Genomic DNA, 72,089 nt, shown 5'->3' with positions numbered 1-72,089 from the left:
CTTGAACTCACAACCCTGAGATCAAGAGTCCTATGTTCCACCAACTGAGCCAGCCAGGTGCCCCCACAAAACTCTTCTTTCTCCAGGAGGTATCCTCACTGTCGATGTACTCAGATATCCGAGGGTCCACCAATGGCTGTGTGTGCATGATAATACGTTCTACATGTGCTCGAAACTGCTTCAAACATCTGACATTCACCTCCTTCATTCTAACAATGAAAAAGAATACCCCCTATCTAAAATGAGATCTAAACAAAAAGGGAGAGATTTATGGCCAGACCAACTGTCTTCAGTTGGTTTCAGGACAGCTGGGAAATGAAATGTGTGAAGTGATTTGGGCGCTGGAGAGAGAGGGCATGGCAAGAACGCTGGAGTGTTGAGCACCTTCTGTGTGCCACGGTCATTGTCACATAGCTAGTAAGTGTTCTAACAGTGAATCAGGAGTTCATTTTCTCTTATTTTTGTTACATTGTTTATGAGAGATTCATAAAATGGCATACAAATATTATAAAATAATTTGAAATCCAGTCATTGAAACTGGCTCCAGGGATTCTGGTGGATTTTTTAATGTTATCACTTAAAAATCAGAAATTGATCTCTGTCTCATAAAAAAGAATGTTAATAATGCTTAATATACAAAGATGTTATGATGATTAAGTAGAAATTTAAAAAACTCTTAGACTACAGAATTATTTCTTTCTAACCAACTTTCCCCTCATTTTTAAAGATGCATTTGTGGATATTTATCAATGTCACATTTAAATAGGTATGTCAGTACTCGGGCGCCGGCTCTGATGAAGGTCAGTTTTGCCTATCTAGAGAGGATGGCCGATGGGTCAAGTGCAGATTGCAACTGCGGTTGTAGTCTCTGCACATCTGCAAGGGTTGGGACAGAAGTAAGTTGAGGAAGTGTAATATTGCAGGTACTTTGAGAATATATGCAATAAAATAAATTATCACCAGAGGACACACCTTAGCGGAATTTGCCCCTTCAGTTTTCTTTGAGATGTTTTCATCTGTATCATTTTAGTTTTTCTAAATTTACCTCTTTGCCAAAGTGTAGAGTCATTTGTCCTTAGGGTGCTACCTTATGCAGGCTTGGAGGAGGACACAGATGACTTAGGAATTATAGAAGTATCACATTTCTACTTTAAGGATGAGAACACAAGAATCAGCTACAAGAGAATATTTGGGCAATTATTAACTATTTTTATTCAGAATTTTCTAGCTGTCCATTATCACATTTAGTAAACCCCTCTCTGTGTTGTAGGCTTTTAAAGCATTTTACAGAAAAAGAAGCTGAGGTACACAAGGAAAGCAATCTGGCTAATAAGAAAAAGCCAGTGTAGTAGAAGTGGAAACAAGGTGCTAAAACGCATGCTGTTAGCCATCATGAATAACCATATCACGGATCAACCACAGAGGGGCTGCACGGGCCTGTAGAAAGTTACAGGCTTCGGGACTAGAGTCCTTGAACTTGAGTGAGATTCCTTACTCTCTGGGGGGCCTGGGGGAAGTACTGAACATCCTCAACTTGAAGAGAATCGGGTAAATAAGGATAAAAATCCCATAGTCAATCATTTAAACCTTGTGGCACCTGTCTGGCTCAGTCGGTAGAGCATACTTATCTTGATCTCGGGGTTTTTAAGTTTGAGCCCACATTGGGTCTAGAACTTACTTAAAAATAAGTTATTGAAAAAAAATAATTCAAATCTTGTGAGGAACCTAAAAAACGACCAGGCACTTTCTGCTCAAGTAAGTTGCAGTAGGCACCCCTTACCTGTAGCAGCTATCATCCAGACCCCAGTGGATTCCTAAAACCACAGATAGTACTGCACCCTATACAATGTTTTTTCTTATACACGTGTACCTATGATAAACTTTAAGTAATAAATTAGGCACAGTAAGAGATCAACATTACTACTAATAAATAGAATAGTTATAATATACTGTAATGTTATGTGAATATGATCTTTCTCTCCCAAAATATCTTATTGTACTGTTGTCACCTTTCTTCTTGTCATGATGTGAGATGATAAAATGGCTACATGATGAGATGAAGTGAGGTGAGTAACTAGGCATCGTGACATAACGTCAGGCCGCTGTTGACACTCTGACCATAGGTCAGAAGGAGGGTCAGCTGCTTCCAGAGTGCAGTTGACTGTGGGTAACGGACACTGCTGAAAGCAAAACTGCAGGTGAGGGGGGTCTACTGTGTTTTTGATAGCGCTGAGTTTATATCAAAGTTGACTTGTCTTTCCCTTAAGCTTCTCAACTGCAAGATTGTATCAAACTGTGTAAATAAAGTAGATGGGATTTGGACTAGAACAGATTTACCCTGAAAACCCTGCAGACTGGAAAACCTGTGATTTTCACATAACACACAGGATAAACTTGGGGATCATGATTTCAAGGTGAAATAAAGCTGAGAAACACACGCACACACAACTCGGCCCTGAGAAGTCATCGCTGAGCTACCAACTATGCAGATTTGCAGGAAGGGTTCCTAGAAAAGGAGGCTTTCCCTTAGAAGTAGTTACTGATCCAAACGGAGGCTGAGAGGCTGCGAAAGAGAGTGGAGCTTTCAGCTGACTCTCAGGATTGAGGGAATAAACCTGGACTTCAGGGCACCCCACAGAAGATGCTTCCTGATAAACATTGCGAACTTTAATTTGGATCAGTGAACGGCTACGGACTAAAAGTTAGATTAAAAAAAGGGGGGGGAGGGAGCTACTCCTTAACAAGTCTCATTTAATCATCTCAACCCTGATAAGGTTTCAAACAATCTCTGATTGCCAGACCACAAAGTAAATTTCAAGACTTCAAAATGTAAAATTGGTGATATGTGGTGCCACTGAAATGTGCAAATACACCTTGTGAGAATATAAATTGGTACAATCACTTCAGAAAACTATTTTGCATTATCAACTAACTCAGAACATACACATATTCTGGGATTCAGTTATCTTATTTCAATTTATGCAACCAACGGAAGTATCAACATATGACCACTAGAAGACGTACAAGAAAGTTCATGGTGGGACGCCTGGGTGGCTTGGTCAGTTAAGCGTCTGCCTTCAGCTCAGGTCATGATCCCAGGGTCCTGGGATGGAGCCCCACTTCGGGGTCTCTGTTCAGTGGGGAGTCTGCTTGTCCCTGTCCCTTTGCAGCTCCCCCTGCTCGGGCTCTCTTGCTCAACCTCTCTCACTCTCTCTCTTAAATAAATAAAATCTTAAAAAAAAAAAAAAAAAAGAAAGAAAGAAAGATCATGGTAACATGTTTCACAGCAGGTACAAACTGGAAATAACTCTATTGTTGTATATTAGATGCCATAAATTAATTGTGGTATATTCACATAATGAAACATTAATCAGTAATGATAAGATAATTTTTTTTCAAGATTTTATTTATTTATGTGTGAGAGAGAGAGTGAGAAAGATCATGAGCAGAGGGTGGGGAGAGGGAGAAGCTGGCTCCCTGCTGAGCAGGGAGACTCATGCTGGGACTTGATCCTAGGACTCTGGGATCACGACCTGAGTCAAAGGCAGATGCTTAACTAATTGAGCCACCCAGGCGCCCCAAGACAAAGATTTACTTATGTATTTGAGAGAGAGAGCAAACACCCAGAAGCAAGCAGGAGGAGGGAAAGGGGGCAGAGGGAGAGAGAGAATCTTGAGCAGACTCTCTACCGAATGAGGGGGGGTGCGCAACATGGGGCTTGATCTCACCACCCTGAGATCATGACCTGAGCCAAAACCAAGAGCTATCACTTAACTGAGCCACCCCGATGCTTCAAGACAATAATACTCTTTATCCAGCAACTTGGATGAATCTCACAGATGTAAGGTATGAAATAAACTCAGGCTAAAATAATACTGACTGTGTATACAGGAAAAACGACTTCATGGTATTAGATACCAGCATAATGCTCATATTTGGCGAGGTGGGACAGACCAGAGATCGGAAGGAACATGAGAAAGGCTTCCAGGGCTGCTAGTAATAATCTATTTCTTAATCTCGGTGGTGGCTGTCGGATTACAGGCTTATGCAAGTATGCGAGTTGAATAAAAGTAAAAATAATTAAATCATAAACTATAAAAATAGATTATGGAAGAATATTTTCAATCTGTTGGCAAATATTTCACATTTTTTCAGTGTTATTTCTCTTTTAGGAGTTGTAGATTCATGGTTGTTGGTCCTCCAGCTCTTTTTTGAGGAACGGCTCAATCTGTATGCACCTTTTAGAACTGGACAATGTTAACATTTGTCATGATTCCTTAGATTTTTCTTTTTCTTGTGAGTTTGTTGTAGGGGGTACGACTTCCGCGATAAGACTTTAAAAAAAACTTTTTTTTTAAAGTAAACTCTATACCCAACCCATGGGGCTCAAACTCACAACCCAGAGATCAAGAGATGCTTGCTCTAGCGACTGAGCCAGCCAGGCACCCTCCCTGAGATAAGACTTTTGATCATTTCCTTTGCGATTTTTTTCTCTTCAGAGAAGATCAGGAAATGACGTTTAAAGGCACCTCTAGGCCCTCAAGCCTCTGCTCACAGTTGAGTCCTCTCCCTCTCTGTCACATCCACCCTTTTCAATGAGAGAACGGCCAGAGGTGATCTCCATCTTATCACGGCCTTCAGCTCCAGGTCTCTGAGATTCTCTGGAAGTGCAACTTTCCTCAGGAGTGCCAGAGCTCCAGATGGGGAATGGCTTCTCTGCTGGGCTGGAAGGGGCCTTTGGCAGAGAAGCCAAGCATTGGACAGTAACGTGTTTCTGCACCAAACAGACAGAGTGGAAATAGCAAATAAAGTGTTGGAGTGATTACATGGGTGTAACTTTTAGAACTGGTTTCTTCTTGGGGCGCCTGGGTAGCGCAGTCATTAAGCGTCTGCCTTGGGCTCAGGGCGTGATCCCGGCGTTCCGGGATCGAGCCCCACATCGGGCTCCTCCGCTAGGAGCCTGCTTCTTCCTCTCCCACTCCCCCTGCTTGTGTTCCCTCTCTCGCTGGCTGTCTCTATCTCTGTTGAATAAATAAATAAAATATTAAAAAAAAAAAAAGAAAGAACTGGTTTCTTCTTGTTAAGATAACTTGCCTCTCCCATAGAGTTGTTGTAATTTGAAACCCCAACGTCCAACCACATTCCCCATCATCAAGCTTCAGGGCTAGCCTTCCCCTCCATTTCGCTGCCAAAAAAAAAAAAAAAAAAAAAAAAAAATCCCAGCAATTGTGGCTCATTGGATTTCTCCTAAGCAGTGACAGAGAAACAGTATTTATCCTTTCTGTCTAACCTTTATTTCTAGTAAAGATACACATGAAGATAAACCTTCCGTGTTTCTGGGAGGCTTACTCCTGTCTGTGACTGCTGTAATCACTGCTAGTTTCTAAGAAGCCACCACTTACCACTCTCCTGATCTTCTTTTCTTCTCCCCTTCCCCTTCTTTCCTTCCTTCTGTTTTTTTTTTTTTTTTAAAGATTTTATTTATTTATTCGACAGAGAGAGAGACAGCCAGCGAGAGAGGGAACACAAGCAGGGGGAGTGGGAGAGGAAGAAGCAGGCTCATAGCAGAGGAGCCTGATGTGGGGCTCGATCCCATAACGCCGGGATCACGCCCTGAGCCGAAGGCAGACGCTTAACCGCTGTGCCACCCAGGCGCCCCCATAATAATTATTTTTAAAGTAGACTGAAAGCTATACTAAGTTCACCTGCACGAGGCAGTGAGAATGAAGAATGGTTTGGGGGTACTTCAAGATTATCTTAATACTTAATTTTTTCTTAATATAAAGGTAGTGAATCAAATATAACAACATTTTAATAGGTATTATTTCCACATGGATTACTTACACATGAATTTGGTAAGAAAGCCTTTATGAAGGGAAAATCAAGAATACTGACCCTGTCTTTATATAATATCTTGACATTTTTGTTCATCATGCATTTTTTGTATTACTTTTGCTTTTTAAAAATATTGCCTTAAAATAGTATCTATCTTCATTACTGAGCTTTTTAATGCCCCTTTAAATTTTTACCTAATTTGCAACTAAGGTGATAGTGGCCTGTCCCTCCCCCTGGTCCCAGCCCTGGCACTCAGCACAGAGATCAGAGCTGGAACTTGGCTTGAGAGCAGTGATTCTGGGCACATCAGAATCCTTTTTAACCACGTGCCCACCTCCCGCAGTCCCTCCCACTACCACGAGGGAAGCCTGCTTCCGCCCTCTCTTCCCACAAGGTCTACCTCTCCTCTACCCTGTCAATACACTCTATCCAAAGGGCCCAGGAACACACTTGCATTTGAGTGGGTTGGTTTATCACCCTTGGTGAGGAAGAACACACAGCATGAAGAACCTCCTGAGAGCTTCAGTGAGGTGGTGGTGGAAAGGACTTATTTTAGGATCTGGGCTGTGTTAGGTGATTTGGGGGATCTAAGGGAATAGGACAGTGCTCTGATAGGATGCTGGGAGGAAGAGGAGTAATTCTACGACTGGAGTCTTGAACCATGTGGGGCTGAAGCTGTAATGGGCGAAGTATCAGCAGTCACTCACATCCGCCAGGAGATGTGGGTGTTTGGTCATTTCTGGTCATGTGTGTTCCTGATGTGCGTGTTTTGTCTATATTCAGATCCAGTAAGAGTAGTCGTGTTTTTGTCTTGATCCATCAGAGTCACAGAGCAGCCCTGTCTGATGTTGCTAATCTGTGAAGCTGTTTCTGTCTAACAGGAAGCAGCCAGACCTCGCTGAGAGTGCCAGACCAGCTCCCATAATGGGGGTGGGGGTGGGGGGGTTTGGGGGGCATTTCCCTGTCCGGTGACCACACTCCTGAAGCTCACACAGCAGGGAAGGAGAAGTATATATCCTCTGCTGAATACCAGCCTGTGGGGACAGAAAACTGTTGGAGAGCCACTGATAGTGAAAAGAGTGTTGAGGGGGAGCCCCAGGGTCCACAGGCACAGAAGGCAGGAAAAGGACAGCAAATGTGATGAGCCATTGAGCGAGCATTGAGACAGGAGGACAAAGTTCAGTTCTCGAGTCCGCGGGTAATAAAGCAGGCCATGGATTTGGAAAGAGAACCATCATGAAGAATCATTCAAGTAGAACGGCAGGATTGAAACTTGATGATGCTTAAACATTATTATTATTATTATTATTATTATTATTATTATTTATGTAGGCTCCACACCCAGCATGGGGCTTCAGTTCATGACCCTGAGATCAAGAGTTACGGGCTCTACCGACTGAGCCCGCCAGCGGCTCCTGAATGCTTGATGATGGAGATGGGGGGATTGATTGTAGCGAGTTAGACTGAGAGCTGGAACTCTCAGAGTCTTTATTCCAGAAACTGCATCAAAGTCGAACAACTGACTCTTTATGTGAATTCTCTGAGGACGGGTGGCCACCCCTCCCGGCCTGGAATTCTGGATTGTGCCCTCCAAATGTCCCAGGGAATGAACTGCCAGCAGGGATTTAGAGATCAATTAAGTGAGGGATCTGATCTTGAAAAATGAACTAGAAATGTATTTCTCATTGTGTGAACACTGGGAGGGAACGACTCACCTGCTGCGTTCAACATGTAACACTGATCTGTTGCTTCGGTGAAAGACAAGAAACTGGAAGAAATGGAAAATGAAGCACTTAGAGAACTCAAAAGGTTATAGGTGACCCCCTGTTATGCACACCAATGGTTCTGGAAGTAAGGTCTCCGGACCGACAACATTAGCACCACTGGGGTGCTTGTTAAAAATGCAGCTTCTTAGAAAAAAAGAAAAGAAAGAAAAGAAAGAGAAAGAAAGGAAGACATGCAGCTTCTTACTCCTTCTCCCCTTGAAACTACTAAATCAGAAACCCTGGGGGTGGGCCCAACTCCCATTAATTCTGAAGCATGCTGAATTTTAAACGTGCTCTACTTTCTACTCCATCTCCCTCACCTGTGAGGCCACAGTTAGCACTGTGACGATTCTGAACTCTGCAGCTCTAGTTCAGATGGTTCTCTCAAGCCCTAAGCCAGGATGTCCAATTGCCTTTTGGTATTTCCAGATGCCTCTTCCCAAATCACCAGTACTTAGCTTTGCCTTTCACTGAGTTCAGTTTCTCCCAAGTGTGTTAAATGTACACCGTTCCCTATTTTAGTGAGTGGTTCCTCCATCCACAGTGGCCCAAACTACTTTTCCTCAATTCTATTTCCATCTCCAGATCCCGGCAGCTCTGTTTTCCTAACTGGCCCGTTCATTGTTCCCCGGTCCCTCTCCCACCATCATTCTGTTCTCTGGAATGCACTTTTCTTTTATTAAGAAAATATTTTTTTTTAACATTTATTTATTTGTGAGAGAGAGGCCATCTGTGCACAAGCACCAGAGGGCAGGGGCGGAGGGAGAGGGGAAGCAGACTCCAGGCCGAGTGTGGAGCCCAATACCAGGCCTGGGTTCCATGTCACCACCCAGAGCTCATGACCTGAGCCAAACCAAGAGTCTGATGCTTAACCTAGCGAGCCACCCAGGTACGCCTGGAATGCACTTTTCAAAGAAAAAAAAAAAAAAGATTGATCTCATTACCCCTCTGCTTAAAAAAACTCCTCTGTTTTCCTTGCTCTTAGGAGAAGTATCCTATCCTAAGCCTGGGGGCTGGTGAGGAGAGATTGCTGGTATGTCTTTTTTAAATCTAGTTGGTGATTTCAGAGCCGTGTTCTCTTTGTGATAATAGATCAAGCTGTACAGAAATTTTGCATCTTTCTGTATATATGTTAGACTCCAGGAAACAAGTTTATTTTAAGAGACACACACCAATGTCAGACCCCAGTCACCCCTACATATTGTCTTCTTAGATAAAGACCAGGAACGTCTATTTTTATAAGCTGCTAGATCAGGAGAAAGCCCTTTCTCTCCCGAGCAGCTGAAAATCACTATAGTCACCAGTAAGGCACACTGGAATTGAGATCCCTGGCCTCGTCACAGCTGCGGGAACGTGGGTCTGGCACCCACTAGGGGCACAGCTGATAAGCGGCGGGGCCAGTTCCAGAATCCACCATCGGGGTAACCACACAGTCCAGATCTGAGATGCACAGCATGGACTGACTTTTAATGGCTTCCGGTGCCATTAATACTTCCGATCATCACAGCAAACATTTGCATAGCACCTTCTCTGTTCCGGTGCTTGCTTCACACTCCTCTCATCTCCTCAGTGAGGGGGCTCATCTCATTGCATGGTGGAGGAAACTGAGGCACACGGCAGCTAGCTAACCCATGCTGCCATGCTTACAGCCAATAGCTGGCAGAGCCAGGATTCAAACTCAGAGTCTTGGTCCAGAGTCCACCTTCACCATGACCCCACTCTGTGGTCTCTGGGGTAGAGCGAAGGCCAAGGGAGGTCTTGCAGCATAGAGGTTTGGCAGGCAGGAAAGCTTGGTGAGGCCCTACCCTGCGGCACGTCAGTGGTCATGCAGCCAGCCGGTGAGTGACCAGGAATCTGTACTCAGCTTTGTCTTGCTATGCACTGAAGCCAGTCTTTTTACCATGACTTCCAGTTGCTGATGCAATGAGGGGCTTTATTACCATCACCAAAATCTTGTTGCAAATACAGATTCCCTGGCACATCTGTGGAGACAAAATAGCAGCTTTAAAAAAAAAAAAAAAACAAACTTTGATTAATGTAGGCCACACAGACATAAAAACACAAACATGCATTATTTTGCCTGGCTTGATCAATGATTACAAAGAGAACAAAGCCTTGTAACCACTGCCCAGGTCCAAAAATAGAAACATTATCTGCTCCCTTTTGCCCCCTCCTGGCCACTCTCCATCATTACCTCCACTCTCCCAAAACTGCCCCTAAACCACAGACGGATCTTCCATGTTTTATCTTCATATAAGGGGAGTCGTACACTGTCTTTTATTTTATTTTTAGGCTCTTTAGCTCAAGATTATATGTGGGAAATAAATCCATTTCTTTTTTCCTATTTTTCAAAACCTTTTTACTGGTGGACTATATTTCTTTTCAGGAACATAGTACAATTATATTAATCCGTTCTATTGTTGAAAAACACTGTGCTGTTTCCCCATTGTCTGTATTAGGAATAGTGCTGCTATGAGCATTCTTGTACGTGTGTACACAGTTCTGCGAAGTCAGTAACAGGAGAGCAATTGCGGAGCCATAGGGAATGTGAGTGCTCAGCTCAAGCAGAAAGAGTCACACAGGTTCTGAAGGCTGTTGCACCCATTTCCATTTTTATTTTTCTCTGTGTCAGCTGCATTATCTGACACTTGATGTTTGTAATGTGTCAGACGTTAGAAACCATGTTAAAATGTTTTGTTAAGGGGCACCTGGACGGCTCAATTGGTTAAGCATCTGACTTTGGCTCAGGTCATGATCTCAGGGTTCTGGGATCCAGCCCCGAGTCAGGCTCCTCTCTGAGTAGGGAGTCTGCTTCTCCCTCTTCCTCCGCCCTTCCCCCCCGTTTGTGCTCTTTCTTTCTTAAATAAATAAATAAAATCTTTAAAAAAATAAAGTAAAATGTTTTGTTAAAATACCTATAGAGGCACCTGGGTGGGGAAGTTGGGTAAGCGTCAGACTCTTGGTTTTGGCTCAGGTTGTGATCCCCGGGTCCTGAGAGAGAGCCCTACATCGGGCTCTGCGCTCGGTGGAGAGTCTGCTTGAGATTGTCTCTCTCCCTCTCCCTCTCCCTTTGTCCCCCCTCCCCCCCCTCGCTCTCTACAATAAATAAATCAATCTTTAAGAAAATAACGTAAAATAAAATACCTAAAGGCAGGAATTTTCTCTGTTTGTCTCTGTCACTCCAGGGGAGCGGGGACTTCTGGATCCCTGTAGTTTCCCAAATACCGGGACTAGTGCCTGACACTTAGTTGCCATTCAATTCTCATGTGACTTACATGTAAATAGACAAATAATTATGTTGTGAGTATATGGTATATATAGTACAAAAAGGTTTACATTAAAAGCCTAGTACAACAACAGGATCAGAAATTACACCCAATAAGTATTTGTCAGTTAAATTCAGTGTTTAAAAAAAGGTTCTGGATGTCATTTGCAAATTATTCTCTAGTATTTTTAAATATCTTTAGTATAATCATGAAAAACACTGGGTTGTTTTGAGGATTAAAGAAGTTTACTTACGTTGCCATTGGGGTGCCCGCAAGAGCTATTTTTATCCTTCTACCCGCCCGCCACCCATAGGCCGGCAGCGAATCGCCATCTTTCCGAGGCATGTGGCCGGGGAAGCCCGCCCCTGTCTTCGGATTTGAGTGTGCTAGGGAATTTTGTCGAGAGCAGCTTCACTATACGCTGCCCGGACTCTCTCTCTTTGCAGCCACCAGTGATTAGATGCAGCTGTACCCAAGAGAGTTCTAACTGTGGGCATGGCGGCTTCCAACACGCAGGGCGGTCGGGAGAATGAATGAACGGCATCCACTACAACTGGCCAACCAAAAATATAGAAGGTGGAAGAAAAAAACACACACTGAGGGCATTATATATTAAAGTCGTCATCGTAGGAGGAACGCAAGCTTCATTAACATAGCATATGATTCACTAATAGACATACTTTCTAAGTACACCTGTGCAAACTTATGCCTGCCCTTCCAAAACTTCCCTTTCTAAACCCTAAATAAGAAAAACTTGCTCACCCCTTTTGAATAGTTAGGCTTTGGAAATTATTCCGCATGATCTCCTTATTTGCTGCAAATAAAGATTCATCTGTGCGACAACTCTAATGGTGTAGTCTCTATCGGTGACTCAGTAAGGAGTAGACTCACGTTAGTCCCGTTACACTAGCAACTTCCTCTCTTAACCCAGTAGGTTAAGGTTAGAAGTAAATTCAGAGGTCAGAGATCTACCTTCAAAGCCCGCGTACTTTGGTAAACGGAAGTTACCTGGAATGGTGGCACAGAGAACGAGCTTCCAGGAAGCAAGTGAGTGAAGCAGGGGATAGTTAGCATAACTAGAATAGAATTTGGGTCTTTGGAGTGCCTGGTTGGCATGGTCGGTTAAGCATCCAACTTTTGGTTTTGGCTCAGGTCATGATCTCAGGGTTATGAGATCAAGCCCCAGGTCGGGCCTGGTGCTCCTGATGGGGCCTGCTTGAGATTCTCTCTCTCCTTCCGCCTCGGCCCCACACATGCACTCTCTCTAATAATTAAATAAATCTTAAAAGAAAAAAAAAAAAAGAATTTGGGGTTTTGACCCGAGAACAACGGGAACTGGCAGATTTTAAGCGTTAAGACACATGGTTTTGAAAGATCTCTGTATTTGAGAGATCAGGTTGTGGAGCTGGGTGGGTGAGGTGGGGGGAGACACAGCTGTCAGATGGGATGGTGAGGAGGCTCTTGTTAGAAATCATGGCGTCCTGAAGCAGGGTGTTGGAGTGAGTTTGGAAGTGGACGTACGGGGTGGGGAAATGATGGGATCTGGGGGGAAGGGAAGGAGCCCCTGTTGCCCCGTCACTGAAATAAGAAGCACGGGGCGAGAGCAGGACTGAACAGCGAGGGAGCTTCAGTTTTCGAACCTAAAGAGTGTTCGGTGCCATTAAGAAAGGGAAATGTCTAATTTACAACTGGATTTACTGATGTGACATTTGGGAAAGAAGTTTAAAGTAAAAGCACCGACTTGAGACTCTTAGAGGTAAAGTGGTTGAAGTCTCGAGTGGCTGACATTTGACAGAGAATAAGGCCTCTGAGTTCTTTGATGTGCATTTATTTCCTTGCTCTTAACTCTGAAAAATAACTCCACTCTAGAATACTCAATTTTCAGAGTTTTCTTTCTGGGTGTGCAACCAGTGTCCTGGGGGTGGGGGTGGGGGTGGGGTAGGGGTGGGGAGGGACTTAGTTTCTCTTTTAGCACGGGATTCTCCTCCCTCTTTTGTGATGTAATCATTTCCTTTATCATTGTATGGGGCTTCTTCAGATGGAATCATTCAATAGGGTGGGAAAAGAATTGTTTGCTTTGAATTTATAGTGGGAGGCAAAACTTATCCTCCACCCAACTTTGTTTTCAGCTGGGAGTTTCAAACAAAGAGAGAGGGGGCGTCTCGGTGGCTGGGTCAGTTAAGAATCAGACTGCGGGCTCAGGTCCTGGGATTGAGCCTGGAGTCAGGCTCCCTGCTCAGCGGGGAGTCTGCTTCTCCCTCTGCCCCTCCCTATTCCTCCCCCTGCTCTTGCTCTCCCTCAAATAAATAAATAGAATCTTAAAAGTTTTTATTTATTTATTCATTTGAGAGAGAGAGAGAGAGAGAGAGAACACGATCGGGGGTGGGGTGGGGGGGAGACAGAGGGAGAGGGAGAAGCAGACTTTTCCGCTGAGCAGGGAGCCAGATGACCTGGGGCCGGAGATCCCAGGACCCGGAGATCATGACCCAAACTACAGGCAGACGCTTAACTGTCTGAGCCACCCAGGCGCCTCAATAAATAAAATGTTTTAAAAAAATAAATAAAAAGATTAGTGAGAGAAAAACAGTTTATGAAGGCAGGCTGCGTCCTGCTAGCTGGAAAACCCTAAAGGAAAAGTAAGCATGGTGGCTTAAATTCCAACTGACGCAGTATCTTCAACAAAGAAGAATAAATGTGTAGAGAAACAAGAGGACAAAAGAAAGTAGTTTTAGGTTTCCTAGGGTTGCAAAATGTGGGAAGTCAAATATATGGAAGGGAATTAGTGGAATAGAGCTTGTTTGCAGATTCCTCTAGTGTCCTCTTGGAGCTGATAAGCATCGGTCCCCAGTAAAAGAATTTGCATACCGTCTTTAGGCAGAGAAAAGGAGCCTTTCTGGGTTTGTGGCTTTTAATTGCCCTCAGCTCAAAATAACTTTTATGTCAAAGAGATATATTTTGGGGTGACGGATTCTAGCTTCCTTCAAATGCAATTTCTGGATGAAAGATTCTTGCACTTCAGGATGCACCCGAATCACCTGATAGGCTTTTAATAACACAGGCTGATTTCTGTAGAGGCCACTTTCAGGCCAACTGGCTTCGGTGATGGACTGCAGAAAGAGCCCACAGCAACCCACAGGCCATCAGGTGACCCACCTCAAAATAGCCATAGGCGCTAGGTGACCAATGGGCTACTTACAACTGGGGAGTTACCAAAAAAAGGAAGATTCCATTCCTTCCCTTACCTGTTCATCTTCCCCCTTTAAAAACAGCCCCATCCAGTGCCTCTTAACAGACAGCCTCTCCTCTGCTGTCCTGCCCACAGCTCCCTAGCGGTGTATTCAATCAACCTCTCCTTTGTTCTGCCTCAGATGGATTCTTTCACCTCCCACCACCAGCATCCACCTGATCATGGCCCCGCATCAGGGGGCCCTCACCTGACTGGGAGAGACACCTTATTTATTTATTTATTTATTTATTTATAAAGATTTATTTATTTATTTATTTGACAGTGAGAGAGACAGCCAGTGAGAGAGGGAGCAGAGACAGCCAGGGGGAGTGGGAGAGGAAGAAGCAGGCTCCCAGCGGAGCACGGAGCCTGATGTGGGGCTTGATCCCAGGACTCTGGGATCACGCCCCAAACCGAAGGCAGACACTTAACAACTAAGCCACCTAGGCGCCCCTAGAGACACCCCATTTAGACATCACAATTCCTGTGCTCCACCACCCATACCCTCTGATTTTCTGATTCATTAGGTTTGAGGTGGGGCTCAAGAATTTATATTTTTAATAAATTCCTTTGTGGTCCTGATGCTGTTGTTCCAGAGAGAACACATTGAGAATCAGTGCTGCGGACCACTGCTTTAAGATCCACATTGTATTTTCTTCACACCTTCCTCCCCCACTCCACTAGGATTTTTTTTAGAGGGAGGAGGGGCAAAGGGAGAGGGGGAGAGAGAGTCCCAAGCAGATTCCCTGCTGAGTGTGGAGCCCACGGGGCCCTATCCCACAATCCCGAGATTACCACCTGATCCAAAATCAAGAGCTGGGCACTCAACCAACTGAGCCACCCAGGCACCCTGAGTGAGAGAGAGAATCTTAAGCAGGCTCTACCCCCAGCACCAAGCCTGACTCAGGGCTTGATCTCATGACCCTGAGATCACGACCTGAGCTGAAATCAAGTCAGAAGCTTAACTGACTGAGCCACCCAGGCACCCCCAGATTGTTCTTAATACTTTCATCAAAGATCCAGGTGTCCAAGCCAACAGAAGAATCTTAATTCCTGTTTTACTGCTTCTTCTTGGTCTGCTTAATGTTAGGAGATAATTCTCTGGGCATCTCTTGGGTTTCTGCACATCTTGTGAGCAGAGGCACTGACTGCTTTTTGGTTCTGGACTATCTTTTCAAGGGTGTGTGCAGGAGAAAGTGCTTAGGAAGATAGATGTAGAATCACCCTTCAGAGAGGGAGGTATGATTGCTGTACAGTATAATAAAGATGATGCTTTCCTGTGGGGCAAAGTTTGGGCATGTTTGCTTGCAGCCTATTAGAGAAGACTGGGAGGTTTCTTGAGGTTGAACTTGAGGTTCCTTGACTGCATGCAAATTCACTGTGTGGACATCATTCATCCAGGTCCGCCCCATGCGATGGGGGAATAAGGGGCTAAGGAGCACCAATGCTAATGTAAAGCTTAGCATGAGTAAGAATGTTCTTTGTGTCTGATCCAAGGTGATGTGTCTTCTGTGGGCATCCATGAAAGAGGGGCAAGCTAACTTGTTAGCTCAAAAATAAGGTGAAATCTCAGATCCTTCAGAGTCCTTTCTTTCTTTCTTTCTTTCTTCTTTCTTTCTTTCTTTCTTTCTTTCTTTCTTTCTTTCTTTCTTTCTTTCTTTCCTCATAGATCTTAAAATGTACACCCTCAAAGTCTTTACATCAAACATTTTTTAAAAAAGATTTTATTTATTTATTCGACAGAGAGAGAGACAGCCAGCGAGAGAGGGAACACAAGCAGGGGGAGTGGGAGAGGAAGAAGCAGGCTCATAGCGGAGGAGCCTGATGTGGGGCTCGATCCCAGAACGCCGGGATCACGCCCTGAGCCGAAGGCAGATGCTTAACCACTGTGCCACCCAGATGCCCCTACATCAAACATTTAAAAGGGTTTACTCCCAGGGCTCCTGGCTGGCTTAGTCAGTAGAGAGTGCAACTCTTGATATTGGGATCATGAGTTCGAGCCTCACACTGGGCAGTTTACTCCTCTGGCTCTTGATTTTTAAATGTCCTTCACCAATCAAAGGAGTCACGGTGTCATGGAGAAACAGCTAATTCTAGATGGGTATCAGGTGAGGGCAAATGAGACTGAAATCTCTTGTGGCAGAGCAAGACCGTGCTCAAAGGCTAGTGAGGACTCGTTATAAGGACACAGAAGGCAGTGTAAAGGGGCTCCACTGGCCAAATGTGAAAGACTTTGAGCTTCAGGAAGAAAAGTAATGGATTATAACACATTAGATAGAAAAAGAATTCATGAGTCCAAAGGGTGACTTTAAAGAGGTAGGGGGAGGGAGGTAAAACTTCTTTAGAGAAGAATGCCGGCAAGTAAATGTAGAGGCACAGAAATTAGAGGACAACCATTTTGCTGTGCACAGTGTGATCACTGATCCAAGCAAGAATCATCACTGGTTAAAGCCTTTGAGGAAACTCTATTAGGGAACAGGGTATCCACTCCACAAACCACCTTTAATTACGAAGGGAAAGGGACCTTCATCATGGAGACATTTGCAGACACCACCTGAACCAAGTGATCAAACTGACCTTATGTGTCCACTAGTGAGATGAAGTGGCAAGAATACCACACCAGCTATGTTATATTCTGCCAAAAAAGTTCAACCCTGAATCTAATCATGAGGCAACAACTAGGCTAATCCGGAATGTGGAACACTCAACAGGACAACTGGCCTGAGTCTTCATAAAAGTCATGAGAAAAGGAGGTGCCTGGATGGCTCAGTCTGTTAAGTGTCTGACCCTTGATTTCAGCTCAGGTCATGATCTCAGGGTCATGAGCTCAAGCCCCGTGTCCAGCTCAGCGCTGGGCATGGAGTCTGCTTAAGATTCTCACTCTCTCCCTCAGCCCCTTTGCTTTAGCAAAACAAATTAACAGATGCAATAGTTATATAGAGAGAAATAAAGCAATGCGGCAAACATGTTCATTGGACGATCTGGGATAGGTATATTGGTATTAATTGCACTATTCTTTTAATTTTTCTGTAGGTTTGAAATTTAAAAAAAGGAGAGTGTAGAAAAATAAGAGTGTCTGCACTTAGAGAGATGGATTGGTGGAATTAAGTGAAATAGTGAGTTGGAACAGGCTCAGAGACAGCCACTTAAAAAACAATGACACCCTTTCGTATTGTATATAAATTACCTTCTACAAAAAACTAATGAAGAAATCTTTTTAAATTACGTAGAACAATCTCCTTCCTATATTCGCTTGCACTCTTCTCAAAATCAGAGTATCAGAAAAGTGTTTACATCATGTCATGTCTGTGGATTGAGTAAAAATATGCCTAAGTTCTAGGCACTTCCATCAGTCTATAAAGGATAACATACTTAAAAAAAAAAAAGGAAGTATGATTTTGGGGTCCATAATTGCTAAGTTCTCTTTATGCTTTTGAGTTTGTTTATAATCTACTTTCCTAACCTATTTGCTTGTTGTGGGACACTGATCTAATGCTGATACCATTTACGCTGTAACTATATTGCACCGATTACCAGAGTAATATATACGCTCTTTTGTTGTGAACATCACTGCGACTTTTGTCTTACATTTAGTTGGTGAAAGAGGAAACTGAGGTTCAGAGAAATTAAGTAACTTCTCCTGAGACACCTGGTTGGTAACTAACAGAGTCAAGATCACATAGATGCAGGCTGTCTGGGTCCGAGGAGCCGGAAGGCTGTCTGGTAGGACCAGCCAAGAGGATCCTTAGCTTCACACAGGTGAGAAATCAAAGGCAAGCAGAGAGGAAGTGAGAGCAGAGTTTATGAAAGACATAGAGGGGGGCTCAGCTGGTTGAGCGTCTGCCTTCGGCTCAGGTCATGATCCCCGGGTCCTGGGATCAAGTCCCGCATTGGGCTTCTTGCTCAGAGGGGAGTCTTCTTCTCCCTCTCCCTTTGCCATGCTCCCTCTCTCTCAAATATATAAATAAAATCTTAAAAAAAAAAAAAAAAGACATAGAGTGTAGATACCGACAGAGTTTCCGAGAGACTTGGAAAGAGAGAATCATTTTTTGCTTGGAGCCTGGGGTTTTTGTTGAGGGCAGTGGTCTGGTGCACGCGTCCTCTCAGTAACCCAGGAACCAAAACAATTGTTTAGGTGCCCTCTATAAATCACTTATGCCCTGGAGCCTGCGGTCTCGATGAGTCAGGGGTCTGGGAAAACATTCATGACGGCCCTGCCGGGCCACCCCTTAGATGTTATCTCTTGTGCTAGAAGATGCCACAGAATCATTAAGTCCTTCACCTTTACAAGAAGGACATACACTATCTGTTCTCTAAGGTGCGTGTAAGGCCTGGGGTGTGGGTCCTAGCAAAAACTGAAGCAGGAAAAGGAGCAAAAAAGACAATTTTTCATGGGGTCCCTGTAGTTTCCCTGTCCCAACACCAAGGCTCAAGCTCACTCTGTTTCTCCTGTCTGTGGCTTGTTTCTAATCTTTCCTTCCATTTGATAAATACTGCTTGCATGGAAATCTTATCAATCATGATTTTCTTCTTCTTTGACTTTCTTTGGGGAAAGTATTCTCAAATCAGGAATTGCCAGGTCAAGGGGTAAAAAAAAGTTACAGATTTGTAAGCATTTTGAAAGACAGAGACTGTGGTGGCAGCACAGAGAAGTGAGGTGCATCCCTGTGGCCCCAAGTGGCCATATTGAGTCTCCCTTTCCCCTTTTGTTTATGAGACACAGTTCTTTCTACAGTACAGAATTCTTGTGAAGCTTCCATGGTATGTCTGAGTAAAGCATAGAGCACAGGGTCCCTAATATAGTAAAGTGTCCAGTACATGGTGGTTTTTACTTGAAAACGAAAAGGTAGAAAAAGAGTGGAAGAAATACGGATCTAGCAGGAAGGATATCCTTTCTCCAAAAAACTATGAATACATTTTTCATTTAGGCTTTTGCTCAAAGTCGACTCAAAAGAGTGAAATATCAGTACTGATATGGGAAAGTTTCTTTTTTTTTTTTTTGATTTATTTATGTATTTATTTGAGAGAGATAGAGAGAGAGAGCACACATGTGAAGAACTGGGCGTTGATGGGTGGGCAGAGGGAGAGGGACTAGTGGACTCCCCCAGCTGAGCAGGGAGCCTGACTTGGGGATCGATTCCAGGACCCTGACATCATGACCTGAGGCGAAATCAAGAGTCGTAGGAAGCTTAACCAAGTGAGCCACCCAGGTGCCCCAGTACGGGAACATTTTTAAGACCATATGTTAAGTGAACAAAAGAGGCGGGGGGAAGTTACAGAACGCTCGTGCTCTCCTTGGTGGTTTAAAAGAAGGAATGCACATATACCTAAATGTGCCCAGGCCACTTCCAGGAAAGACCGAGGGCTGGAAGCTTCACAGCTCTACGATCTTGGGCACCTGCTGCAGTGGCCACTAGAGGACTGAATATCCCACGTTGTTTTTGATGTATGTGATGTTTAAGAACCGTATGTCGGTGTGATTGTTCAAGCTTTCCAGCAGATGGTGGTAGAGCCATTCAGTGCACAGTTCTGAAGGGCCGGATTCGGGTTCCAGGTGAAAAGAAAAGCCTTATCCTGGCTCCTGAATGAATAGTGATCCACACAGAAACAGGCAAAATCTGCATTGCTTTTCTTCTCCCGGGATGGTCAGATGTCTGGTTTCCACACTGGCTATTGTCTCCGTGTTCTAGAATTGTAATGATTAAGCAAAGCAGCAGTTCATAGAGGGCCAAATGAATGGGCGGATAAAGGGATGACTTGGGTCTATTAAGAAGATGGAAGCAAAGCACGGGCCTGAAGGTCAACTACTCCGCGGTTACCAGTCAGGTGTCAACTAAAAGGAGCAGTTTTTGTTTGAGATTACCCCATCTCAACACATCTGAATGTTTTTGAAAACCACACGCCGTGCTTCTCCCAGTACAAAACTGGTATATATTCCCCAAACAAATCGGGTTATACCCCTCCTTTTCCATTCCTGCCAGGGCTTCCCTCCTTCCTCCCACCCCCTACCAATGCCCCAGGAAAGGACACTCCCTACAGCATTTTGAAGGGGAATTGGACGGACTCCAACCTTTACAGTGACTGGAGGTTGGTTCTTCTCACGAGCAAGAGAAAACAGGTCAGCGCTGCAGGGAAGTGAGGGGTCCTCCATCCTGGGCGGGTTGTTGCGCGGCAGCACCGGGGCGGGTCACAAAGATGTAAGAGTCGCTCTTCGTGAGCAGAGCTGAAACTGGAGGAGAACCTGCCAGGTGAGCACGGCGGCCACAGGGGAGCAGGGCCTCAGGAAGGTTTCCGGCCCTGCACAGATGCCAGCGGGGAGGGCTGTGCCAGCCGCAGGGCTGGAAGTGAGGTGTCCTGGCAAGGGCACTTCACCACAGTCTCAGGGTGCAGCGGAGCGTACCTCAGTCACCTGAGGAACAGGGAGTGCAGGTCCCCGGGCCCCCACCCTCCGCGGGTTCTGGGATTCCTCCTCCATGGACCAGAAATGCTGTGCTGGGACCTCATAGGCCAGACCCGACTCAGCCTCACCCTGGGTGGGAGCTGGGGTCACGGGGATCCAGACGTCATCCGAAGACTCAGAGAGAAATGCCTCATTCCGCTGCATTCTTTCTAGGAAGGAAGGAACTCGGCTCTGACAGCCTCTGATGATTGAAGCGACCTAATCAGGGGGATCTGGGAGGCTTTATGTGCATATTGAGGGTTTGGGGAGATATGGACTAGACTGAGCTTTAAAAAACCACTTGGCTTGCAGGGTAGATACTTTGGTCTGATCCAGAGGGGATGCAGTTCTGGAAAAGCAGGGAAGGGTTATTCCATCTGTGGGTGTGGCCACGACCCCACATCTCTGTGTCCCCTGCTAGACTGGGCTAGGAGTGAGGGGGATATGAGGAAGGGGGGGTAGTGTGAGCTGCTCCTGAATGGTGACTCCCCCACTTTGGGCTCTTTTCCTTGTTGCTAAATACTGTACCTGAAGATAGCTATAGAGAAAAATGTATTATTATGTAAACATCCTTTTTATTACTTTACAGTATTTCAATCATGTTGTGAGACCGTGGGAAAATTATAACCTCCTAGAATCTTGTTTTCTCTTCTTTACAACAGAGACAATAATAGTCCTACTTCCTAGATCATTTTATCTCCTAAGTAGGTACCATATAGTAGTGAACTATCAAATACTTAATCAGTGAATTAAGTATTTGATAAGAATGCATGGGAAATGTTCAGGGAATGGCAAGGAGGCCAGAATGTAGGAGCAGAGAGAACGAGAGATAGAGAATTTAGGAGGTGAAGACAAAAATGGGGAGGGAGAATACATGTTGGGTCCCACAGGTCAACTTTCCTGAGTCAAGTGGAAAACTACTGGAGGGTTTGGAGCAGAGGGATGACATGATCCATTAATAGTTTACCAGGAGCATCAGCTACTGTGTTGAAAATAGATGGAAAATAGAAAAATGGAAGGGGCGCGTGGGTGGCTCAGTCGGTTGTCTGCCTTCAGCTTAGGTCATGATCCCAGGGTCCTGAGACCAAGCCCCGGGTCAGGCTCCCTGCTCAAAGGGGAGTCTGCTTCTCCCTCTCCTTCTGCCTCTGCCCTTGCTCATGCTCTCTCTCTCTCAAGTAAATAAATAAAAAATCTTAAAAAAAAAAAAAAAGAAAGAAAAGAAAGGAAAAATGGAAGAAGCAGGGGAATCGTAAGAAGTTACTTCAATAATTCGGGCAAGAAATGATGATGGTGGCTCAGAGCATGTGGGTGGTTATGCGAGTGATGAGAAGTGGGTGACTTCTGGGTCCATTTTGGCAAGAAAGTCCACATGACTTGGTGATCCTGGGACATAAAAGAAGGATCACGGATAGCATAAATGTGTTTAGCCTGAGTAACTGCTAAAATGGAGGAAGCATTAACAGAAAGGAAGGCTGCATCAGGAGATGGGTTGCATAGGAATACCAGGAGCTCTGCTGAACGGATTTAAGGTGGCAATGCCTATTTGATGTGTGAGTGGAGTGATGAGTGAGTCAAGGAATGGTTGGGTACATGGATCTAAAGCTAGGGAAGAGATCCAAGCTAGAGGTAAAATAACAAATGACTTTTTAGGATAAGTATATCCTATGCAATATTTCTAATGTAACAGTTTGTCCTGCATTTCCATTTGCTAAATCTGACGACCGTAGTTGTTGTATACTTGAGAGGTAGTGATTAGGTGTCTCTAGCAAAAGAAACCCGAAGAAATGGCCAGAAAGGAAAGACAGTTGGTGGTCTGAAAACCAGGACAAGAAAGAGTTTCAGGAAGACAGTCACCAGCTATGTCAAATGGTGCTGATAGATCAAGTGTGTTAAGGACAGAAAATGACAATTGATTTGAGTCAAGTAGATATCATTGGTCAATTTTTAAAAAGGGGTATTCATGGAATTGGGACTAGGTAAAATTGCTTTCTACTTTCTAGTGGGTTCAATAGAGTAATGGAAAATAGAGAAAACTTTCACAAGGTTTTTTTTTTTTTTTTTTTTTAGTAGGCTCCACGCTGGGTGTGGACCCCAACATGGGGCTCAGACTCATGACTGTGAGATCAAGACCTGAGGTGAGGTCAAGAGTTAGACACTTAACCAACTGAGCCACTCAGGCACCCCACACAAGGAGTTTTATTGTCAAAGACCAGAGGAATGAGATGGGACTGGGAGGAGTGAAATCTAGAGAGGATTTCATTTGGGGATGGGAGCAATGACCCCTCATTTGTATGCTGATAGGATGTTGTAGCAGAGACAGAATTTGATACAAGAGGAGAGGGAACAACTGAAGGTAGTGAGTGAATAGAGAGGGGATGCACAGATGAGAATGTTTTACATACTACGTATACACATTATGTATAAAAATAGAAACCTACTCCCCATGCAGACAGTGCCCTCATTCCTTGAGAGAAGGCCAATATGGGCTACTTTTGCTGTAGGATTTTGGCCTCTCAGGTCCTGACAGACTTGTTTGCTCTCCAGTGCATTCCATCGGTAGTTTTGTGTATTCTATCCACATTCTCAGTGGAAGAGTTAGAACAAAAAATTTCAAACATATTCAAAAATACATGGATTAGGGGCGCCTGCGTGGCACAGTGGTTAAGCATCTGCCTTCGGCTCAGGGCGTGATCCCGGCGTTATGGGATCGAGCCCCACATCAGGCTCCTCCGCTATGAGCCTGCTTCTTCCATTCCCACTCCCCCTGCTTGTGTTCCCTCTCTCGCTGGCTGTCTCTGTCTCTGTCGAATAAATAAATTTAAAAAAATCTTAAAAAAAAAATACATGGATTAGTAAATGAACCCCCATGTACCCATCATTTAGTTTCAATAATTGCCAACTCTTGGGTGATCTTCTGTCATCTATATCCCATCCTCTTTCCTCCTTTTCCTCCAAATTATATTAAACAAATTCTAGACAGCATTCCCCATATGTCACTTCACGTGTATATATTTGAGCTTTATCTTTAAAGGACAGGAACTGTCTTTTTAAAAAAAATTACATCATCATCATCGTCTTTACACACATACAAAATTAATTAATTCTTTATTTTAATCACATATTCAGTCAGTGTTTTCATATTTGCATGGTTTTCTTGTCACATCAGGCAATTTAAAAAAATTTTTTAAGGATTATTTATTTGAGAGAGCAAACACTATACAACCACCCCACCCATCCCCAAACAACCGCCCACTTGTACTACCATAGATTAGCTTGCATTTTCTACAATTCATATGAAATAATACAATATATACTTTTTTGGAGGGAAGAGGAGGGTCCAGATGGAGGGTCTCACTCAGCATAATCAGAAATCCTCTGTGTGTGACAATTAATAGGTCATTCCTTTTCATTGATCAATACTATTCCATTTTGAGGATATACCACAATTTTTGAACCATTCACCCATTTGTTGGCCATCTGAGTTATTTTTAATTGTGGCTGTTACTTTTATTGTTGTTACTGTTTGATCATACCATGAATTGCTTGAAGCAAAAGGCAAATAATATCAATACGTACTTCTATATTTCCTACTGCATTTCTTTTTTTTTTTCAATTAAAAAATTGTAATTACTTAGACGCATTCAGAATTTACCGCCCCTACAGTGCACCAGGCAAGGTTAGTGGTTGTTGAAAATGCCATCAGGACAGGGCTATCTAAAGACACTTGGTAGTGTGTTAACTATACAAAAAGACACAGTATAGCAAACCAATCTTACACAGCCTTACATTTCAGTTTTTTTCTTTAAAAGGAGCGAGTTGTGTACAGGGGATTAAATGCTTGATAGACAATAAAAAAACTGCACTAGAACCAACTTACTCATCCTCATCATCTTCATCTTCCTCCTCCTCATCTTCTTTGTCTTCCTCATTTCCCTGGTCTTCCTTTGTCTTGTTTTTTTCCGCCTGGATGACTCCCTTTTTTGCTGCATCAGACTTCCCTTGAGCAGGGTGTGCAGCGATATCCTTTTCATTTTCCTCTCAGCTGAGTGGCCTTCCTTTCATGAGGCTGCTTGTCATCTGCAGCAGTGTTGTTCCACATCTCTCCCGGTCTCTTTGCAACACTGCCAGTTAATAAGGCAGGATGTTCTCCTTTGAGTTTTGACCAATACTCAGAACAAAACAAGGAAAAGGTGGTAGGAGGCCTTTTGAGTGCATTGGGATCCTTGAACTTCTTTTTTGTTTCTCCTGTTATAGGGAGCATATAAGTTTTCATTTCTCTTTCTTAACGGGCCTTGTCTCCTTTTGCCACATCTTCAAATTTTCCTTTCTTTTTCGCAGACATGGTCTTCCACCTCTTAGAAAACTCTGAGAGGCTGACTGAAGCATCTGGGTGCTTGTTCTCATGCTCCTCTCTGCAAGTTTGCACAAAAGAATGCATATGATGACATGTTGCCTCTCGGCTTCTTAGGACCTCCTCTGCCCGTGTTTATTTTCCTCAGCGAAGCCCAGAGTTGCCCCATGCCCGTCTGCCTCTCACTTGCCCCGGCGCTCTGTGGAGCTCAGTGTACTGCAATGGCCATCCTACTGCATTTCTTAACTAGAATATACCTATGGGGGAAATTCCACCTCATCAACATTTCAATTATACTTGATGAAGGAGTGTACTGGGAGGATGGCGCTTGTGTTCGGTGAACTTCAGTTTCAAATGAGAGTATCTTCTTGCCCGTAGGAAGGACTTGGTGACATGGATTATGGTTCTTTCCCAGCCGGTAGAATTCCATAGCTCTGCTTCAGTTGGGCTGGGCACCAGAGGCGAGAGGAGGATGTGCCGGGTCATCTCTGCTTACTGTGTGCTGTGACTTCTCATGGTAGCTCCCCCTGGGACTGAAGGGAATGAAGCAGTAGTTACACCAGCAGCTGTGGCTTGCTAGATGCTGTCTGCCAGGAAAGAGGGTGAGGGAGCCATCAGCCTCTCACTCTTCCTACTTCCAGGGGGACCAAACATTACTAAGGGAGTTTCCACACAGAAACCCTGACTGTAAAATGCCCTTTGCAGCCTCCCTGGCCGAGCTCCAGGTAGGGGCCAGCTGCCCCACCTGCCTGGATTACCTGAGAGACCCAGTGACCACTGACTGTGGGCACAACTTCTGTGGCTCCTGCATCCACCAGTGCTGGGAAGACCTACAGGACATCCTCGCCCGTCCCGTCTGCCTCCACCACTGTCCCGACAGGAACTTGAAGAGGAACATGCATTAGGTCACATGACTGGTATCCTCAAGCAGCTTCCCGCCAGGAGGAGCAAGAGAAGGCTGCAGGGAGAGAAAGCCCTGTGTGAGCAGCACAGTCAGGCTCTGGCCCTGTTCTGTGAGAAGGACCTGCAGCTGCTCTGTCCCCAGTGCAATGTCTCCCCCGGCCTCCTCCTCCTCCAGGGGCCACCACGTGACGCCCATCGAGCAAGCTGCGCCAGCCACAGGAAAAAGCTCCAAAGATACATCGAGCCCCGGCAGAAGCAGGTTGAAGACACTGAAAGGGGGTTAGAAATGCTAGTCTCAAATTTATTTGAATTTCGAATGAATATAAAAATTCAAAGGGGGGAATTACACTCTGATTTTAAAACAGTCTAAGAGTTTTCTTAAAGAGAAGGAATTCTTTTCAAATTACCAATTGAAGAGAAAGCCATTCAAGAGAAACTGAATGAGAACAAAGTAAAATTCTCAGAGCATGTGACCACACTAAAAAGGCTCTTATTTGAAATAGCAGAAAGGTGTGTACAGTCAGAACAAGAGTTGCTCACAGGTATTGAAAGTATCTATAATTGGGGCGTCTGGGTGGCTCAGTCGGCTAAATCTACCTTCAGCTCAGGTCATGATCTCAGGGTCCTGGGATGGAGCCCAGCATTGGGCTCCTGCTCAGCGGAAAGTCTGCTGCTCCCTCTGCCCCTCCTCCTCCCCTCCCTTGAGCTCCCGCCCTCTCTCTCTCAAATAAATAATCTCTAAAGAAAGAAAGAAAGAAAAAAAGTACCTATAACAGGCATGAAAACCTAAAACACCCCAGCCTTCTTTTCATATAAATTCAAGAAAAAATATATTGGTTCTCCTGAACAGTATTTTAACCTACAGAAAATAATTGATCTATTTAAGGTCAATTTGACACTAGATATTGAAACTGCTCACCCCAGTCTTATTATCTCAGAAGACAGAAAAAGGGCAATATTTGGAAAGGTGAGAACAAACTTTTCATACAATCTCAGCAACTTTAATTTTTTAGCAGTGGTCCTGAGTCTCCAGAGGGTTGTTTCTGGCAGGCATTATTGGCAGGTGGAAGTAAGAGGCAATGGTCAATGGGCCATAGCTGTTTGTAAGGAATATTTTCCCAGAAATGCAGTGACTCCCCCATCCCAAAAGATGGATGTCAGCAAATCCAGTTCTGTCTGGTCTAATAAAGTGCAGGTGGATTGACATTTTTCTGGACTATGAGTTGGGGAAGGTTTCATTTGAATAACAGGTCTCCTATCTATACTTACACTGATATATTTAGAGAAAGACTTAGGGCTCATTTCTTTTTTTTTCTTTTTAATTTAGGGCTTATTTCTATATTGGACCTACTTTAGACCTTACAATATAGTAACTCATGAAAAGAGAACTACCTGGAGACTTTTGCAGGTTGATGTTTTTCTCTCTGTTATTCATGCATGCCACTTGGAATGTTAACTATATAATTAATTGTTGGGATGGTACGATCTCAAGAAATATGGTAATTTGGGCTTTGGTTGTGTGTGGTGGTTTTTACCTTTTTTAGTGATTCTATATTCACAGGAAATTGTGAAGACAGTGCAATGTGTTGTGTTAACACCTAGAAGACAGTCATCTCACTGAGAGATAGTGCCTCTCTTTCACTAACTATAACATATCACTTAGCAGGACTACTTCACAGAAATGGTGCAAGAAACAAATGCAAAGTGCTTTTGTAATTCCAAAATAAAACATATAAAAATTACAGGTCTTGGGGTGCCTGGCTGGCTCAGTCTGGAGAGCATGTGACTTGATCTCGGGGTTGTGAGTTTGAGGCTCACATTGAGGGTAGAGTTTATGTAATAAAAAAAAATTTTGTTTTAATTACAAGTCTTTTCCTTACATCTTTTCAAATTTTCATAAATGCATTTGCAACATTTATAATTTTCCTATGTATTCTCCATTTCTAGAAATTTACCAGTTGATAAAATCAGTTGTAAATTCTATGCTTTATAATATATTGAAGAAAATGGTCTTTTACTTTCCAAATTGTTAGATTTGGAAAAGCCATTTTATTTTATTTATTTCATTTCATTTCATTTCATTTCATTTCATTTCATTTCATTTCATTTCATTTCATGTTTTTTGAGAAACCCATTTAATGCCAGAAAATTTTAGAGCACGTGTGCAGAAACCAGTGTGTACAGACCCTATCTTATTAACTAGTGGCTAGGATTACAGCCTAAGCAAATTTATAATACTCTAAGGTACAGAAAGTACCACAATAGATTTTTCATTTTGTCTTTGTTTATACAAGGTATTTACAGAATTCTATTTGTTTTGCTTTTGTCTTTCATTTTTGAAAACCATGTTCATACATAACCTCAAAACACCACATACTTTTGTTATATTACATTATGTTAAACTGTCATTTTAGAAAATTTTTGTATTTGGAAGCCTATATGTGTATTGTTTACAATTCTTGGTAATAAAGAGTTTTATTTTGTGGGGTGCCCGGGTGGCTCAGTCCGTTGGGCGTGGGACTCGATTTAGGCTTGGGTAGTAATCTCAGGTCGTGGAATCGAGCCCCCTTTCTGGCTCTGCTCTCAGCATGGAGTCTGCTTGCCCTGCTTGTCCCTCGCCACTCCCCCCCCATGCTCTCTGTCTCTAAAATAAATAAATAAAATCTTCATGGGGAATTTCCTTTTGTATATCTGTAAATTTTGTCTACAATGTGAGGAAGATGCTCAGGAGAGTTTTTGAGAACCCCTTTTATTGAGGTCGGAGGAACCCCTTCATTGATCAGGACAGCCTGCAGTGGTTATTTCAGCTGCTAAACACAAACCTAGTACTTTTTCTTGTCAAGTGCAGTGGGGGTCAGCAGGGCACCCCTCCATTACTCCACCCAGCAACCTAACTCCATTATACATGGGATATCTAGGTGCTGGGTCATTGCAACTAGAAAGGGAGCATAAAAATGGCACACTGAGGCTGAAAAACCAAGAGCAGGAAGTGACACACATTTTCATTTATTCCATTTTCTAAAAATAATTGCAAGGCTCCACTTCTCTGCAAGGTGGCTGGAAAGAATACATTAATATGAGGTGAAAAGCTATCGTTTGCCACAATTTTTTAATCCAATTAGACATTAGTGAAATTCACATTAATAGTGAGTGCTAGAATTTGCTAGAATTAAAACTCTCCAATTAGAACTTGTAAATAGATTGACATAGAACTTGATAACAGTTTTGGCTCAATTTGACAGCAGTTATTCAATAACTTCACCCACATCAGAGATATTTCCTTTTAAGTAAAATAAGCATTAAAACGCTCTTCAGTGGGAGAATAATAAAGCATTATTATTATGAAATCCTGGTGAGTCATTAGAAGAGTTATTGAGAGTAATGTCCAAACAGATTGGAATGAAAGGGGGAAAAAAAATCTCTTAATTGGGCAAGGCTTCTGTAGATAAGAAGCCCAGAAGCTACAGAAGTGAGATGATGAAGGCCAGGGGTAAGGTTGAAGTAAAGTTAGAGCAAAAATACAGAGATAGTTCTTTGCCTCATTTTGATAAGCACAAAATTCATTCACCATGGTTAGTTAAATAACACAATATAAAGTTACCACAGTGTATGTATTTTTTAATGATTTTGAGAGAGAGAGAGCATGAGCGGGGGGGGGGGGGGCAAAAGGAGCTGGACAAGCAGACTCCCTGCTGAGCAGGGAGACCCCTGTGGGGCTGGGTCCCAGGACCCTGAGATCATGACCTGAGCCAAAGGCAGTTGCTTAAAGGACTGACCTATCCAGGCGTCCCCACAGCACAATATATTAACTGTAATTCTGTAAAGTTCAAACTATATGGACCCAGAGGGCAGAGTCTCCAGCCACAGAGGATTACTCTCAAGCCTTGAAACTGAAAGGAATTTGCTCACTGGGTTTCAGAATTGCCTGGGGCTGGTGACTCCTAATAACTTCAGCACAAATGTGTGCAGCCACAACCCTGGTCTTCTGTCCAGCACATCCTCTCAGCAGTGAAGAGCCTAATGTAACTGTTTTTGCAGTCGGGATAGGCCGAGGCCCTCCCAAATCATCAAATCCTGGTTCCTTTTTTTCCTCCCTCAATTTATTTTTTTCCGCTCCATTTTTCTGTAAGCAGTTTAAGGAACCATGTTGTACCTTCAATACATTGCTTGGAAATCTCAGCTAAGTATCTAAGCTCATCACTTCCAAGTTCTGCTTTCCACACAACTGTAGGACACGTTCAGCCACGTTTTCTTCTGCTGTATGACAAGAATTAACTTTCCTCCAGTTTCAAATAACATGTTCCTCAAATCCTTTTTTAAAAAACTTTAACTTAATTTTTATTTTATTATTATTATTTTTTTAAAATAAACTCCACACTCAGCATGGAGCCCAACATGGGTTTGAACTCAGAGCCCTGAGATCAAGACCTGAGCGAGGTCAAGAGTTGGATGCTAAACCCAAGTGCCCCTTTTTAAATTTTATTTTTAAGTAATCTCCACACCCAACATGGGGCTCAAACTTACAACCCCAAGATCAAGAGTCCCATGCTCTACCGACTGAGCCATCCAGGTGCCCCTCCTCAAATACTTCTGAACTCTCACTGAAGCTTCTTTAACTCTTGTATTCCCACTAATATTCCCTTTATGACCATATATATATATATATATATATATATATATATATATATATATATATATATATTCTCTAAATATATATATTTACTTGTCATGGGCTCCCTGTTGGGTAGGCTAATCCCATTGTCTGTAATATGAGTTACTGTACAGATTTATACCCCAGTGAAAAACAAACCTGACGAAATTGACTTAGACAATTGTTCCACATTGAATTTCCTAGAATAGGTGATTTGAAGAATTGATATCTTTGTCTCCTCTTCAAACTGCAACTCAAAGCAAACTGCCACCAGGATTTATTACTTGGTTGACACTTTTTCAGTGATTTCATAAGTGATCTGGCAGCAAAGTCACTTGAATTCTAGTCTGTGTTTATTTACTTTTCTTTGCTTATTCACTCTGTTCTTGGCATTGAGATTGACAAGAATCAACTGTGACTCTACACCAGTTTTCTGCTTGCTGGGACTCATGAACAGGGACAGTCCCCCATTAAAATTCTATGGTTTTAAAAAGGGGCGGGAAGGAGGAGGAAGGCATAAAAGCAGGGGCCCTAAGCAAGGGAGGTGGGAAGGCAGTGACACAGTTTCAAGCTAATGCCCACAGGACTTGCTGTTGGCTTGATTGGTTGCGGTTAAGGAATTAGAGAATTCAAACATGCTTCCAGGGATTTCTACATTTGCTATTAGTCAAATGGAGGGTCCATGACTATTATGTGGAGATGAATAATTTTCTGATGTGGCAGAGGAGGTTGGTGGTAAATTTTTTTACCATTTTTTTCATGTTTGAGGGACATTTTTTTCATGTTTGAGGGAAAATATTCTCAAAGACCCTGAGGCAGGACAGAATGTGAATGGTTGGAGCCAAGGCAGTGGAGAATTGCTGCTCTTCAGTCTTGTATTTTAGCTCCTATGATGGTGCCTGGTTACTAGTAATTGCTCGATAAATATTTGTGGTATTTGTTTTGATTTCGAATGATCTCTATGGCCAATGCGGAGCTCAAACTCGTGACCTGAGATCAAGACTCACATGCTCTACCAACTGAGCAGGAGCCCCTATTTGTGGTATTTGTTAAGTAATGAGTTAATTATGAATATACAAATCTTACACACCAAAATCATGGTACATTGCAGACCTTGCTAATTGATTTTTTCTTCCTGGTATGGCTTATTAGTCCGACACTCCCTCCTCTTTACTATAAGGGTTGACTGAGCTCTCAGCTGTCTTTACAGCAAAGAAACAGTAAAATCATCACTTCTCTGCCAATCACTGCCACGTCCCATCTCCAGTGTAGATCTTATTGATCCAAAGAAGAATGTATTTACCATGTGAGGAAAAAAAAAAAAACCAACAAACTGCATTCATAAACCCATATAAAAACATAATTCTTGGGAGTAATATGTAAACTCTAGATGATGCACTGAGGAGAACTGACATCACATATTTAGTATTCCTGCCTAAAATGCTTACCCTGCATCTAAAGAAGATTTCATTAGACAGTTCTAATTGCGGGACAGTTTGCAAAATAAGTAGCTTGAATTCTTTAAAAATGTCAATGTTACAGAAGATAAAGAAAGGCTGAAGAACTCTTCTCAATTAAAGGAGAAAAAAAGGGCAACTAAATACAACTTGTGATCCTATATTGGATCCTGGATCAGGAAAAAAAAATCTATACAGAGCATTATTGGGACAACTCAGGAAATGTGAACAGGGACTCTATATTCAATTATAATATATTGTATCAAGGCTAAATTTCCTCATATGGTAACTGCATTGTGGTTAGGCAGGAGCACGTGATGATATCTATTGAAGCATTTATCCTCTCTAGTGGTTCACGAAAGAAAAATAAAGCTCTGTATAAACAGAGTGATTAAAAAATGGGGCAAAACAAAAGCAGGCCCATCTAAATGAAGAATATACTATGCTCACTAGACTCCTCCTGTAACATTTCTGTGGGTGGAAATCATCCAAAGTGAAAAATATTGGGATGCCAGGGTCCTGGGATCGAGTCCAGCACTAGGCTCCTTGCTCAGCGGGAAGGCTGCTTCTGCCTCTGACGGCCCCTCCCTCTGCTTGTACTCTCTCTCTCTCCCTCTGACAAATAAATAAATAAAATCTTAAAAAACAACAAAGACAAAACAAAAAATATTTTAGGAGGAGTGAAAAAATCCCAATCTTTCCTTTAACATGGGAAGTACTTTCTTTTCAAAGACAATTGTAAAAGACAGGATATTAGGAATTAGCCTTGTGGCATATATAATACCTGTGCATTGCTAGATCTTCTTGAAAACAATATGCCATATGCCTTCTTATTTTTTCTGTGTTCATGCTGAGATTTCTGCCTTAATGACAAGTAACAAGTTGGTTTCCATAATACCTAAAATGGTTGGTTTTCCTTTTTTTTTTTTTTTTTTTAGAGATAGAGACAGCCAGCGAGAGAGGGAACACAAGCAGGGGGAGTGGGAGAGGAAGAAGCAGGCTTATAGTGGAGGAGCCTGATGTGGGGCTCGATCCCATAACGCCGGGATCACGCCCTGAGCCGAAGGCAGACGCTTAACCGCTGTGCCACCCAGGTGCCCCGGTTTTCCATTTCTTGCTTATCGTTTTGAATATTCTGTTGGTGTGCAAAATTGGTAGTAATTTAGAAAATTTCCATGAAATAGTTTTTGGCTATGCCAGTTATGCATGAGTGCCATAAATAAGCATGCATAATATTTAATACTTTACAAAAGCAAAAATAAACAAGTGGGACTACATCAAACTAAAAAAAAAGCTTCTGAATGAGAGAAAACATTTGCAAATCATGTATCTGATAAGGGTTAATATCTAAAATACATAATGAAGTCACACAACTCAATCTGATTTAAAAAATGGGCAGAGGAACAGAATAGACATTTTTCGAAGAAGATATACAAATGGCCAACAGGTACATGAAAAAATGCTCAACATCAGTAATCATCAGGGAAATGCAAATTGAAACCACAATGAGATGGGGGCACCTGGGTAGCTCAGTTGGTTAGTGTCCAACTCTTGGTTTCCGCTCGGATCGAGATCTTAGGGTAGTGAGATTGAGCCCTGAGATAGGCTCCACACTCGGTGCAGAGTCTGCTTAAGACTTTCTCTCCCTCTCCTCCCTCCCCCCTCCCCACTCTCAAATAAATAAATAAATCTTTAAAAATACACCAAATAAACCACAATGAGGTATTACCTCACACTTGTTAGCATGGTTATCAAAAAGACAAGAGGTAACAAATGTTGGTGAGGATGTGGAGTAAAGAGAACCATGTGCACTACTGGTGGGCATGTAAATTGCTGCAGCCACCATGGAAAACACTATGGAGGTTCCTCCCCAAATTAAAAATAGATCTTCCATGTGATCTAGTAATTATACTTCTGGGTATTTATTTAACTGAAAGAAATGAAATCACAATCTTGAGGAGATGTCTGCACTCCCACTTTCATTGTAGCATGATTTACAATAGCCAACACATGGAAACAACCTAATTGTCCATCAACAGGTAAATGGATAAAGAAAATGTGATATGTATGTGTGTATATATATATATATATACACACATATATACATATAAATACACACACACACACAATGAAATATTCAGCCAAAAAAAGAGGAAGGAAATCCTGCCATTTGCAACAATATGGATAGATTTTGAGGGTGTTATGCTTAATGAAATATTTCAGACGGGGGCACCTGGGTGGCTCAGTAGGTTAAGCGTCTGCCTTTGGCTCAGGTCATGATCCCAGGGTCCTGGGATAGAGCCCCACATCAGCTCCCTGCTCAGCGGGGGAGCCTGCTTCTCCCTATCCCTCTACCCCTCCCGCCCCCCAATTGTGCTTTCTCTCTCTGTCAAATAAATAAAAAATGAAATATGTTGGGCAAAGACAAATACTGTATGATCTCACTTATTTGTGGAATCTAAGCAAAGCAAAACAAAACAAAAAACAAAAACCCTCTACATACAGAGAATAGATTGGCAGTTGTCAGAGGTGGGAGGGAGGGAATGGGCAAAACAGATAAATGTGATCAAAAGGTACAAACTTCCAGTTATAGGATAAATAAGTCCTGGGAATGTAATATACAGTATGATGACAATAGTTAGCTGTATTGTATATTTGAAGGTTACTAAAGCAGTAAATCTTAAAAGTTCTCATTTCACACACACACATTTGTAACTGCGTGTACTGATGGATGTTGACTAAAAGTTACTGTGGTAATCACTTTGCAATATATAAATATATCAAATTACATTGTACACCTAAAACGAGTACAATGATATACCAATTATATCTCTATAAAAAATAAACATAAAAAGGACAAGCCTAAGTTAAGTTGTAAAAAAAAAAGAAAGCAAACCCATGAAATAATGTATATAAGGTCATCCCATCTCATATATACATATATATATTTCTATATGTATAATATAGAAATAATATAGAAATATAAAATAGAAATATGTATAAAACATATATAATATAGAAATATAGCTACATATTTTAATGTATAAAAACAAAAAATAGGGGGCCTGGCTGGCTCAGACAGAGGAGCATGGGACTCTTGATCTTGAAATTGTGAATTCCATCCGCACTTTGGGTTTAGAGTTTACTAAAAAAAAAATAATATAAGTAAAAAAAAATGATGAAGATACATGAAACAGTAACAGGAGCTAACACTGGAGAAGATGACACAATAGTGTTTTGATCTAATACATTTCTATATCATTTGATTTTTAAAATATGCATACTTCAATCCATGGTAAATGAAAAAAATTTTTTTAAAGATATGAGGTTAACAAACTAACTTACTACTCTGTATGTATAGGATATCATTTCCATAGTTTTTGCTGCTCAGGGGGAAGTTACTGATACTCATTTAATTTTCTTGCTTGTTTATTTTTATTTGGTTGGTTTTGGGGGGGACCTTGACAGCTCATTATATAATGTAATTCATGGAAGGCTGATCTCTTAACTTTTAGTTTTCCCCTTTATCTTCATTCTCTACTCCCAATCTCTCCCACCCAGGTGCTCACATCAATATACATGATAAACTATTTTAATATGCACGCATCCTGGCAAAATATGAAGTGTTACTTCTTGTCACTATGGCTGCTTGGTGGCTACTGATTTTTACTGCTATGCTTGGTTTATCTATACATATCATTTAGGAGTCATCCAAGTATATTGTGGGGAGGACCTTTTTTTAAAATTACTGAAATACAGGCCTGTTAATGATTATTTTTTTAGAGATTTTATTTTTAAGTAGTCTCTACACCCAAGGTGGGGCTTGAACCCACAACCCTGAGATCAAGTGTTGCATGCTCCACCAACTGAGTCAGCCAGGCCACCCGAGGCCTGTTATTTGTTTTTCTAGTACAAAACATAAAATATATTTGGTTGTCTACGATATATCAGTATTCACCAATAACAGTATGTTTCATTTTAAGTGACTGATTTAATCATTTTCCTGGGTTAGCAGCATAATACTGTTAAACCACAAGCAATGAATTCCTGCTGATTTCTAATGTACAGAATCCTGTGTTCACATGAAGAAAATGATCTATTTTCCCTACAAAATTATTTTAAAAGCACTTTCTTTTAATTTTCCATACATGAGAGATATAGTCAAATGTGGAATGCTTGTATGGGTAGTGATGGAGTGAGTGTTAAGAAAGGACATAGGTCAGGGGCAACTGCGTGGCTCAGTTGGTTGAATATCTGCCTTCAGCTCAAGAAATGGTCCCAAAGTCCTGGGATGGAACCCCGCCTGGAGCCCCGCATCAGGCTCCCTGCTCAGTGGGGAGCCTGCTTCTCCCTCTCCCTCTGCCCCTCCCCCTGCGTGTGCTCTTTCTCTCTCTTTCAAATAAATAAAATCTTTGAAAAAAGGAAAAGAAAAGAAAGGACACAGGTCTCTGGAAGCAGGAGGCAGGGGGAGGGTACAGGCTGTAACCTCATGCTTACGCTCCTTAGGAAAGAAGTGCCCCCAGGGGGCTCCACCGGAAGGGCTCTTCATTGCCCCTGTGGGTGGGAGTGGGCGGCAGGATACGTGGTAGCGGTACTTTTGGATTCTGAGTAAGATTTACCCGCGCTATAACCCCTCTCCATCTCTTAACCTCTCAGGTCCTCAATTTTCCCATCTCTGAATTGGGAACCATAATCGCCGTGAGGGTTATGTGAGATGAAGAAACGTATTTAGTTGAGCAAGGACACATGTCATTTATTTCAGGCCACAGGCTGAGCCTCCTCCAGCACCCAGTATTTCTGGAGCAGGTTCTTTCCCTGCCTTTGCCTGATGGTCCACTATGGGGAACCACAGTCACTGTGTGGATGAAGGCCCTAAGATTCCATCTACTTCAGGTGAGGGCCAGTCACCCACCACCCAGCGAAGACCCATGACCTTCAGGAGTTCCTCCCCCAGGCAGCTCTGAAAGACGCAGTGGGGCTGAGTGCCGAGTGGGAAGTGCTGAGTGGAAGTGCTGGCCTCGGAATAGGCATGCGCATGTGGCAAAAGAAGGACTTGGTTGTTGACTCCAACAACGTTAAGCAATTACGGACAGAGGGACTAATGGGCCTGGGTTTCTCACCTTGGCTCCACTTAAGAAAAAGGCAGTTTCGGCGACATGAGCGTCCATGGCCCAGGCTCAGCCTCTGAGGGTTCTCAGGAGCTGCAGACCTGAAACCTCCTGCCTGCAGAACGCTCCACAATCCTTGTGCTGCATAGTGCTGGACGGGACAAACTGCGAGGACAGGGTGTCACTCGGGACCTAAGCTACATCCCTGGGGAGGGAATGAACTGGCCTCATTTAGCCTTTCAGGTTTCAGTCTCCTCATCAGCAAAAATGGGATTAGGGAGGACTGCAAAGGCACAAGTGAGATTATGCGTATTAAGCCCTCTCCACCTGATCTGATTGAATCACAGGAGATCCCTCCCCACCAAACATCAAATTCGAACTTCCTCATGGGTAGCCCGGCTCTGCCTTCCCTCTGCGAGGGAGGAGCCACCAGCCTGGTGGGCGGGGTCCTGATAGCTCCACCCTCCAAGTGGCATATATGCAGTGGTCACACTCTGATATGCGCAGTGGCTTCAGGCACCCCGCAGTAAGACCTGTGTTAGCGGCAAGCTTCACAGACGGGCCTCACAGACCCGTCCAGAGTCTCCTGCCCCAGGTAAGCAGGGAGTTGGGACGATGTGGGGATGGGGAGAGGCGGCTGGAGAGTGGTACCAGCTGTGGTCTCCTGAGCTCCTGCTCCCTGCAGGGCCGAAAATCGCATCCTGCAAGGCAGTCTCATCTTTCTTTTAAAAGACATGCCGGTTCTTATGGTTACCAGTCCTTAATGAGCCTTGTCCTAAGTCACCTAAAAATACAAATAGGCAGTTCTTGTTCTGTCCTATCCTGCGGGTCAGAAAACAGGGAGACGAATCTCTGTGTGTGACAAAGCTCCCAGAGGTGCTGATCTGAAGTCGCATATAGAATCCCCTTCCTGGATGTCTCAGTGAGGGGTAGTTTATGTATAGGTGGGGAGTGGAGGGATTTGAGCTATGAGGCCAGGATCTCTGGTGCTCAGGTCCTGTGTAAACTTGATCTTCCTTAATCTAACCATCTGCCTGCTTACAGATGCTCAGAGAGTATAAGCAGGTTGCCCAAAGTCACTCAGTTTTTAAGGGAGACCCAGAAACCTGGCCAAGTTTAGTCTTTCAACAGCTTTAGCCAAGGATTGAGGAGATACTTGGTAATACAGTCACAGTGGGCATAACATGGACGTTATGGTTCCATATGGAATGCAAATCTCCAGAACCTATGTAAATTTATAGTAGTCATGGAGTTAAAGGGTAAATTCATGATACTGTCCTTACTGTTCTGTGACATTGTGTTAGAAGAGTGACCCGTCACAGAGTCAGGAAGGTTGGATCAGGAGGAAGTGACAAATGAATGGAGAACTGGTGGCAGGGTGGCAGCACAGGAGACAACTAAGGGATATGTGTGTACAAAGGTGCTGGGGCCAGAGGGAGTTCAACCTGCTAGAAAAGGGAAGGCGGGTGACAGCTGTGGAGAGCTTGGTGGTAGGAGAAGCTGGAGCTGAGGGAAGGATGTGGCCCTCCAGGTGGGAGCAGCAGTCCTGTAGGAGAGGGTCATGATTAGATCCGAGGGCGTGGAGAGCAGATGGGTGGAGGCCCAAATGGGTGCTAATGGACTCAGCAGTCAGACACAGAGGTTTTCAGGGTCCCGAGTATGGAAAGTCTGAGGTATTATTAGTTACCATTGGGCACCTTCTATGTGCCAGGCCTGCTGCTAGGAACATTTTCTCCTTCTCCATAAATGCTCTCTGACTTGTAAAAGGTTTCATGGTCTTCTGGCTCCACCACCCTCTATTTGCAGTCTTTCAAATCTCTGCCAATCTCATGAGATGTAAAGAAGAATCTCTCTTGTTTTTCAACCTCATTTCTCTGCATTATTAAAATGATCTGCTTCAATTTCCTGATTGGCCATTTATTATCTCCTTTACCCATTTTTTATCCAGATTACTCATGTTTAGATTACTTGGTATAAGAGCTATTTATATGTTTGAAAAAAAAAAGATTATTACCAGCACCCCCAGAAACATTTCTAATGTTTTTCCTAATTGCTAGTCTGTTCCTCCTCCCCAAATATGTGCATTGTGCCGAGGTCTAACATCAAGAAGTCATTTTTCCTACACATATTCTGTATTATTTTGTGCCTGGCTTTTCTTCATACAACATATCTCTGAGATTCATCCAAGTTTTGGGGTGAAGAGTAGTTAGCACCTTTCCATTGCTGATTAATATTCCATGGTATGAATACACCACAATTCATTCATGCATTCTAATGTCAGACACTGGAATTATTTCAAGTTTGGACTTGTGAAAAATGTTGTCTTGAACCTCCATGTATGTCTTTTGGTGCACATATTTTGAAGCCCTTCTGGTTCATATTTCTGGTGGTTATACAGCCTGAGTAGAATAACTGGGTCCTAAGATGGTTGGTTGCAACTGTTCTTAGTTGGTTGATAAGGCAAAAACAGTTTTCTAAAGTGGTTGTACCAACTTATACACTCACCACCTGTGTATGGGTGTTTCAATGACAGCACAGATCACCAAGACTTTATATCTTAATACTTTGAAATTCATTTTGGGGTCTCTGGCAATCAAGCAGAGATTGTCTTAAATCCATCAGGGTTTGAGGTGATTAAATCAATGGACTTTTTAAGGGGTATCCCATTCATGACTCTTCTAGTATCTAATACTTCACTGGTACCAATTTAAAGTGTGGAGTATTCACCAGGACACACCCTCTACTGGGTGTCCTTAAGTCCATGTTTGTCTCCTCAACCCTGAGAGTTGACCTCAGCCTTTCAGCCTGTCTTTCAGAATCAATAACTGCTACTAAGGGAAAACTCTGTGCTGTCTTCTGGGGATCTTGTCCCCACCTATCCTCACCAGTTGGTATCTCATCAGTGACTTTGGAGAGTAATTATGTATATATGTGTGTGTTTCTTAGTATTTTCTCACATCGAATTCCTGATCTCCAATTTCATTCTATCCATCTTGTCAAAATCACAGCTTTCTGACTTGGCGGGGTCCTCAGGGTAAATCTAATCTAGTCCAAACCACTTATGTACACAGTTGGATGTATCCTGCAGTTGAGATGCTTAAGTGAAAAGTAAATTTTGACATACTATTAATTCAGTGCTGTGGTTTAAGAAATATCTGTGGTTTAAACCAAAAAATACCAGGTTCTTTTATTGGCTCTTTGACAAGATTGAAATGATTGAAGTCGGGATTTCTATCCTTATTTACTTGATTCTCTTAGAGATGAGGATGCTATGTACTTCCCCCAGATCCCCCAGAAATGAGTTAAGGGAAATCCTACCCAGGGTGGAGGCTCAATTTGCAAAGCCTTTAACTTTCTGCAGTATCATGAGGCCCCCTGTGGTTGATGTGGGTGTAGGTAGAATCCTGGGGGGTGGAGAGAAGAATTGGTGGCTGTCTCAAATGTGGTGGTGAGCAGGGCCACAAAACAAATGGTAAATTTTTTTACATAAAACAATATTTTCTCCTCTCCAGGGATGAAGAGGCACTTTAAAGTTGTGTCTGCATTCTGACCAAGAGATTGCATCACTTGACTTCACATCCTCTGAGCTGCCAAGGGCAGCTGGTTGCCCAAATAACCTGTGATTGATGCAGCTTCACCAGGCACCTATCTTTGTCCTTGAGGCCATTTGCCTCATAGGAATGAAACGTTCAAGATAGGAAGAACAGTGAGATCTGAGGGTGTGTCTGAGGCTTCTCAGTGGAAAGAGCCTTCAGAGCCTCAGCTCCTGAAGAAAACCCACCTCAGTGCAGTCCTTCATTCACAGCTTAATGGCGGTCCCAGCAGCCCTGGCAGGACTCCAGGCAGAAGCCAACTGTCCCGTCTGTCTGGATTACCTGAGAGACCCCGTCACCACCGAATGTGGGCACAACTTCTGTCGCTGCTGCATCCAGCAGTCCTGGGCCGATCTGAAGGACAGGTTCCCGTGCCCTGTCTGCCGTCACTCGTGCCAAGAGAGGCACTTGAGGAGCAACACCCAGCTGGGAAGGATGATTGACGTTGCCAGGCTCCTCCACGTCACCAGGAGCAAGAAGAGGAGGCGGGAAGAGAAACACTTGTGTGAGAAGCATCACCAGGTCCTGACCCTCTTCTGCGAGGAGGACCTCGAGGTGTTGTGTCCCGAGTGCACACGGCCCCCTGACCACCAGGGCCACCAGGTGAGGCCCACGCAGGAGGCCGCCTCTCATCACAGGCAAAGGCTCAGCCGCTACATTGAGCCGCTGAAGAAGCAGGTGGCCGACGTTCAGAGACTAGTCGGCACCCAGGAGAGAAAACTCCTAGAACTGAGAGAGAAGCTGCAGGACCAGAAACAGAAACTAACCTCAGAGTTTGAGCAGCTGAGCGCGTGCGTGGACCGGGAGCAAGGGGCCGTCCTCTCCAGGCTCGCTGAGGAGGAGAGAGACATTCAGCGGAGGCTCTGCGCCAACATCACCGCGTTCTCGGAGCACGTGTCCACTCTGCGCCGCCGGCTGAGCGAGGTGGCGGCCAGGAGTGTGCTGTCGGACGTGCAGCTGCTGGCGGGCGTCAGGAGCAGCCGGGGCAGGTGTGAAGGCCTGCGGCCGCCGGCGCTCTACTCTTTCCGGTTGAGGCTGGAAGCGTGCAGGCTTCCCCCGCAGCACTCGGCGCTGCGGAAAATCATACAGAAGTTCCGACAAGAAGTTACTCTGGATCCCGAGACCGCGCATCCTCATCTGCTCGTGTCCGAGGATAGAAAGTCTGTGACATTCGTGCGGAAAAGGCCGGGCGTCCCTCAGAATGCGAAGAGCTTTCGGACGGATCCGGTGGTCCTGGGCTCCGAGGGCTTCGACGGTGGCCGCCATTACTGGGAAGTGCGGGTGGGCGACAAGCGGGCGTGGGCCGTGGGGCTGTGCGCGGACGGCCCTTCCGGGCAGGGCGGGCGGCCCCCGGCAGGACGGCGCAGGCGCTGGACCATTCAGCGGCGGGCGGGCGGCTGCGTCGCGCACGGGGCTGCTCGTGTGGCTCTGGCGCCCACGGAGAAGCCCACAGGGCTCGGCGTGTACCTGGACTACGAGCTGGGGGAGATTTCCTTCTACCGTTTGAATGACCGGGCTCACATCCATTCCTTCACCGACGCGTTTTCGGAAGTCCTGAGGCCTTACTTCTGGGTGGGGCGCGACTCCAAACCTCTCACCATCTGCGCGGCCAGAGACGAGGAAGGATGAGCTGTGACGTGGCTGCATTTTCTAGCTGCAGTTTATGGACGGTGGGTAGAATATTGTACAACTATCAGTGCATCTAGCACCAATTTTAACACTTCTATGACTTAAACACATTTTCTCAGGGAATTTTGTTTTCTCTCTTTTTTGATTTTGTTTCAATAGCAAAAGAGATGTGGGAAGTAACAGAGATGTGGAGATTAACTGTTTCTGGAATTCTAAGATCAGAGTGTGTTATAAATTTACGGCTCCAATAGATTTTTTGGTAAATTTACATATTTACATTTACATATATTACAGATATTACAAGTTTTGTACATTTATGATGTAGGCCTATCCGGAAGTACCTTTTATGCTCCAGGTAGGAGAGAAGACATAATTGTAGGGAGATGAATCTCAGTGGGTCCGTCCTGTTTATGCATGGGAATAAGGCACTGATTGCTCCACATTATGTGTTCAAGGATGTTTTTGTGGGGAACAGCCTTGGAAGACAGATGGTGTCTCCATCCGACTATATGAGTAATAAATCCCTTTATATCCTTCTGGTGTGTGTGGTGTCATCATTCCTTACAGTGAAAAAATTTTGGGTGAGGGTCCACCCTGGCTATACAACCTGGTCTTAACATTGGTGTTCTGAGCAGGCTTATGGAAATGTTGACTAACATCTTCAGGGGGATTTTTCCTTTCTTTCTTTCTTTGCCTCTGCTGCCCAAACCAATTATGCACTTTTGAGCATTTATGCCTTTACTTGCAAATCAGCCCACCTTTAATGGGGTCTCCTCCAAGAAAAGGCTCTAGAATCCAAGTCAGAAAGAAGGAAGGAAACACTGGAATCAGGGGAAGGAACCGAAACAGAACAGAGGTCCACAATTTGACCTAATTGTCAAGTCAAAATTTACTGAAAGAATCTATAGAACAGGTGCCTGGTGGCTCAGTCAGTTAAGTGTCTGCCTTCAGCTAGTGTCATGATCCCAAGGTCCTGGGGTGGAGCCCACATCAGACTCTGGAGTCTGCTTCTCCCTCTGCCCCTCCCCACCCCTCCGTGCTCTCTCTCTCTGTCTGAAATAAATGAATAAAATCATAAAAAAAAAAAAGAACCTACAGAACAAACAAGATAAAAGGATGAGATTCTATTTTGTGCCTCCATAACCTAGATGCTGGTTTAGCGGGATCCCACTAAATTCAAAGATAGTACCCCCTATAATGTTAATGTTGCTACTGAACATAAAATAGACATCAAAGAGGTATGCCTCATGTTAGCTATCAGAATAGTTGCCTTGCCTAAATTCCCCGTGGTCACACCACACATTCTCCTAAAATGCCCAAGAGAAGGCATGGATGAGCTGACCCAATGAGTAATAAATTAAAATTAAATCATTGACACAAATTGGCTTCACAAAATGGGCCCCAATGAATGCCCCACCCCCCCAAAATAATATGAATAAAATTTAGTTAAAACAGGGCATTCAAGAATTGAAATATATTATTGAAGATCTGCGTAGAGTAGAGGTTATCCCTACTGCTTCTCTGTTTAACAGGAAAATTTTGCCTATCTTTAACTTGAAAAGAATGGATAGCATCTTACAGTGAATTACTACAGCCTTAATGCTGTGGTCCCACCCAATGTTGTCATAATTGCTAATTCCATCCAATCAACAACTGGTAAATATCTGGCTATTATAGATTTGGCCGGTATATTAGATTCAGGGTTTATTTCAACAGCGTCCCAGCAATAACTTTCCTTCGCCTCCACAGGGATATCACACACCGCTACCCAGCAATTCTAGCTACCTCAACAGTTTTGTCTTGGCATATAATCTTTGAGGCAAGATTTTTTACTACATTCAACTCTCTCTAAATCATAAATGATTTACATTATGACATACTCCTCCAGAGATCTCTGACTACGATCTTAGTTAATTTCCTGAAAGTTACTTGGTAACCTGAGGGTACCTCTATCTCTAACACTGTCAAGAAATAGCTATTGACAGCAGACGGTTGGGCATCCAACTGTTGGTTTTGGCTGAGGTCCTGGTCTCAGGGTCATGGGATCCAGCCCTGCATTGGGCTCTGTGCTCAGCCCAAGTCTGCTCGAGATTCTCTCCTTTCCCTGTGTCTCTCCTGCTCATGCTCTCTCTCTAAAATAATAAAAGCTTAAAATAAATAAATAGCTATTGACCCTCTCAAAAACCTGCAACATAAAAACAAGCCCAACATCTTTTACGCCTTTTTGGGTTCTGGAGGCAACTTATTCCTCATTTATAAATTTTGCTCAAGGCTATTTTTACTGTTATTTGCAAATTAGCCCACCTTTAAGGAGGCTACTTCCAAGGAAGGGCTCTAGAATCTGTCTAAATAGGAATATATCAGGCATTCGTATTAGTGCCCCCAGAGACATCATTGTAGAGGCTTCAGCAACTTCCTCTCATGCTTCCTGGGACTCTGGACCAGGATGATGGCCATAAGTTGCCCCTGGGCTCTCAATGCAAGATCCTTAGCTCTATGCTGTAAGCCATTGTTAAGCACATATAGACAATTCAGCTTACAATTTTTCAACTTTATGGTGGTGTGAAAGTGATACACATTCAATAGAAACTTGTACTTTGAGAGCACATGGGTGGTGCAGTTGGTTAAGTGATCAAATCTTGGTTTCAGCTCAGGTCATGATCTCAAGAGTCATGAGACTGAGCCCTGCGTGGGGCTCCATGCTTAGCGTGGAGTCCAGTCGGGACTCTCTCCTCCTCTTCCTCTGCCCCTCCCCCTCATTCTCTATACATAAAATAAATAAATACTTAAGAAAAAAAAAGAAAAAAGAAACCTACTTTGAATTTTGATCTTTTCCTGGGCTAACAACATGTGGTATGATACTCTCATGATGCTGGGCCATGGCGGCAAGCTGCAGTCACAATCAGCCACGTGATCATGAGGGTAAACCACCAATACCTTTAGAACCATTGTTTTTCACCTTCAGTACAGTATGCAATGGATATTCAACACTTTAGTATGAAATAGGCTTTGTGCTAGATGATTTTGCCCAACTGTAGGCTAATATAAGTGTTCTGAGTATATTTCAGGTAGACTAGGCTAAGCTTTGGTGTTTGGTGGTTATTTTACAATATTATTATATTTTCAATTTTTTGATGAGTTTATTGAAAAATGACCCCATCGTAAGTCATGGAAGATCTGTCCTGAGACCTCCTGGAAATAGAGGCTCTCATAGGCCCTAAGTCTAAACCTTCAGTACTCATCTGCCCAGTATGCCTTGGATCATGGGTACAGCACTCAGCTCACGCAGCATAGCTACTGAGGCCTTGCTATAGAGTGGAGCCACACTTAGGCCCTCTGGCATATCCCCCTGCCTTCCCTGTTCTCAGTCCCTTGCCATATGCAATGGTGTGAAGGAGGGACATGTAAGTTCATGGTGCAAGACAATTGGTTTTTGTCCCTCTGTTTCTATAGTTATCTATGTATTAGTCTGCTTGGGCTACTGTACAAAGTACTATAGACTGGGTGGCTGAAACAACAAAAGCTTATTTTCTTACAGTTCTTTATTTTCTCACATAATTCTGTCCATAGCAATCTATAACATTTTGTCATTCCCCATTTCTCATGGGGAACATGAGGGTATCTATGATAAATCCTGTGAAATTCTAAATAAAAACCTTTTTTAAGAATAAAAAAGTACACTACTGGTTCTACAAAATCTACCATAAATATAATCTATCACATTTGACTTTACATTGAAGAAGCAGTAAATGCTTAAAAAATAAAAAAAGTAACCTAGTCTATGTAGGTGAATACGAAGTCTCTAGATATATTTAAGCATTAAAAAACCCATGTACAGAACACTACACATAGTTTGTTCATATTGTAAAAATAAAAAAGATTTTCTGCTCTCTCGTATGTGGATATAAATGGATGTTTCACAAAGACACAGGAGAAACAAGAATGGTAATATTTGAGGGATGCCAGGAGCCCTGGTGGCCTGGGATGAGAGAGCAATTGGCTTTTTAGTGCACGCTACTTAACAAGTAGAACTTTACTGAATTCATCTGTATTTTTCATTTTTAAAAGTTCACAACAAATAAACCTATATGATGTTCTTTGGAAAATTGCTAGCTTTAGTTTTTCTGCTTAAAGAAAAACCTTTCTTACTCCTTGAATAGACAGCCATCCATATTGAAGAAACCCACAAAACATACAACTTACACCTCTCCCATTCTCTGGACAGTCCGTTCTCTGATGGTGGGGACTCCAGATGGGATCTTTGCATTCCAGGCTTCTGGTTTAGTGCCTCACATGTAGTGAGAGCTCATAAAAAGTCTCATGCATGAGTTATTAAATGAGCTGCCTAACTGGGATTTATGAGATCAGGGTTAGAAATGCAGATCTGACAGTTTTCAGTCTTTGTGTGAATAAAGTCACCAGGAGCAATGGAGAGAACATACCAAGAGTTTTCTGTTTGCTCAAACCAAAACATTTCACTTAATACTAAGCACATAGGGAAGCCTGGATCTGCTTTCATCTCCATGCTGTTCTCCTGAATATCAGTGCAGTGTGATAGAAGATGTAAGTGTCTGGTGGGCCCTGTTCTTCCTGAAAGCCTTGAGATGAAGAACCAAAGATGTCAAATGAGAAAGAGCCAGGAAAGAAACTTGGGATTCACCCACTTCTGAGAGGGTTGAGAGGGGAAAAGTAACCTGTTAAACAGACTGAGAAGGTGCAGTCTGAGACCAAACTGTAGGTTACAAAAGTCAGTGCTCAATGCTTAGAAGTCAGCTATATTTCTATACACTAGCAATGAACAATTCTACAGAGAAATTAAAGAAGTAATTCCAGTTACAGTAGCCTTAAAAAGAATAGAGGTGCCTGGGTGGCTCAGTTAAGCTTCTGACTCTAGGTTTCTGCTTAGGTCATGATCTCATGGGTCACGAGATCTAGCCCTGTGTCAGGCTCCAGCTCAGCAGAGTCTGCCTGGGGATTCTCTCCCTCTGCCCCTTCTCCCACTTGCTCTCTCTCTCAAATAAATAAATATTTGTGCTCTCTCTCTCTCTCAAATAAATAAATCTTTAAAAATACTTTAAAGTACTCAGGAATAAATTTATCCAAAGGGTTTCAAAATTTATACAGTGAAAGCTATAAAATACTGCTGAAAGAAATTACCAAAGACCTAAATAAATGGAAGTAGATCTGATGTTCATGGATCAGAAGCCTGAATATCGTTAAGATAGTAATACTACCCAAAGCAATATATGGATTCAATGCAATTCTTGTCAAAACCCCAATGGCCTTTTTGCAGAAATGGAAAATCTTGGAATATATATGGTGTTGCAAGAGCCCCCTAATATATTGCCAAAATGATACTGAAAAAGAATGAAATAGAAAGCAAAATACAGGGTAAAGATACCATTTGTCAAATTTGACTAGGCTATGATGCTATAATATGTAAACTCTGACATCTTAATGGCTTAGCACCACAAAGTGGTGCCCCCGTGCAAAGATGGCAGGTAAATTCATGAAGCATTCTTTATCTTGTGTAGTTCCCTGGGTTGCCTAGCATCCTGCCACTCTTTTGAGGAGTAGCGCGCACGTGTACGCGCGCGCGCGCGCACACACACACAAAGCATCCACAACAGATATTAAATGATATAAACTCCAGCACTTTTTCATTTTAAAGAATGATGATTATAGACTTTTGTCACATTATAGCTCAGAAAACATTATCAATTCAAGATAAATCTGATTCTAAAGCACTGATCTTATTATCTTTAATGGGACATTGAGATTTCAAAAGATACCACAGAATTACAATCCAAAATAGATCCTGTCAGGCTAGCATTACTAGGCAGGAAGAGATGGAAGACAAAACCAAATAGGGTATAAGAGCTGCTAAGAATCCCAGGAAAAGGAGGAAGATACCATCACAACAGGATTCAGGCTATAGAATTCAGCTACAGAACTGGGATAGCTTTGCTGCAGTAGTTACAGTGGAAATTCTTTTTCTGCTAAATGTAAAACCCAGTAGGGGTGCCTGGGTGGCTCAGTCAGTTGGGCATCTGCCCTCTGCTCGGGTTGTGATCCCAGGGATTGAGTCCCACATCCAGCTCCCTGCTCAGTGAAGAGCCTCCTTCTCCCTCTCTCTGCCTGCCTTTCCCCCTGCTTGTGCTCGTGTTCTCTGTCAAATAAATAAATCTTAAAATAAATAAATAAATAAATCCCAGTAGGACCACCATTTTTCTGAACTATGAAATTGGCAGTTTAATTTTGTAATTTGAATTATATCTATGTATGAATTGTATCTGGTCTCATATATATTCAAGTGATATTTTACCAAAATACTTATACCTGAGTATGATTCATAACCTCTTACAATCTACACAAGTAATAGATTACAAACAATGAACTATTTAAAAACTACTGTGCATGCTGCTTTATTTTCTTATTTTACATATTTAGGAGAGAAACTACATGATGTATAACTCAACCAGTGAATATGGTCTTTACGATTCTGAATTCTGTCTTTACCACTTACAAGTGGAAGAAAGATTTGTGTGTGTGTGATTTTTTTTAAGTGACATCTTTAAGGTGTAGAAAGAAAAAATGTGTCAACTCATAATTTCATAATTAATGAAAATAGTTCCCAAAAGCGATAATGAAATGCTTACAAAAGTAAAACTGAGGGAATTCATTGCCATTCTTATACTACAAGAAATGGTAATCAAAGTTCTTCAGGTCAAGTCAGAAATGTGTATCTACACAAAGAAATTAAGTACATCAAAAATGGAATAAATGAAGGTAATGGCTCTAAAAGATGACTGCTGCTTACAGCAATAGTAACAATGTATAAGTATGTTTCTAGCATATATAATAGTGAAATATTTGACCCTAAAAGCACAAAGGATTAATGAGAGAAGTTGATAATATACTTTTGTAAGGGCTATCCCTTTCTCTTCCTGAAAAGGAAGTGGTTTATTATTTGAAGATGACCCCAGATTATTTTAAAATGTGTACGGTAAACCACAGGCAGAACAAATTAAACCTAAAGCAAGCAGAAGAAAATAATAAAAAAACTACTATTTTTTAAAACTTTTTGAATAATAGAGCAATGAAGCTGAATAAAAGTGAAAATTAGAAACAATGGGAGAACATCAACAAACCCAAAGCTGATTTTTTGAAAAGATAAAACCAAGAGGCAATAAATTGGTAACTGGCAAAAATAGACAAACTTAGTTTGGGATTTGAAATGCATCCTCTTTCCACTATTCCACTGCCTTACTTTGGGTGACAGGGAAGGTTTAGAAAGGGGACAATTGGGAACAAGCCTGATGATGTAGGGGAAATGGGCAAAAGAATATTATAGAGATGGTTTCCTGGGGCACCATGTTGATGGAGGACTATTAAGGAACCAGAAACTAGCAGGGACAGAGCAGGGCAGGGATGCTGGAAGTACACTACTGATTTTTCAATCAAGAAATTCTTTTCTCACAGAAATGATTCTATGCTTTTGAACTGTGGCTGGTTTTCTTGGCTAAGGAAGCCACTGAGTTTGGCTTTAGAGAAGAGTAAAGGGGGAAAGGCTGAGCTGTGACTGGCCGCAGGGTATGGGGCTCTGGGATTGCTCACTGCAATTATTGTTAACGGGCAAAGACTTAATATTATTTCAAAAGCCACCACTTGTGAGGTGTATCACTGAAACGCAAAGCAAGACAGTTTTGGCTTTTTGTCTTTTCTGCTTGGAATGAAACATCAATGTTTTATTCATAATGAAGAACTCACACACTAAACCTAGAATATGACTACTACTTACCACTTCCACCACTGGTCCAAGCACCATTTTCTCTCTACTGGATTATTCCAATAGCCTCCTAATTTGTCTTCTTCGTTCTAAATTTGCTCCCTCCAGGCCATCCTCAACACAGCAGCCAGAGGGATCCTTTTAAAACATAAATGTGCCACTTTTCTACTCAAAAAACACCAATGACTTCCCATCTCATTTAGTGGCCCTTAGAATCATGTCCCAGACAACATTCTGCTTGGGCCCCTGCTGCTTCTTGATCTTATTTCCTATTATTCTCCCACTTATTTACTGTGCTCTAGCCACTCTGAATTCCTTGTTATTCCTACAGGCCAGTTACAATCTTTCTTATGACTTTGCACCTGCTGTTTCTTCTGCTCTGTCAAATAAATAAAATTTTTAAAATAATTATACATCAACAGAAACAATGTGCTAAAGCATGACTTTTAATCAATACTGTATACAGAGTCAGCCAGCTTCCCTAATTAGGAATTCACATCCAAGGATGGTCAGGTGGCATTCTAATTCAAGCTCCAAGCGCTACAACATTGCTTCAGTTACCTTAATCTTTTTTTTTTTTTTTTAGTTATCAATATTTTACTTAAAAAAAAAAAAAGATTTTAAGGGGCGCCTGGGTGGCTCAGATGGTTAAGCGTCTGCCTTAGGCACAGGTCATGATCTCCAGGTCCTGGGATCAAGTCCCATGTTGGGCTCCCAGCTCAGCAGGGAGTCTGTTTCTCCCTTTCCCTCTGCCTCTCCCCCTGCTTGTGCTCTATCTCTTTCTCAAATCAATACATAAAATCTTAAAAAAAAAAAAAAAGAATCCCTTTTAAAAAATAAAATAAATTTAAAAAGATTTTATTTATTTATTTATTTGAGAGCAAGAGCATAAGCAGGAGCAGCAGCAGAGGGAGAGGGAGAAGCAGACTCCCCTCTGAGCAGGAAGCCCAATGTGGGGCTTGATCCCAGGATCCTGGGATTATGACCTGAGCCGAAGGCAGACAATTAACTGACTGAGCCACCCAGGCGCCCTGTAGAACATACACATTTGAGATAGTCATTTACTTAGCAGGCAGACTCTGTGCATTCATATAGCCTTGTTGGTAAACCCAGTGTTTCCAGCATTCTGTTTAGGTATTCTGATCTTGCACCAAAGGTTTACTTGAAGCAAACACAATTCCATAAAGGCAGGATTCATCAACATTATACTTATTGTGAGGCCACCAGTGTCCTTAAAATCGATGGCCAGACAGTTTTGGAGTTCCAGGCTCATTTTTCGTCATGTACAGGCTACAGGGTTCCCTAGCATTACTGTCCCATCCATGCAAGTGTGTGAATAACTCAAATATTTCAGTCAATTCATGTTATGTACAATACCACTAATTTCATCAAAGTCACCCCATTCTTTATATCCATTATAATCCATTAGTTTAATTATAGCCTCAGAGTTTATGAGAGATTAAGATAACTGAAGCAATGTTGTAGCACTAGGAGCTTGAATTTCCCATTAGAATGCCACCTGACCCATCCTTGTATGCGAATTCCTGATTAGGAAAACTGACTAACTGTATACAGTATTGATTAAAAGTCATGCTTTAGCACATGATTCTGCTGATGCATTTTAAAGATTTTACTTATTTATTTGACAGAAAGAGAGCCAGAGAGCACAAGCAGGGGGAATGGCAGAGGGAGAGGGAGAAGCAGGCTCCCCACTGAGCAGGGAGCCCAATATGGGGCTCGATCCCAGGACCCTGGGATCATGACCTGAGCTGAGGCAGACACTTAACTGAGCCACTCAGGCACCCTCTGTTGATGTATTTTAAAACACATTTCAGCTATCATAACAGTATATTTCACAACAAAAAATGCTAAAAATATATGATAATAAATTATTTCAAAACCAGAAACTGAGAAACTTTTAAATATCAGGATAGACTAAAGATACTTTCAGACTTGAAAGTTTCAAAAAGGGGCACCTGGCTGGCTTAGTCGGTGGAGCATGCAACTACTGATCTTGAGGTTGTGAGTTCAAGCCCTGTGTTGGGTATAGAGATTACTTAAAAATAATTTTTTTTAAGATTTTTATTCGACACAGAGAGCACAAGTGAGGGAACAGGCAGGCAGAGGAAGAGGGAAAAGCAGACTCCCCACTGAGCAAGGAGCCTGACATGGGACTTAATCCCAGGACCCTGGGATCATGACCTGAGCTGAAGGCAGATGCCCAATTGACTGAGCCACCGAGGTGCCCCCAAAATAAAATATTTCAAAAAGTCTCAAAAAATTTATTTCCCATGAACCACTATTAGGAAGCTACTGAAATCCTCGCCAATGAAAAAACACCTCCAAATGGAAAACCATATGGAAACAGAAAACAACTCAAGAGATGCCAATGGCATTCCCAAGATGCTATATGAGCAGCTGACTTCGTGAACAACCGGCCTGCATTGGAAGTTACAGGGCTGCTTGAGAGTAGTTGGCAAAATCAAAGTGGTAGAAAGCTAAAATATGTTAAAATTGAGAAATTTAGAGAACTGCAGGGACAGTTTGGGAATGAACTAAGGATAAGGACATGGGAAACAGGCAATGAGAAATAGAACTGTTTTAACTACAGGAAAGCAAAGTTGTGGAAAAACAAAATGTAATCATTTCATAATACATGGCTAAGAGGTGAATGGCATTGACATGGCCAAAATACTGTAAACGTCAGAAAACATTCTATACAAAAACGAAGAATTCTATTAGAAGAGGACCACAGAGTGAAAACTGCTCTAAATTCTCATCTTCCAAAGTAGGACATTAAATGATAATACCAAAAACCAAAAAATACAGTATTACTATTAGACTGTTATTTAGTGATTATAAATAACCTCAGAACAAGAGCTGAGAAGTGGTTGCCTCTGAGAAGCTGGCAATAGTGGTTATAAAACAATTTTGTAAATAATATGAATTGAAACATTAAAACTAGATTTAAAAAGAAATGTGAGTCAAATCCCCTTCCCTAAAGGAGATCAGATGAGCTATTCTTAACGTACAAAATGTTTAGCTGCACTGAGTTTGATAGAAGGAGGGGAGACTAAGCCTGTAGTCTTGGTATTGAGGGTGGCTGCTGGGAACATTGTCCTTAATCAACCCTATACGGTAGATTATTCTTCAATTTTAAAGATAAGGAAACTGGTTCCAAAACCTATCAAGTTCAAAGAACTTCAAAACCCTTTTGTTGTATCTAGTGTATGTGCTTCCTCCAGAGACCACTTAACTCTTCAGTGCAATTTCAGGTCTCTTCTAGTCCGTGAATCCCACTCGTCAGGTAAGTCACAAAACTTAATGGCTTCTTGCAACATGAAGCTTTTAAGTCAGCGCAGGTCCCCCATTTGCTCAATGTCTCATTTACTCCCACCTGAACCATCTCACAGGGAACCCAAAAGTGCCCTTGGGCTGCTATGTGGACTAGGAGGGTTTCCATGGAAATGAATGAAGCTACTGGATGCAAAACTGCTTAATATTCAATGTTCTTCCGAGTAATCTTGATGTCAAGAATTCCCTGTGGAAGACACTTGAGTTGGAGTGTTTAGTTTTACCTAAGACATCCCACTGGTGGGTGCTGTAGAAGTTTTAAAAAAGATATAGACATAAAGGAATACATGGATTGGGCAATTCAATAAATTTGTCAGTTTTCTCCAGCTTGATTTATACCTTCAGTGCAATTTCAAATAAAATAAAATCTCCAAGTTATGATGTTTAATTTGGCAAACTAGCTAAAATTTATATGGAAGAGGCCAAGAGTTGTCAAGGTAACCCTGAAGAGATGAAAATTGTCACCAGGTATCAAGAATGAGAGCTGCAAGAGTTAAGTATGCTATTGGCCCAAGGATAGACCAATAGACCAGCAGAACATATTAAATGTAGATATAAGTGGTACCGCAGAGCAGCTGGGGAAATGATGGACCTTTCAATAAATGGTGTTGTAACCATTAGTCACCTGTACATTATGTATAATTAAATTTATAAGCAGGCCCCAGCCCACTCACAAACACAGAATCAACTTCCAAGTAGATGATTAGAAGGACATATAGAATATTTAATGGCCCTGGAGTAGAGGAAGATTTCTTCAAGAATCCAAACCTCTGGGGCACCTGGGTGGCACAGCAGTTAAGCGTCTGCCTTCGGCTCAGGGCGTGATCCCGGCGTTCTGGGATCGAGCCCCACATCAGGCTCCTCCGCTATGAGCCTGCTTCTTCCTCTCCCACTCCCCCTGCTTGTGTTCCCTCTCTCGCTGGCTGTCTCTATCTCTGTCAAATAAATAAATAAAAATCTTTAAAAAAAAAAAAAAAGAATCCAAACCCCTGAGGCACATGGGAGGCTCAGTTAGTTAGGCATCTGCCTTCGGCTCAGGTCATGATCCCAGGGTCCTGGGATGGAGCCCTGTATTGGGCTCCACGCTCTGCGGTAAGTTTGCTTCTCCCTCTCTCTCTGCCCCTGCTTGTGCTCACTCTTAATCTCTCAAATAAATAAACAAAATCTTTAAAAATAATCCAAATCTCAAAAGGAAAGACTAATATAATCAAATGTATCAAACTTAACTTCTGTCCAAAACACCATAATAAGAGTGAGATAAACTTTGGAGACAATACCTGCAGTGAATGTAATTGCTACAGGACTAAAATCCAAAAATATAAAGAGCTCCTATAAATCAGTAAGACAGACTAATAGAAAAACAGGGTGGGGGGTTAACAGATATTTTTACAGAAGAAAAACAAATGATTATTAAAGTATAAAAATACACTCTATTAGAGATCATGGGAATAATTAAAACTAGAGATAACATTTAACATCACACAATTACTAAAAAATATATATATAATTTAAATCAAGTACTGTTGAGGCAGAGCAATGAAAACATTTATATACTGTGGGTGGAAGTATAAATTGGCACACTTTGGAAAACAATTTGCCATTATCTAACAAAGATGAAGGTTTAGTAATCCACTCCCCAAAGAAACCAGATGCATAATTTTCATAGCAGCTGTCTGTGAAAGTTTCAAACTGAGTACCTATCAGAAGTAGAATGAAAATGGAAGTACGACTTTAAGCAAAAACATGATCAATCAATCTCATGAACATAATGTTAAATGAAAAATATTCAAGACACGATTAATCAACTTTATGTAAAACTCAAAAACATGTGGAACCAAAGAGTACACTTATCATGATGAGCTTTGAATAATGTACGGAAGTGTTGAATAACTACGTTGTAGACCTGAAATTAACACTATGTTAACTATACGTGTTATAATTAACTATGTTAATTTAAAAACACATGTGGAAAAAAACAACATATTGTTTAGGGATACAAGCATACACAGTAAAAGGTCAGAAAAACAATGGACTATCAAACTAAAAATAGCGGAGGTAACTAGATAGGACCAGGAAGTGAAGAGGTTGGGGTTGAGAAGGGACACAAAAGAAACTAATGTGATGCTAAAGTTCTATTAATATTAGGGCCATGGATACACGAATGTTTTATTTTTAAGTTCTGTAGTCTTATTTTGTTAAAAGTATAACTATGTATAGGGGCGCCTGGGTAGCGCAGTCATTAAGCGTCTGCCTTTGGCTCAGGGCGTGATCCCGGCGTTATGGGATCGAGTCCCACATCGGGCTCCTCCGCTGGGAGCCTGCTTCCTCTCCCACTCCCCCTGCTGTGTTCCCTCTCTCGCTGGCTGGCTGTCACATAAATAAATCTTTTTTAAAAAAAAAAGTATAACTATGTATAAATTGTACATTATTTGCAAAAGATGACCTAAATAAGCATCTATCAGTGGGGAAATGATCAGAGAATACTGAACTGACAGTATTAAATGAATTATTTTGTGTAAAGACTGAGATGTATCAAAGTTAAGTAATAAAAAGTATAGGAGAGGGGGTGGGGGGATGGAGTTACACAGTGATGGGCATTAAGGACACATGATGTAATGAGCCCCCCTTAATGGTGTTATATACAACTGATATATGTCTGATGAATGAGTATGTATATGGTGGGGGTATTACCTCATTTTCCATAGTACTGACACACTCAAAAAGGAACAAAACATGTTACAGAAAAATACTGAGGTAAACAGATGAAAGTGCCTACCTTTACAGAGCACATAGTCCTGGAATGGTCACATCTGCCTTTAATAAGGCCCTATACAAATTAAGGCAAAATATGTATACAATACAGAAAAAATTATGGACTTTTATCGATAATTACTCTCCAATTGATCCCATAATGTATCTGTAAACTAGGCAATACAACCGCATTTTTTAAACATTTAAATTCAACTAGTTAACATGTAATTATTGGTTTCAGAGGTATAGGCCTGATTCATCAGTCCTATAGAATACCCAGTGCTCATCTCATCACGTGCCCTCCTTAACATCAATCACCCAGCTACCCCTCCCTCCAACCTCCTCCCCTCCAGCAACCCTCAGATTGCTTCCTATGACTACCACTCTCTTATGGTTTGTCTCCCTCTCTGGTTTCATTTTTTCCTTTCTTCCCCTATGACCCTCTGCCTTGTTAAATTCCACTTATCAGTGAGATCATGTAATTGTCTTCCTCTGATTGACTTATTTCGCTTAGCATAATACCCTCTAGTTCCAGCCACATTGTTGCAAATGGCAAGATTTCATTATTTTTGATGGCTGAGTAATATTCTGCGCGCCCATGCGCGCGCGCGCGCACACACACACACAACCCCACCCCCAATCTTTGTCCATTCATCTGCTGATGGACATCTGGGCTCTTTCCATAATTCAGCTACTGTGGACATTGGACACTGCTGCTATGTGAGGTGCAGGTGCCCCTTTGGATCACTACAGTAGTTAATTGCTGGGTTGTAGGGTAGCTCTATTTTCAACTTTTTGAGGAATCTCCGCACTGTTTTCCAGAGTGGCTGCACCAGCTTGCATTCCCAACAGTGTAGGAAGGTCCCCCTTTCTCCACATCCTCACCAACATGTGTCCTTTCCTGACTTACTAATTTTAGCCATTCTGACTGGTATGAGGTGGATCTCATTGTAGTTTTGTAGTTCCCTGATGTCGAGTGATGTTGAGCACATTTTCATGTGTCTCTTGGCCATTTGGATGTCATCTTTGCAGAACTGTTCATGTCTTCTGCCCATTTCTTGATTAGATTATTTGTTCTCTGGGTGTTGAGTTTGGTTAAGGTCTTTATAGATTTTGGATACTAGCCTTTTATCTGATGTTATTTGCAAATATCTTCTCCCATTCTGTCGGTTGTCTTTTGGTTTTGTCGACTGTTTCCTTTGCTGTGCAAAAGGTTTTTATCTTAATGAAGTCTCAACGGTTCATTTTTGCCCTTGCTTTGCTTGCCTTCGGAGACGTGTCTAGCAAGAAGTTGCTGCGGCCGAGGTCGAAGAGGTTGCTGCCTGTGTTCTCCTCAAGGATTTTTGATGGATTGCTCTCTCACATTTAGGTCTTTCATCCATTTTGAGTTATTTTTGTGTATGGAATAAGTAAATGGTCCAGTTTCATTCTTCTGCTTGTGGCTGTCCAATTTTCCCAACACCATTTGTTGAAGAGACTGTCTTTTTTCCATTGGATATTCTTTCCTGCTTTGTTGAAGATTAGTTGACCATAGAGTTGAGAGTCCATTTCTGGGTTGTCTATTCTGTCCCTGATCTATGTGTCTGTTTTTGTGCCAGTACCGTACTGTCTTGATGACTACAGCTTTGTAACAGAGCTTGAGTCCGGAATTATGATGCCACCAGTTTTGGTTTTCTTTTTCAACATTCCTTTGGATATCTGGGGCTCCTCTGGTTCCATACAGATTTTGGGGTTTGTTCCAGTCCTGTGAAAAAAGTTGATGGTATTTTGATAGGGATTATATTGAATGTGTAGATTGCCCTAGGTAGCATAGACACGTTAACAATATTTGTTCCTCCAACCCATGAGTATGGAATATTTTTCCATTTCTTTGTGTGTTCCTCAATTTCTTTCATGAGTGTTCTATAGTTTTCTGAGTACAGATCCTTTGCCTCTTTGGTTAGATTTATTCCTAGGTATCTTATGGTTTTGGATGCAATTATAAATGGGATCAACTCCTTAATTTTTCTTTCTTCTGTCTCATTATAACCACATTTTTTTTTAAAAGGAAACTCTACCCCCAACGTGGGGCTCAAACTTACAACCTGAGATCAAGAGTTGCATGCAGTACTGGCTGAGCCAGCCAAATACCCTATAACCACCATTTTTTAGAAGCTGCTGAAACTAAGATAAATCATTCTGGTTGTTTAAAGGAAAAACTAAAACTAAAACAAAACAAAAACAAAAAGCCAACAACAAAAAGCACAACAGAATTGTTGAGACTAGATTCACTGGCTTAGTTTTGTCCACTACCTGAAACAACAACAAAAATAAGAGTTTTACAATAATTCATCATTCAGAATCTGTTACTGTACAGATTTTAAGAGGTTTTGAGTCAGTTCCAGTATAGAAATAAGGCCAAAGTGTTTCTGTAAGACAATAGTTAAAAATATAGAGAAGGGATCTATCACTCAAATTATAAAAGGAAACCTCACACAACTCACAGTCTAAAAAAATGCCAATCTTTCTAGGTATTACTTTTGGCAGAAGATTAATTTTTTTAGGACCCAATGCAATATAATTACTCTGACTACATCGTCCAACACCCCATAATCCATCCTGTGCTAAAACTGGTTGACACTGATTCTTTCTCCTTCTGGAAAGAGAGTCTCTACAGATACCCACAATCCATTCAGGCTTGTCTTTCACTTCCACCTCCCAATACTGCCTGCCAGAATTATAACCCCTAGAAGCCAGAACAGCCTGGCAGAGATAAAACCTCCTTGGGTTATGAGGTAAGTTATGCCTTTTATTTCCATATTGCACAGTTTTTCTATCTTCTGAGACAATAAGCTTACGATGTGCTGTTTCAGGATCTAGAATTAGATCCACCTGAAATCTCTTGGTAATTTTATTTAGGCCAGAATATTGTGGAGCAAAATGGTAACCATATTCCTTTAATTGGAACGAAAAAGGTTCAGGGGACTTTAAGGTTTTATATTTATGGTAGATACTTTTAACACCTGTCAGTAATTCCAGCTCTGACTTCATATATTTGCCCTCTATTTCCTTTGACAGATGTTTTAATGTGGAAAGATAATTTGAAAATGTTGTTAGGTTTTCATTTAGTTTTGTTAAAATATCCATTTCTTCATCCTGTAATTGCCGAAGAACAATCTCTTGCTCATTTTTGAGAAACAACAAAATTTGCTCAAATTCAGACTTTACTTCTTCTCTCCTACACTGTACCTTCTTCTTCAGTTCCAGTGATTTTCTGCTTTGCATAGTTATCACTTTTTCAACTTGTTCTACTCTCTCCTTCCATAGTTCAGTGCAATTCTGCAATCTTTTCCTATGATAGGGAGCAGCCTTCTCTATGGGCCAAATATAGTGGTTCTGGTGATCAGCAGAGAAACTACACTGTGGACATAAAACTTCTAGGTCCTTCTGACAGAAAAAGGTCAAAACCTGATTATGTTTTTCACATATAAGCTTCTCTTCCTTCCTCTTCCTCTTGCTTCTTCTTATCTGTAGTAGCTTAGCAATTTCAATCAAATTACCCAGTTGGGGATTGTTCGTGAATTTCCTCTCTGGAGAGCAGTAACGGCAAAAGGGGCAGGGGAAAGTCCCATTTAGATTCTTCCAGAACATACTGATGCAGGAGAGACAGAAGTTATGTCCACAGTTGATGGTCACTGGCTCTTTCAAGTAGTCCAGACAGATGGGACAGCTAGCCCCCGTTTGGAGGTCTGCCAGGGCTGTAACAAACTCCATTGAGCCGTGAACAAAGGTGATGGGTAAGCTAATATGTCCCTTAGTAAAGCCTGGCTCTCTACCACACAAGACCCCGCGACCAGTGGATATCCTCCCACAGACCCTGAAAACTGACCAGCTTTCCGTTTCACTGGACTGGCATGCTGATGACAGCCTAGACAAACCTGTTTCCCTTTGCCCCTTAGCTCTAGAGACTGTTGCCAAGAATACTCCACAGGCTGCAGTCTATTGCATACTTGAATGTATTAGCTGCGCTGCTGTTCTTCCCAATTAATGATGTAAAGTCAGACTGGATGACTTTCCTGTTTAAGAAAGCAGCTGTAGGTCCAAGACTAGGAATATTTCCTATGGGTGAGAAAAGACATTAAGTTAAAAATACGATACCACAATCCCCAATGTATTAAAACATTCACACAAGACTCATCAATAAATGCTAAAATCATTGTGTAGAAGTTCTTGGAAAAACAGGAATTCATAGTTACAGAGATTCGTTCATCTCACACATTTCAACAACAAAGCCTATAAGATATCCCTGCAAAAAAATATTCCATCTCAATCCAATCGTAAGAAAGTAGTCTAATTTAATTGTGGGGCATTCTATAAGACAATCGGTATGTGTTCTTCAAAATGTAAATGTCATGAAAAACAAACATAAAAAAGTTTCAGAAATATGACAGACCAATATAATGTGGAATACCTGATTGAATCTGGGATCTTAAAATTAAAAGATAAACAACTAAAAGAACATTTCTGGGACAAATGGGAGAACTTTAGTTATGGACTACATATATTCTATCAGTAAATTGTGTTTATCATATTAATTTATCATAGTTAAGGAGAAAACATCCTTGTTCTTAGGCAATATATATACTTTGGGGGGGGTGGGGACACCATCTTGATGGCTGCAACTTATTTTCAGAAGGTTTAGTAATTTTAAGATGTGTAGCAAAAAGTTAAAAATTGGTGCATACAAGCAAAAGGTTTATCTAAGTATACTGCACATCCTTTCAATTTGTCTATAGGTTTGAAATGTTCGAAATAAAAAGTTAGGGAGAGGGGTGCCTGGGTAACTCAGTTGGTTAAGCATCTGCCTTTGATCTCAGGGTCCTGAGACTGAGCCCCACATCGGGCTCCCTGCTCAGCAGGAAGTCTGTTTCTCCCTCTCCCTCTGCTGCTCTCCCTGCTTGTACTCTCTAGCTGTGCTCTCTCTCAAATAAATAAATAAAATCTTAAAAAAAAAAAAAAAAAGTTAGGGAGAAAATTTCCTGGCTTGTTTGTGAGACACCCAATACACCCAATTTTAAGCAAATCAAATTCCTCCAAGTTTGTGAGCCATTTTACCATCAGTACAGTATTCTCTCCTTTCTTCCTACACTAAGACACTTTCTCAACTTGTGTTCTTCCTCTCCCATCCCTCATAATCCAAAGACAGTGAGAATAGAAATATAGGCATGGTTTTGACATTTGAAAGTGGCTTTGTCCTGATGACCTAGCAAGGTCTTTTACCACACATACTTACTCTTCCTACAAGCAGAATAGGAAAAATGTAGTAATTCTAAAAAGCTTCCATTTTTAAATTATTCCCAAACTCAAGGATTGATTCAGTGTCTTGGGTCTGCAGAAGCAACAGCTATCTTAGCAATATGCTATGGAAGGCAGTGTTTCACAATATAAGGACTAACATTAAAAGTCTATTACGTTTGGGATGCCTGGGCGGCCAAGTCGATTAAGCGTCTGCCTTCAGCTCAGGTCATTATCCCGGGGTCCTGGGATTGAGTCCGTGTTGGGCTTCCTGCTCAGCAGGGAGATTACATCTCCCTCTGCCTGCCTCTTTCCCTCTTCTTTCTCCCACTCTCTGACAAATAAATAAATAAAATCTTAAAAAAAAAAAAGTCTATTAGTTTTGAATCCTGGTTCAGCTACTTGTGTATACTTCAGGAAAACCCATGTAACTTTTTTGAATCTCATTTCTTTGACCTGTAAAATGGGGATTATTACCCCTATTTATTTATTTATTAGAGAGAGAGAGAGAACACATGAGCAGAGGAGTGGGGGCAAGGCAGAGGGAGAGGGAGAAGCCGACTCCCCATTGAGTGGGGATCCTGACCTGATACGGGGCTCAATCCCAAGACCCTGGGATCATGACCTGAGCCAAAGGCAGACGCTTAATTGATTGAGCCACCCAGGTGTCCCTATAACCCCTTTTAAAATACGGAGATCACATAAATGGCAGCCAACGTGTCCAAATAAGCTATTTTATTCAAGATTTTATTTTTTAAGTTACTTCCACATCCAACATGGGGCTTGAACCTATGACCCTGAGATTAAGTCACATGCTCCATCAACTGAGCCAGCCAGGTGCCCCACCTTTCTATTTCACACTTATTTGGATCTAGATCCAAATATGGCCCACGTATTACATTTACCTATAGCACCCCCTAGATACCTTTCAATCTACAATAGTGTCTTCTGCCTCTACCTTTGTCCTGGTGGACTGTCCTAAGTTCTACATTTTACCTACGCCTCTTGATATGTAATTTCACTTACCCTTCATACCTTCAGTTTTTAAACTTACTGAATCTTTCCTCTCAGTTAAACCTGTTAATAACTCACCAAAAATCAAGATAAAGTGCTCCCCTTAGCTTACCATTCAGAGCCTCTCATACCTTAGGGTCTTCATCTTCATCTGGCTATGCTCCCCTAAAGCAGTTGGTCTTTGTTTTCTTAAAACAGAGATGTTATGTTCTCCTTCCTGCACAAACCACTCACTCTTTACGTTACCCTTCCCTCCCTTCACTCTTTGGGACTTAGTTCTGCTCCTTTGGGACACTCCAACCAAGACAAATTTTCCCTAGGATGGTTTATTATGTGTCAGGCACTAAGCTAAGGATCTTTCATGTAGTTTCTTTCTTTCTTTTTTTTTTAAAGATTTTTATTTATTTATTCGACAGAGATAGAGACAGCCAGCGAGAGAGGGAACACAAGCAGGGGTACTGGGAGAGGAAGAAGCAGGCTCATAGCAGAGGAGCCTGATGTGGGGCTCGATCCCATAATGCCGGGATCACGCCCTGGGCCGAAGGCAGACGCTTAACTGCTGTGCCACCCAGGCGCCCCTGTAGTTTCTGATTCAATCAAACTCTCCAAACAACCCTATAAATTAGGAGCTATTATCCTTGATTAGAGCTGTAAAAAATGAGTCTACAATAATTTGAGTACCCTTATACAACACTGCATTAATTGGCTTACTACTCAATCACGAAGCTGTACTATCCCTTCTTCATACACCCACAGTACCCTATGCATCCCTCTACATCTATTTCAAAGCAATTTTGATATATTCACAGTTCTTCAATTTGATAACATATTCCAAACACTTTTAGGAGGAAAAACAGGGATTTATTGATTCTAGCACCGTAACAGCAAAAACGTAACACAAACTGAGAGGCAGCAATACCTTACAGAACTGGGTCTTCATTCAACTCTGCCACTTAACTAGTTATATGTCCTTGGTCAAATTAATTTCTCTGAGCTTCAGTTTTCTTTTCACAAGGTGAGAAATAATACTATCTCATATTGTAATTATTAAACAAGAAAATAAAATTAAGGCACATGTCACAGTGCCTGCCATTTAACACAAACACAATAAAAAGTATTGTAAGACTATCTCATAAGATCTCAAAAGCTCTTAGAAATCTAGCTGAAATCACATACTTATATTACACGTATAGGCATACCTTGTTTTATCGTGCTTCACAGGATTGTACTTTTCAGATACTGAGTTTGGTTTTGTGTTTTGTTTAACAAAGTGTATGTTCAAGACTTCAGTGAAGGAAATAACTGCAGCTTTGGTGGAAATAGCAAGAGAACTGGAGTTAGAAGTGGAGCCTGAAGATGGAAGTGAATTGTTGCAATCTCATGGTCAAACTTGAACAGATGAAGAGCTGGTTGCTGCTTATGGACGAGGAGAAAAAAGTGGTTTCTTGAGATGGAATCTACTCCCGGTAAAGATGCTGTGGAGATTGTTGAAATGGCAACAAGGACTTAGAATACGCCATAAACTCAGACAAGGCGGCAGCAAGGTTTGAGGACAGACTCCCAATTTTGAATGAATTTCTACTATGGCTAAAATGCTATCAAACAGCATCACATGCAACAGAGAAATCATCCATGAAAGGAAGAGTCAATCAAAGTGGCAATCTCTATTGTCTCATTTTAATAAATTGCCACAGCCACCCCAACCTTCAGCAACCACCACCCTCATCAGTCAGCAGCCATCAAATAGAAGAAAATCCTCCACCAGCAAAAAAGATTTACAACGCACACTGAAAGCTCAAATGACGGTTAGCATTTTTAGCAATAAATTATTTTTTAATTAAAGTGTGTACATTGATTGTTTTTAGACATAAGGCTATTGCATACTTAACAGACTAAAGTATAGGGTAAACTAACTTTTATATGCACTGGGAAACAAAATTTGTTTGACTTACTTTATGACAGTGGTCTGGAACTGATCCCACAGTATCTCTGAGCTGTGTGTGTGTGTGTAAAGGCACTTACATATAAAAAGTACTGATACTAAACCTAAAAGCTGCTATTGTATGTCTCATATAGTTGCTAAGTCCTTCATGAATGGCAAAGGCGTTAACTTCCACCAGACACTATAATAATGAAGGAAATTTTCTTACACTAATTTTGGAGGCACAGGAGAGGAGTTTCGGAATTTTAAAATACACCTTTAATTTTATGTTAAAATACATTCAACTTGTAATAAATTCCAGTCTCTTCCAAGCTACTCTTCCTACTTGCCCACACTAAGTGTTATTATAGCTAATGATTAAGGCTTCAATGACTTTCACTTCTTGCTAAACACTTTCAAAATGGGTACTTTAAAAAAAGGTTTTATTTATTTAAGTAATTTCTACAGCCCATGTGGGCCTCAAACTCACAACCCCAAGATCAAGAATCGCAGGTTCGTCTGAGCCAGCCGGGCGACCCCAAAACGGGTACTTCTGAGTAAGCTAAGCAAGATGGGGCGTGCATAGGGTTCGGGGTGAGGCCGCACAGAAGGTCAGAGATTAGAAAACTGGGGCTGAAGGAAGTTTTAAGAATCTTGCCCAATGTAACAGTAAATTGCAAAGCATAATGGGAAAACAAAAATCAAGAAAAAAATATTAATTTTTAAAAAGTATGTGCAAAAAAAGGGCTCAGTACTGTTCAAGGAACGTAAAATAGGTACTCACTCCAGGTTATCATTGTGCCCCCCTTTTTCCAAGTGCACACACTGGTCAGCTTTCCCTACTTTTCAGAATAAAGCTATTAACAGACTGTAAGTTAACAGAACGAGCTTTGTAAGCACTGCTACCACCCTCGTTGAACTATCCATTTCTCCCTTCCCACTATAGTATGAGCCCCTTTTCTACTCCAAGACATAATGGTGTCTCCAATCAATTCCCTAATTCTGTAGCTATACTGATCTTTCTGAATACAAACATAATCCTTCTATCTTCCACTTAAGACATTCCACTAGTCCTTTATTACTTTAAGAAAACAACTCTCAAACCTTAGATTGCATCATGATTACCTATATATCTTGGTAAAAGACTACTGGGCCAAATTCCCAGTTTCTGATTCAGTTGGCGTGTTGTATTTCTAAGTTCCGAGGTGATGTTGCTGGTCAAGGGACCAGTTTGTGAACCACTGCTTTAAGAAAAATAAAGCTTTAAAGACCCATCAAGATGTGGCCCTAGACTGTTTGCCTAACTCCCCCATCGAATCATACATCATAGTTCTGATTTGATTTTACAATTATTTTTGCAATTCCTTAGCTAGTATGTCCAACTCTTCTGCCAGACTGTAAGCTTCTTGGTGGGAATTTGTCTCCAGCTTTATTCTTGTCCTTGGGCATATAACGGGTGCTCAAAAAGTATTCAAGTATTTAAAAGTACCTGTGGTGGATTCCAAGCTCTCAGTTTCAACCACTATCACCTTGAATGCCTCTTAACATGCCTGGCCTAAACTGGTTCATCTGCAAAGTCGTAATGATAATTCCCAATTGTAAGATCTTTGTTGAGGGTTAAAGGATGTTTCAATTGGCCAGGAGGTGTAGGCAATGTGGAATAGTGGGTTCTCAAACGATGGCTACCACTCCGTTCTCTTAACTTCCCACCCCTCCTCCCTCCTCCCTCCCACCAAGCAGAGACAGTAATCCTTTGGAGATAACCTAGCAATTCCGCAATTCTCGTTCAAACCAAAATCTCCTTGAAAATTTAATTGAAGCAGGCCCACCACTCCCATTCTGATTCCACGGGTCTGAGAGTAAGAAGCTGTTGTTTTTGCAAAATCTTCGCCACAGCTGAGGAGACCCAGTCTTGGACAGGCTGCGACCCCGAGGTCTGGCGCCCAGCAGATGCTGAGGAAGACTCTGCTCAGCTGAGCCTCACGACACCGCACTATGCTTACCTGGAAGCGATGACTCGCTCAGCCCCTCCCGGGCCAGAGATACTGCGGCCCCGCCGCCCGACTCAGCGTAGAACAGAGAACCCAAGTCGCGAGAATGGGCAGGTTCTCAGGAGAAGCTCACCCTGTGGCCCCTGCGGTGATTGGCTGTCCCTTCGGAAGTGGGTAGGTAATCACCTGCGCATGCTCAGTGACCCTGAGTGGCCCAGGAGACCGGAAGTGCTCTGAGCATAGATGGGGGCGTTTCTTTCAGTAATCAAGCCATTGTTGTCATGAACTGATCTTTTCGTGGTGGCAAACTTTTACATATTTTTACTATTTTTGTTTCTATGAGCAATTTGAGGATCAAAGTAAGATTGCAGGTTCGTTTTAAAAGAACACCTTTCTCTCAGACACTAAGGGAAGGGAGAGTTTTGAGGCGGACCTGGTCACTGTGGGATCATAGGTGAGGAGATAGGAAGCTTTGAAATGAAAGGGAAGTTGTCACCTTCATGGATCAATTTGCATCTCAGTGGGTTAGTGGGTGGGGCTGTCCCACCCTGTAGAACTATGCCCCAACTCTGGCTCACCCAAGGTCCCTCCTGAGGAAGTGATAGTTAAGGTGAAATTTAAAGAATGAATTTGAGATACTTGGACAAGTCTTTAAGACTGAAGGAAGAGCCAGTGAGGAGGCTGGTGACTCTATAGAACTTGGTAAATGAAGGATCATGTACCTTTGGCTGGCTCTTCAAGGGGAAGTAGGGAGGGGTTTGCGGTAGAAAAGATGGAAAATGGCTTTTGGGAAGCCAATGAGCTAGGTCAGAATGCTGCTGTAATACTTTGCAGGCAAAATTGAGAACTTTGATCTTTACAAAGCCACTATGGTTTCATGGTGCAAAGAAAAGCCAGTGAAGCTTTTTTTTTTTTTTTTTTTTTTAAAGTAATCCCTACACACAGTGTGGGGCCTGAGCTCATGGCCCAGGGATCAGGGATCCTAGCTCTACCAACTGAACCACCTAGGTGCTCCTGCTAGTGAAGCATTTTAAACCATTAATATGATATAATAACATTTGAATTTTGAAACGATGATTGGTTACAATTCAGCGACCTAAGAGATCCAGGAAGTGGTGAGTGGTGGTAAGTAAAATACAGATGTGAATTAGAGATTCCTCCCCAGATAATGTTAGTTGTGCTTTCTAAACTTTTTGATTGCTGGTGGCAACAGCTTCCCCTCTTTTCCTTTGTTCTTTTGTTGTGGGGTGAGTATATGGTTTTAATTTAAATACCGTGAGGTACAAAATTTGTATCATTTCCTATCACAGTTCATGACAAAAAAATTACTTATGACAGGAAATCCTATCAGCATGACAACTGAATCCTGAAAGGCTGGCCATGCTTTGTAGGGTACATCATAATTCAACCAGAAGGGGCCAGCCTACCTTCTATATGCTAATTAAGGAGTTGATTGTAATGCATCGGATTCCTCTTCTGAACTCCTTGCTTTTAAGAATTATCATGTAAAGGGCGCCTGAGTTGGTCTGAGGGTTGTGCGTTATTGTTAAGCTGTTTAAAGGGTGCCTGGGTGGCTCAATCAGTTAAGCATCTGCCTTTTGCTCAGCTTAGGATCCCAGAATCCAGGTATCAAGCCCCGCCTTGGTGTCCCCGCTGAGCAGGGAGCCTGCTTCTCCCTCTGTCCGCTGCTTCCCCAGCTTGTGGTCTCTCTCTCTCTCTCTCTCTTTCTCTGTCAAATAAAATAAATAAATTTTTTAAAAAAAGAATTATCATTTAACATCCCACCAGACTAGTTCAGAAGCAATCTGGCCTTCACCCTTAGTCCTCCTGTGTAAGACCTGAAACTCTTCCTAATTTATCAGTGATCTAGTTTCTCAGCCAAGGATTATTTTTCATGCCTTGTTACTCTCTGTGATGCTTTGTAGTCTTGGTCTCTGGCTGCTCCATCTTGTTTTAGCAAGTTGCTCTTCCTCTCCCTGCCCTTCATGCACAGAAGTAAAGGCCTGCAAGGGCACACGACAAAGTTTTAATATGTAGTATGAAACATTTATTTACATATATATATATATATATATATATATACACACACACACACACACACACACACACACATATATACATATACACATACGTGTATTTATTTGCTTCTGCATGTAGAGAGGAAAAGGTGATGGTTAAGGTCTGGCTTTGGAATCAGGCTCCCAGGAATTCAAAACCAAGCACTGCCTTGTGTAACCTTTGGCAGGTTATCTTTTTGTTCCTGTTTCTCCTCTAGTAAACAGAAAATGGGAGTGGGGCAGTAACAATTTGTAGAGAATAAGATGGAGTCACTCATGTCAAGCAGGGGCCTTTGTCAAGCATTGACACAAACAGGGGTACTACAGATACCAGATGTCGCTGAAACCAGCAGCAGTTGATGACACCCCAGAACTGATAAACAGAAGCAAAGGAGATCTGCCGGGCCCAAGACTAATTAAATTCCTTTAAAAGGGGAAGATTTTTGGCGGCAAACTGTCAGACTCTTCAGACATTGACCCCTCTATGTCTGACCACTTCAAAAAGGCAGCTGCCACCAAAGGCTCTGTCCGACTCTCTCTGAACAGAACTGAGATCCTTCACTGCTTGAGGATAATAAGCAGTAAGTGGTGAGAGCTGACCCAGACCAGACCCAAGCCTTAGCTCAACTGCAGGCCCACAGACTGACTTCCTGTTTGGTTCGTTAACTTCCTACCCTCTGTGTTATCTTGTTGTGTGACTTGTGTTTGCTTTGTGAGCCGTGTAAGTAGACAAGTTAATCGCATGGTGAAGTGTCATTGAGTTTGGAATCCTCAACCTGCTTTATAATTTTGTTAACCTTGCTTTATGACTGAATAAAGCTGACATTGTGGAAAGACACAACTCGTGTACGCCTTCATAGCATGCTCATGACACAGTACAACTTGACTTCTTGGAGTAATGAGACTTTATGAACTAAAGCACTGGTGTCTGACATGGCAAATGTAGTGTTAAAACACACACACAGCACGCCTGGGTGGCTCAGTCGGTTAAGCATTTGTCTTTGGCTCAGGTCATGAGCTTCAGGTCCGGCTTTGAATCCTGTGTCGGGCTTCCCTCTACCCCTCCGCTTGTTCTCCCTCTCTCTCTCTCAAATGAATAAATAAAAATCTTAAAAAAAACCACACACACTATCTATAAATTCATCTGAAAATGCCTATTTCTGTTTCCCTGAGGGCAGAAATGAGATTTAGAAGCAGCAGGTGTAAGTGGCCCATTTTGTTTTCTATCATTTGTAAAGCTTTTTTTTTTTTTTTTGGACTGAACTAAATGGCTTTATTGGGGAAAGCCTGGATTACAAGGGACTTAAGAGTTGGCATTGGGACCCTTCTTCTTGGCAAAGGTGGGCACAAGATTGACAAAGTGCCATTGTACTGCATCCACCACTGTGCTCGGCCTGTCTTCTTCTCCGGCTTGGCCACCTTGGGAGTCTGTCCTCTTACTTTCCCAGCGTGGGCCAGGGAACCATGAACTTTCACCTCCAAGCCTGGGGCCGGCTACTTCCAGGGTGGTCAGAGCCTCCACTCCACACTGACTGAGGGTAGCCTCAGCCTCCAGGGGCAGGCCTGCCAGGAGCTTGACTTGATCTTCTGGAATGATACCCTCCAGCGAGGCTACATGAGCTTTAATCTGGATGACCATCTCCTGGCCAGTCACGTCCAGGGTGTGTCACTCCTGGGGGCAGACTAACAGCTGCATGTCCACAACTGAACCGCGGCCACCACAGCTGCTACCACGGAGATGGAGTTCAGAAAGAGCTGTCTCATTTGTAAAGCTTAAGAAAAAAAAAAAAAAAACTGAACTAAAATTCTGTGGGTCTTCTTCCCTTTGAAAAATAATTTCTTAAAGAGAAAAAGCAAAGCCCCTTTGACACAATTATTTTTAGAATAGTTTGAAATATTCTTCCTTAAAGATAAAAAGAATTTTATTTTATGCAGGTGCTCTTTTTCTCTTTAAAAAAATAGTTAAAGCAAACAGAATGATTTCCAAGTTTCCTTGAAAGGAGAGAAGGAAAGTTGAGAAGGAATTAATCCAGACTTTGTTGAATTAAGTGTGAAACACATACACACCCACAGGGCTCGGGCTAAGCAAGCTGAAGTGGTGATCACTACAGTCATCTGCCTCCAAGAGGCGGCAAAAATCTACACACCAGAAAACTTGCTCCAGTTTTCAGTCGCAGGTCAGGAAACAATTTTTTATCTCATATCTTATAAAATATATGGCTTTGATGATTTAAAACTCTGTATCCTAATACTTAAGAGCGTATTTTGGAAGGCACTTGGATTTGTATTCCGACTCGAACAGTTTACTAGCTGTGTGATTTTGCCCATCTAAAAATGGGCAAAATAATGCTTAATCCAGCAGGGTTACAGGGAAACTACTCTGCAAAAGGCTGAGCCCCTTCTTTCCTCCCTCCCACCTCTCCCTTCCCTTTTTAAAAGTGCACTTTTTGGGGCGCCTGGGTGGCACAGCGGTTAAGCGTCTGCCTTTGGCTCAGGGCGTGATCCCGGCATTATGGGATTGAGCCCCACATCAGGCTCCTCCGCTGGGAACCTGCTTCTTCCTCTCCCACTCCCCCTGCTTGTGTTCCCTCTCTCGCTGGCTGTCTCTATCTCTGTCAAACAAATAAATAAAATCTTTAAAAAATAAAAATAAATAAAAGTGCACTTTTTTTCAATTTTTGAAAGATTTTTAGAGAGCGCACCCAAGCGGGCGGCAGCAGGGTGGGGCAGAGGAAGAGTGAAGGAGAACGTGTCTCAAGATTCCCCACCAAGCAGATGCAGGCCTCAATCCAGAACCCTGAGCTGAAGTCAAGAGTTGGATGCTTAACTAACTGAGCCACCCAGGTGCCCCCCTAAAAATTTTTAAAAAGAGGCTCAGACACTCTAAAAACAGAACTCCAAGAATCACAGCATGGACAATAACAATCACCCACAATCTCATTAGAGGGAAGGGCATCTTAACAGAAAACATTTTTTTTTAAATAATATTGCCAAGTTCAGAACCTTTATATTTTTCAATGCTAATATTAAAAGATCTTACCAAATGCTGAAGAATTAGAAATATCTTTGTTTTGGTTTACTTGTTGTACTTGAACTTTCCATGACACAGCTCAGTTTATAAGTCATACTTAGTTAAGCATAACTATTTGAGTTATGAAACACAAAAATTTTATCACCTCACTGTAAGAAAAAAAGTGTGGAAACTAACATATTAGCACATGCTCCCAGGAAATGTTACATTAAAAATAGAAAAATTGAGAAATGGATACACACCAAAATATTGTTTACTTTTACCCAAGTTAAAAACTTTTGAGAATATTCTATAACCACTTACTACATAGCAAGAGACACAAAACAGTTGATGTAAGGTTTAGGAGAACTTGCAAAAACTGAGTTTTGTGGTACTCTGAAATATGTAGTCAGGACATGGCATAGGTAGTTCTCGTGGATTCTCAGTGGACAATCAAATAACAAACTTCCAGATGAGGTTGAGGACTTTTCTGCAGAGCAGTCGACAGGGATCAGAGCCTCAAATCAACCTCACCACCACTTACCAAGACTCCTTGGAATCCAATTATGATTTTATAGTAGGATGAGGGCTTAGATGTAAAAAGATGCCAAGGCTAGAATCCAATGTTCTTTCCATGAACATTCTGGCCGAGTGGAAGCCAAGAATGGAAAATGGGATACAGATCTAGAGTTTAGGGAGTGAGG

General features: G+C 42.1%; 1 protein-coding gene and 3 pseudogenes across 1 annotated transcript; 1 reads left to right on the top strand and 3 right to left on the bottom strand.

Moving 5' to 3' along the window:
- Nucleotides 1-24,405: 24,405 nt before the first annotated feature.
- On the bottom strand, nucleotides 24,406-25,007 carry LOC123793034 (high mobility group protein B1 pseudogene; annotated as a pseudogene).
- A 15,804-nt stretch (nucleotides 25,008-40,811) lies between these two features.
- LOC123793035 (tripartite motif-containing protein 75 pseudogene) lies at nucleotides 40,812-42,224 on the top strand (annotated as a pseudogene).
- Nucleotides 42,225-58,449: 16,225 nt separating this feature from the next.
- LOC123793074 (tripartite motif-containing protein 60-like) lies at nucleotides 58,450-59,871 on the bottom strand. The gene has a single exon (XM_045798620.1). The coding sequence runs from the start codon at nucleotides 59,869-59,871 to the stop codon at nucleotides 58,450-58,452; it is 1,422 nt and encodes a 473-aa protein (XP_045654576.1).
- Nucleotides 59,872-69,349: 9,478 nt separating this feature from the next.
- Nucleotides 69,350-70,071, bottom strand: LOC123793075 (ubiquitin-like FUBI-ribosomal protein eS30 fusion protein pseudogene; annotated as a pseudogene).
- Nucleotides 70,072-72,089: the final 2,018 nt, after the last annotated feature.

Source organism: Ursus americanus, chromosome 13 (genome assembly GCF_024610735.1).
Source record: "Ursus americanus isolate L20-20 chromosome 13, mUrsAme1.1.p, whole genome shotgun sequence".
Taxonomy (NCBI): Eukaryota; Metazoa; Chordata; class Mammalia; order Carnivora; family Ursidae; genus Ursus; species Ursus americanus.
Note: the sequence above shows the minus strand (reverse complement) of the source record. Positions and strands in the feature narration are given on the sequence as shown.

What these genes read in the sequence shown, in the direction of transcription:
- LOC123793074 (XM_045798620.1), bottom strand. Translation starts at nt 59,871, where the DNA reads ATGGAGTTTGTTACAGCCCTGGCAGACCTCCAAACGGGGGCTAGCTGT.